The following is a 72,089-nucleotide window of genomic DNA, read 5'->3' as shown; positions in this document are numbered from 1 at the left end:
GTAATGGTAGGTTATACTTTGTGTATAATGTTTGAAGGGGAGATAATTAATCCAAAACACTTCATACGGGGTAAAAAAGATTTGTTTGATACTGTTTTGTTTGAGGTAATGGTAGGTTATACTTTGAGTATAATGTATAAAGGGGAGATAATTAATCCAAAACACTTCATAGGGGGTGAAAAAAAGATTTGTTTGATACTGTTATGTTTGAGGTAATGGTAAGTTATACTTTGTGTATAATGTATAAAGGGGAGATAATTAATCAAAAACACTTCATAGGGGGTGAAAAAAAAGATTTGTTTAATACTGTTATGTTATAGGTAATGGTAGGTTATTCTTTGAGTATAATGTATAAAGGGGAGATAATTAATCCAGAACACTTCATGAGGGTGAAAAAAAAGATTTGTTTGATGCTGTTATGTTTGAGGTAACAGTAGGTTATATTTTAGTGTATAATGTATTAAGGGCAGATAATTTATTGTAGTGAACAATAAAGATTTGTATTTTATTGTCAGGTTTGAGGTAATGGTAGGTTATACTTTGTGTATAATGTTTGAAGGGGAGATAATTAATCCAAAACAATTCATAGGTTTTAAAAAAAATTTCTTTGATACTGTTTTGTTTGAGGTAATGGTAGGTTATACTTTGAGTATAATGTATAAAGGGGAGATAATTAATCCAAAACACTTCATAGGGGGTGAAAAAAAGATTTGTTTGATACTGTTATGTTTGAGGTAATGGTAAGTTATTCTTTGAGTATAATGTATAAAGGGGAGATAATTAATCCAAAACACTTCATGGGGGTGAAAAAAAAGATTTGTTTGATACTGTTATGTTTGAGGTAACGGTAGGTTATACTTTGTGTATAATGTATTAAGGGGAGATAATCTATTGAAATGACTTCATATGTAACACACAATAAAGATTTGTATTTTATTGTCAGGTTTGAGGTAATGGTAGGTTATACTTTGTATATAATGTTTGAAGGGGAGATAATTAATCCAAAACACTTCATAGGGGGTAAAAAAGATTTGTTTGATACTGTTTTGTTTGAGGTAATGGTAGGTTATACTTTGAGTATAATGTATAAAGGGGAGATAATTAATCCAAAACACTTCATAGGGGGTGAAAAAAAGATTTGTTTGATACTGTTATGTTTGAGGTAATGGTAAGTTATTCTTTGAGTATAATGTATAAAGGGGAGATAATTAATCCAAAACACTTCATACGGGGTGAAAAAAAAGATTTGTTTGATACTGTTATGTTTGAGGTAACGGTAGGTTATATTTTAGTGTATAATGTATTAAGGGGAGATAATTTATTGTAATGACTTCATATGTAGTGAACAATAAAGATTTGTATTTTATTGTCAGGTTTGAGGTAATGGTAGGTTATACTTTGTGTATAATGTATTAAGAGGAGATAATCTATCGAAATGACTTCATATGTAGTGAATAATAATGATTTGTATTTTACTGTAAGGTTTGAGGTAATGGTAGGTTATACTTTGTGTATAATGTATAAAGGGGAGATAATTAATCAAAAACACTTCATAGGGAGTGTAAAAAAAAGATTTGTTTGATACTGTTATGTTTGAGGTAATGGTAAGTTCTTCTTTGAGTATAATGTATAAAGGGGAGATAATTAATCCAAAACACTTCATAGGGGGTGAAAAAAAAGATTTGTTTGATACTGTTATGTTTGAGGTAACAGTAGGTTATATTTTAGTGTATAATGTATTAAGGGGAGATAATTTATTGAAATGACTTCTTGTGTAGTGAACAATTAAGATTTGTATTTTATTGTCAGGTTTGAGGTAATGGTAGGTTATACTTTGTGTATAATGTTTAAAGGGGAGATAATTAATCCAAAACACTTCATAGGGGGTGAAAAAAAAGATTTGTTTGATACTGTTATGTTTGAGGTAATGGTAAGTTATTCTTTGAGTATAATGTATAAAGGGGAGATAATTAATCCAAAACACTTCATAGAGGGTGAAAAAAAGATTTGTTTGATACTGTTATGTTTGAGGTAAGAGTAGGTTATATTTTAGTGTATAATGTATTAAGGGGAGATAATTTATTGTAGTGAACTATAAAGATTTGTATTTTATTGTCTGGTTTGAGGTAATGGTAGGTTATACTTTGTGTATAATGTTTGAAGGGGAGATAATTAATCCAAAACACTTCATAGGGGGTGAAAAAAAAGATTTGTTTGATACTGTTTTGTTTGAGGTAATGGTAGGTTATACTTTGAGTATAATGTATAAAGGGGAGATAATTAATCCAAAACACTTCATACGGGGTGAAAAAAAAGATTTGTTTGATACTGTTATGTTTGAGGAAACTGTAGGTTATATTTTGTGTATAATGTATTAAGGGGAGATAATTTATTGAAATGACTTCATATGTAGTGAACAATAAAGATTTGTATTTTATTGTCAGGTTTGAGGTAATGGTAGGTTATACTTTGTGTATAATGTATAAAGGGGAGATAATTAATCCAAAACACTTCATAGGAGGTGAAAAAAAAGATTTGTTTGATACTGTTATGTTTGAGGTTATGGTAAGTTATTCTTTGAGTATAATGTATAAAGGGGAGATAATTAATCCAAAACACTTCATAGGGGGTGAAACAAAAGATTTGTTTGATACTGTTATGTTTGAGGTAACAGTAAGTTATACTTTGTGTATAATGTATTAAGGGGAGATAATCTATTGATGTGACTTCCCTTGTAATGAACAATAAAGATTTGTATTTTATTGTAAGGTTTGAGGATATGGTAGGATATACTTTGTGTATAATGTATAAAGGGCAGATAATTAATCCAAAACACTTCATAGGGGGTGAAAAAAAGATTTGTTTGATACTGTTATGTTTGAGGTAATGGTAGGTTATACTTTGAGTATAATGTATAAAAGGGAGATAATTAGTCCAAAACACTTCATAGGGGGTGAAAAAAAAGATTTGTTTGATACTGTTATGTTTGAGGTAATGGTAGGTTATACTTTGAGTATAATGTATAAAGGGGAGATAATTTATCCAAAATTCTACATAGGGGGTGAAAAAAAGATTTGTATGATACTGTTATGTTTGAGGTAATGGTCAGTTATTCTTTGAGTATAATGTATAAAGGGGAGATAATTAATCCAAAACACTTCATAGGGGGTGAAAAAAAAGATTTGTTTGATACTGTTATGTTTGAGGTAACTGTAGGTTATATTTTAGTGTATAATGTATTAAGGGGAGATAATGTATTGAAATGACTTCTTATGTAGTGAACAATAAAGATTTGTATTTTATTGTCAGGTTTGAGGTAATGGTAGGTTATACTTTGTGTATAATGTTTAAAGGGGAGATAATTAATCCAAAACACTTCATAGGGGGTGAAACAAAAGATTGGTTTGATACTGTTATGTTTGAGGTAACTGTAGGTTATATTTTAGTGTATAATGTATTGAAATGACTTCTTATGTAGTGAACAATAAAGATTTGTATTTTATTGTCAGGTTTGAGGTAATGGTAGGTTATACTTTGTGTATAATGTTTAAAGGGGAGATAATTAATCCAAAACACTTCATAGGGGGTGAAACAAAAGATTTGTTTGATACTGTTATGTTTGAGGTAACAGTAAGTTATACTTTGTGTATAATGTATAAAGGAGAGATAATCTATTGATATGACTTTCTATGTAATGAACAATAAAGATTTGTATTTTATTGTAAGGTTTGAGGATATGGTAGGATATACTTTGTCTATAAGGTATAAAGGGCAGATAATTAATCCAAAACACTTCATAGGGGGGAAAAAAGATTTTTTTGATACTGTTATGTTTGAGGTAATGGTAGGTTATACTTTGAGTATAATGTATAAAGGGGAGATAATTAATCCAAAACACTTCATAGGGGGTGAATAAAAAGATTTGTTTGATACTGTTATGTTTGAGGTAATGGTAAGTTATTCTTTGAGTATAATGTATAAAGGGGAGATAATTAATCCAAAACACTTCATAGGGGGTGAAAAAAAAGATTTGTTTGATACTGTTATGTTTGAGGTAATGGTAAGTTATTCTTCGAGTATAATGTATAAAGGGGAGATAATTAATCCAAAACACTTCATTGGGGTTAAAAAAAAGATTTGTTTGATACTGTTATGTTTGAGGTAATGGTAGGTTATACTTTGAGTATAATGTATAAAAGGGAGATAATTAATGCAAAACACATCATAGGGGGTGAAAAAAAGATTTGTTTGATACTGTTATGTTTGAGGTAATGGTAAGTTATTCTTTGAGTATAATGTATAAAGGGGAGATAATGAATCCAAAACACTTCATGAGGGTGAAAAAAAAAGATTTGTTAGATACTGTTATGTTTGAGGTAATGGTAGGTTATACTTTGAGTATAATGTATAAAGGGGAGATAATTAATCCAAAACACTTCATAGGGGATGAAAAAAAAGATTTGTTTGATACTGTTATGTTTGAGGTTATGGTAAGTTATTCTTTGAGTATAATGTATAAAGGGGAGATAATAAATCCAAAACACTTCATAGGGGGTGAAAAAAAAGATTTGTTTGATACTATTATGTTTTAGATAATGGTAAGTTATACTTTGAGTATAATGTAAAAAGGGGAGATAATTAATCTTAATGACTTCATAGGGGGTGAAAAAAAGATTTGTTTGATACTGTTATGTTTGAGGTTATACTTTGAGTATAATGTATAAAAGGGAGATAATTAATCCTAAACACTTCATAGGGGGTGAAAAAAAAGATTTGTTTGATACTGTTATGTTTGAGGTAATGGTAGGTTATACTATGAGTATAATGTATAAAGGTGAGATGATTAATCTAAAACACTTCATAGGGGGTGAAAAAAAAGATTTATTTAATACTGTTATGTTTGAGGTAATGGTAAGTTATTCTTTGAGTATAATGTATAAAGGGGAGATAATGTATTGAAATGACTTCTTATGTAGTGAACAATAAAGATTTGTATTTTATTGTCAGGTTTGAGGTAATGGTAGGTTATACTTTGTGTATAATGTTTAAAGGGGAGATAATTAATCCAAAACACTTCATAGGGGGTGAATAAAAAGATTTGTTTGATACTGTTATGTTTGAGGTAACGGTAGGTTATATTTTGTGTATAATTTATTAAGGGGAGATAATTTATTGAAATGACTTCATATGTAGTGAACAATAAAGATTTGTATTTTATTGTCAGGTTTGAGGTAATGGTAGGTTATACTTTGAGTATAATGTATAAAGGGGAGATAATTAATCCAAAACACTTCATAGGGGGTGAAAAAAAGATTTGTTTGATACTGTTATGTTTGAGGTTATGGTAAGTTATTCTTTGAGTATAATGTATAAAGGGGAGATAATTAATCCAAAACACTTCATAGGGGGTGAAACAAAAGATTTGTTTGATACTGTTATGTTTGAGGTAACAGTAAGTTATACTTTGTGTATAATGTATTAAGGGGAGATAATCTATTGATGTGACTTCCCTTGTAATGAACAATAAAGATTTGTATTTTATTGTAAGGTTTGAGGATATGGTAGGATATACTTTGTGTATAATGTATAAAGGGCAGATAATTAATCCAAAACACTTCATAGGGGGTGAAAAAAAGATTTGTTTGATACTGTTATGTTTGAGGTAATGGTAGGTTATACTTTGAGTATAATGTATAAAAGGGAGATAATTAGTCCAAAACACTTCATAGGGGGTGAAAAAAAAGATTTGTTTGATACTGTTATGTTTGAGGTAATGGTAGGTTATACTTTGAGTATAATGTATAAAGGGGAGATAATTTATCCAAAACTCTACATAGGGGGTGAAAAAAAGATTTGTATGATACTGTTATGTTTGAGGTAATGGTCAGTTATTCCGTGAGTATAATGTATAAAGGGGAGATAATTAATCCAAAACACTTCATAGGGGGTGAAAAAAAAGATTTGTTTGATACTGTTATGTTTGAGGTAACTGTAGGTTATATTTTAGTGTATAATGTATTAAGGGGAGATAATGTATTGAAATGACTTCTTATGTAGTGAACAATAAAGATTTGTATTTTATTGTCAGGTTTGAGGTAATGGTAGGTTATACTTTGTGTATAATGTTTAAAGGGGAGATAATTAATCCAAAACACTTCATAGGGGGTGAAACAAAAGATTGGTTTGATACTGTTATGTTTGAGGTAACTGTAGGTTATATTTTAGTGTATAATGTATTAAGGGGAGATAATGTATTGAAATGACTTCTTATGTAGTGAACAATAAAGATTTGTATTTTATTGTCAGGTTTGAGGTAATGGTAGGTTATACTTTGTGTATAATGTTTAAAGGGGAGATAATTAATCCAAAACACTTCATAGGGGGTGAAACAAAAGATTTGTTTGATACTGTTATGTTTGAGGTAACAGTAAGTTATACTTTGTGTATAATGTATAAAGGAGAGATAATCTATTGATATGACTTTCTATGTAATGAACAATAAAGATTTGTATTTTATTGTAAGGTTTGAGGATATGGTAGGATATACTTTGTCTATAAGGTATAAAGGGCAGATAATTAATCCAAAACACTTCATAGGGGGGAAAAAAGATTTTTTTGATACTGTTATGTTTGAGGTAATGGTAGGTTATACTTTGAGTATAATGTATAAAGGGGAGATAATTAATCCAAAACACTTCATAGGGGGTGAAACAAAAGATTTGTTTGATACTGTTATGTTTGAGGTAACAGTAAGTTATACTTTGTGTATAATGTATAAAGGAGAGATAATCTATTGATGTGACTTTCTATGTAATGAACAATAAAGATTTGTATTTTATTGTAAGGTTTGAGGATATGGTAGGATATACTTTGTCTATAAGGTATAAAGGGCAGATAATTAATCCAAAACACTTCATAGGGGGGAAAAAAAGATTTTTTTGATACTGTTATGTTTGAGGTAATGGTAGGTTATACTTTGAGTATAATGTATAAAGGGGAGATAATTAATCCAAAACACTTCATAGGGGGTGAATAAAAAGATTTGTTTGATACTGTTATGTTTGAGGTAATGGTAAGTTATTCTTTGAGTATAATGTATAAAGGGGAGATAATTAATCCAAAACACTTCATAGGGGGTGAAAAAAAAAATTTGTTTGATACTGTTATGTTTGAGGTAAAGGTAAGTTATTCTTTGAGTATAATGTATAAAGGGAAGATAATTAATCCAAAACACTTCATTGGGGTGAAAAAAAAAGATTTGTTTGATACTGTTATGTTTGAGGTAATGGTAGGTTATACTTTGAGTATAATGTATAAAAGGGAGATAATTAATGCAAAACACATCATAGGGGGTGAAAAAAAGATTTGTTTGATACTGTTATGTTTGAGGTAATGGTAAGTTATTCTTTGAGTATAATGTATAAAGGGGAGATAATTAATCCAAAACACTTCATGAGGGTGAAAAAAAAAAGATTTGTTTGATACTGTTATGTTTGAGGTAATGGTAGGTTATACTTTGAGTATAATGTATAAAGGGGAGATAATTAATCCAAAACACTTCATAGGGGATGAAAAAAAAGATTTGTTTGATACTGTTATGTTTGAGGTTATGGTAAGTTATTCTTTGAGTATAATGTATATAGGGGAGATAATTAATCCAAAACACTTCATGAGGGTGAAAAAAAAGATTTGTTTGATACTGTTATGTTTGAGGTAACGGTGGGTTATACTTTGAGTATAATGTATAAAGGAGAGATAATTAATCCAAAACTCTTCATAGGGGGTGGAAAAAAAGATTTGTTTGATACTATTATGTTTTAGATAATGGTAAGTTATACTTTGAGTATAATGTAAAAAGGGGAGATAATTAATCTTATTGACTTCATAGGGGGTGAAAAAAAGATTTGTTTGATACTGTTATGTTTGAGGTAATGGTAGGTTATACTTTGAGTATAATGTATAAAAGGGAGATAATTAATCCTAAACACTTCATAGGGGGTGAAAAAAAAGATTTGTTTGATACTGTTTTGTTTGAGGTAATGGTAGGTTATACTATGAGTATAATGTATAAAGGTGAGATAATTAATCTAAAACACTTCATAGGGGGTGAAAAAAAAGATTTGTTTGATACTGTTATGTTTGAGGTAACTGTAGGTTATATTTTAGTGTATAATGTATTAAGGGGAGATAATGTATTGAAATGACTTCTTATGTAGTGAACAATAAAGATTTGTATTTTATTGTCAGGTTTGAGGTAATGGTAGGTTATACTTTGTGTATAATGTTTAAAGGGGAGATAATTAATCCAAAACACTTCAAAGGGGGTGAAACAAAAGATTTGTTTGATACTGTTATGTTTGAGGTAACAGTAAGTTATACTTTGTGTATAATGTATTAAGGGGAGATAATCTATTGATGTGACTTCCCTTGTAATGAACAATAAAGATTTGTATTTTATTGTAAGGTTTGAGGATATGGTAGGATATACTTTGTGTATAATGTATAAAGGGCAGATAATTAATCCAAAACACTTCATAGGGGGTGAAAAAAAGATTTGTTTGATACTGTTATGTTTGAGGTAATGGTAGGTTATACTTTGAGTATAATGTATAAAGGGGAGATAATTTATCCAAAACTCTACATAGGGGGTGAAAAAAAGATTTGTATGATACTGTTATGTTTGAGGTAATGGTCAGTTATTCTTTGAGTATAATGTATAAAGGGGAGATAATTAATCCAAAACACTTCATAGGGGGTGAAAAAAAAGATTTGTTTGATACTGTTATGTTTGAGGTAACTGTAGGTTATATTTTAGTGTATAATGTATTAAGGGGAGATAATGTATTGAAATGACTTCTTATGTAGTGAACAATAAAGATTTGTATTTTATTGTCAGGTTTGAGGTAATGGTAGGTTATACTTTGTGTATAATGTTTAAAGGGGAGATAATTAATCCAAAACACTTCATAGGGGGTGAAACAAAAGATTGGTTTGATACTGTTATGTTTGAGGTAACTGTAGGTTATATTTTAGTGTATAATGTATTAAGGGGAGATAATGTATTGAAATGACTTCTTATGTAGTGAACAATAAAGATTTGTATTTTATTGTCAGGTTTGAGGTAATGGTAGGTTATACTTTGTGTATAATGTTTAAAGGGGAGATAATTAATCCAAAACACTTCATAGGGGGTGAAACAAAAGATTTGTTTGATACTGTTATGTTTGAGGTAACAGTAAGTTATACTTTGTGTATAATGTATAAAGGAGATATAATCTATTGATATGACTTTCTATGTAATGAACAATAAAGATTTGTATTTTATTGTAAGGTTTGAGGATATGGTAGGATATACTTTGTCTATAAGGTATAAAGGGCAGATAATTAATCCAAAACACTTCATAGGGGGGAAAAAAAGATTTTTTTGATACTGTTATGTTTGAGGTAATGGTAGGTTATACTTTGAGTATAATGTATAAAGGGGAGATAATTAATCCAAAACACTTCATAGGGGGTGAATAAAAAGATTTGTTTGATACTGTTATGTTTGAGGTAATGGTAAGTTATTCTTTGAGTATAATGTATAAAGGGGAGATAATTAATCCAAAACACTTCATAGGGGGTGAAAAAAAAAATTTGTTTGATACTGTTATGTTTGAGGTAAAGGTAAGTTATTCTTTGAGTATAATGTATAAAGGGGAGATAATTAATCCAAAACACTTCATTGGGGTGAAAAAAAAAGATTTGTTTGATACTGTTATGTTTGAGGTAATGGTAGGTTATACTTTGAGTATAATGTATAAAAGGGAGATAATTAATGCAAAACACATCATAGGGGGTGAAAAAAAGATTTGTTTGATACTGTTATGTTTGAGGTAATGGTAAGTTATTCTTTGAGTATAATGTATAAAGGGGAGATAATTAATCCAAAACACTTCATGAGGGTGAAAAAAAAAGATTTGTTTGATACTGTTATGTTTGAGGTAATGGTAGGTTATACTTTGAGTATAATGTATAAAGGGGAGATAATTAATCCAAAACACTTCATAGGGGATGAAAAAAAAGATTTGTTTGATACTGTTATGTTTGAGGTTATGGTAAGTTATTCTTTGAGTATAATGTATATAGGGGAGATAATTAATCCAAAACACTTCATGAGGGTGAAAAAAAAGATTTGTTTGATACTGTTATGTTTGAGGTAACGGTGGGTTATACTTTGAGTATAATGTATAAAGGAGAGATAATTAATCCAAAACTCTTCATAGGGGGTGGAAAAAAAGATTTGTTTGATACTATTATGTTTTAGATAATGGTAAGTTATACTTTGAGTATAATGTAAAAAGGGGAGATAATTAATCTTAATGACTTCATAGGGGGTGAAAAAAAGATTTGTTTGATACTGTTATGTTTGAGGTAATGGTAGGTTATACTTTGAGTATAATGTATAAAAGGGAGATAATTAATCCTAAACACTTCATAGGGGGTGAAAAAAAAGATTTGTTTGATACTGTTTTGTTTGAGGTAATGGTAGGTTATACTATGAGTATAATGTATAAAGGTGAGATAATTAATCTAAAACACTTCATAGGGGGTGAAAAAAAAGATTTGTTTGATACTGTTATGTTTGAGGTAATGGTAAGTTATTCTTTGAGTATAATGTATAAAGGGGAGATAATTAATCCAAAACACTTTATACAGGGTGAAAAAAAAGATTTGTTTGATACTGTTATGTTTGAGGTAATGGTAGGTTATACTTTGAGTATAATGTATAAAAGGGAGATAATTAATCCAAAACACTTCATAGGGGGTGAAAAAAAGATTTGTTTGATACTGTTATGTTTGAGGTAATGGTCAGTTATTCTTTGAGTATAATGTATAAAGGGGAGATAATAAATCCAAAACACTTCATAGGGGGTGAAAAAAAAGATTTGTTTGATACTGTTATGTTTGAGGTAACTGTAGGTTATATTTTAGTGTATAATGTATTAAGGGGAGATAATGTATTGAAATGACTTCTTATGTAGTGAACAATAAAGATTTGTATTTTATTGTCAGGTTTGAGGTAATGGTAGGTTATACTTTGTGTATAATGTTTAAAGGGGAGATAATTAATCCAAAACACTTCATATGGGGTGAATAAAAAGATTTGTTTGATACTGTTATGTTTGAGGTAATGGTAGGTTATACTTTGAGTATAATTTATAAAGGGGAGATAATTAATCCAAAACACTTCATAGGGGGTGAAACAAAAGATGTGTTTGATACTGTTATGTTTGAGGTAACAGTAAGTTATACTTTGTGTATAATGTATAAAGGAGAGATAATCTATTGATATGACTTTCTATGTAATGAACAATAAAGATTTGTATTTTATTGTAAGGTTTGAGGATATGGTAGGATATACTTTGTCTATAAGGTATAAAGGGCAGATAATTAATCCAAAACACTTCATAGGGGGGAAAAAAAGATTTTTTTGATACTGTTATGTTTGAGGTAATGGTAGGTTATACTTTGAGTATAATGTATAAAGGGGAGATAATTAATCCAAAACACTTCATAGGGGGTGAATAAAAAGATTTGTTTGATACTGTTATGTTTGAGGTAATGGTAAGTTATTCTTTGAGTATAATGTATAAAGGGGAGATAATTAATCCAAAACACTTCATAGGGGGTGAAAAAAAAAATTTGTTTGATACTGTTATGTTTGAGGTAAAGGTAAGTTATTCTTTGAGTATAATGTATAAAGGGGAGATAATTAATCCAAAACACTTCATTGGGGTGAAAAAAAAAGATTTGTTTGATACTGTTATGTTTGAGGTAATGGTAGGTTATACTTTGAGTATAATGTATAAAAGGGAGATAATTAATGCAAAACACATCATAGGGGGTGAAAAAAAGATTTGTTTGATACTGTTATGTTTGAGGTAATGGTAAGTTATTCTTTGAGTATAATGTATAAAGGGGAGATAATTAATCCAAAACACTTCATGAGGGTGAAAAAAAAAGATTTGTTTGATACTGTTATGTTTGAGGTAATGGTAGGTTATACTTTGAGTATAATGTATAAAGGGGAGATAATTAATCCAAAACACTTCATAGGGGATGAAAAAAAAGATTTGTTTGATACTGTTATGTTTGAGGTTATGGTAAGTTATTCTTTGAGTATAATGTATATAGGGGAGATAATTAATCCAAAACACTTCATGAGGGTGAAAAAAAAGATTTGTTTGATACTGTTCTGTTTGAGGTAACGGTGGGTTATACTTTGAGTATAATGTATAAAGGAGAGATAATTAATCCAAAACTCCTCATAGGGGGTGGAAAAAAAGATTTGTTTGATACTATTATGTTTTAGATAATGGTAAGTTATACTTTGAGTATAATGTAAAAAGGGGAGATAATTAATCTTATTGACTTCATAGGGGGTGAAAAAAAGATTTGTTTGATACTGTTATGTTTGAGTTAATGGTAGGTTATACTTTGAGTATAATGTATAAAAGGGAGATAATTAATCCTAAACACTTCATAGGGGGTGAAAAAAAAGATTTGTTTGATACTGTTTTGTTTGAGGTAATGGTAGGTTATACTATGAGTATAATGTATAAAGGTGAGATAATTAATCTAAAACACTTCATAGGGGGTGAAAAAAAAGATTTGTTTGATACTGTTATGTTTGAGGTAATGGTAAGTTATTCTTTGAGTATAATGTATAAAGGGGAGATAATTAATCCAAAACACTTCATTGGGGTGAAAAAAAAGATTTGTTTGATACTGTTATGTTTGAGGTAATGGTAGGTTATACTTTGAGTATAATGTATAAAAGGGAGATAATTAATGCAAAACACATCATAGGGGGTGAAAAAAAGATTTGTTTGATACTGTTATGTTTGAGGTAATGGTAAGTTATTCTTTGTATAATGTAATAAGAGGAGATAATCTATCGAAATGACGAAATGACTTCATATGTAGTGAACAATAATGATTTGTATTTCACTGTCAGGTTTGAGGTAATGGTAGGTTATACTTTGTGTATAATGTATTAAGAGGAGATAATCTATCGAAATGACTTCATATGAAGTGAACATTAATGATTTGTATTTTACTGTAAGGTTTGAGGTAATGGTAGGTTATTCTTTGAGTATAATGTATAAAGGGGAGATAATAAATCCAAAACACTTCATACGGGGTGAAAAAAAAGATTTGTTTGATACTGTTATGTTTCAGGTAACGGTAGGTTATATTTTGTGTATAATGTATTAAGGGGAGATAATTTATTGAAATGATTTCATAGGTAGTGAACAATAAAGATTTGTATTTTATTGTCAGGTTTGAGGTAATGGTAAGTTATTCTCTAAGTATAATGTATAAAGGGGATATAGTTAATCCAAAACACTTTATAGGGGGTGAAAAAAAAGATTTGTTTGATACTGTTACGTTTGAGGTAACAGTAGGTTATATTTTAGTGTATAATGTATTCAGGGGAGATAATTTATTGAAATGACTTCTTATGTAGTGAACAATAAAGATTTGTATTTTATTGTCAGTTTTGAGGTAATGGTAGGTTATACTTTGTGTATAATGTTTAAAGGGGAGATAATTAATCTAAAACACTTCATAGGGGGTGAAAAAAAAGATTTGTTTGATACTGTTATGTTTGAGGTAATGGTAGGTTATACTATGAGTATAATGTATAAAGGTGAGATAATTAATCTAAAACACTTCATAGGGGGTGAAAAAAAAGATTTGTTTGATACTGTTATGTTTGAGGTAATGGTAAGTTATTCTTTGAGTATAATGTATAAAGGGGAGATAATTAATCCAAAACACTTTATACAGGGTGAAAAAAAAGATTTGTTTGATACTGTTATGTTTGAGGTAATGGTAGGTTATACTTTGAGTATAATGTATAAAAGGGAGATAATTAATCCAAAACACTTCATAGGGGGTGAAAAAAAGATTTGTTTGATACTGTTATGTTTGAGGTAATGGTCAGTTATTCTTTGAGTATAATGTATAAAGGGGAGATAATAAATCCAAAACACTTCATAGGGGGTGAACAAAAAGATTTGTTTGATACTGTTATGTTTGAGGTAACTGTAGGTTATATTTTAGTGTATAATGTATTAAGGGGAGATAATGTATTGAAATGACTTCTTATGTAGTGAACAATAAAGATTTGTATTTTATTGTCAGGTTTGAGGTAATGGTAGGTTATACTTTGTGTATAATGTTTAAAGGGGAGATAATTAATCCAAAACACTTCATAGGGGGTGAATAAAAAGATTTGTTTGATACTGTTATGTTTGAGGTAATGGTAGGTTATACTTTGAGTATAATGTATAAAGGGGAGATAATTAATCCAAAACACTTCATAGGGGGTGAAAAAAAAGATTTGTTTGATACTGTTATGTTTGAGGTAATGGTAAAATATTCTTTGAGTATAATGTATAAAGGGGAGATAATTAATCCAAAACACTTCATTGGGGTGAAAAAAAAGATTTGTTTGATACTGTTATGTTTGAGGTAATGGTAGGTTATACTTTGAGTATAATGTATAAAAGGGAGATAATTAATGCAAAACACATCATAGGGGGTGAAAAAAAGATTTGTTTGATACTGTTATGTTTGAGGTAATGGTAAGTTATTCTTTGTATAATGTATTAAGAGGAGATAATCTATCGAAATGACGAAATGACTTCATATGTAGTGAACAATAATGATTTGTATTTCACTGTCAGGTTTGAGGTAATGGTAGGTTATACTTTGTGTATCATGTATTAAGAGGAGATAATCTATCGAAATGACTTCATATGAAGTGAACATTAATGATTTGTATTTTACTGTAAGGTTTGAGGTAATGGTAGGTTATTCTTTGAGTATAATGTATAAAGGGGAGATAATAAATCCAAAACACTTCATACGGGGTGAAAAAAAAGATTTGTTTGATACTGTTATGTTTCAGGTAACAGTAGGTTATAGTTTGTGTATAATGTATTAAGGGGAGATAATTTATTGAAATGATTTCATAGGTAGTGAAGAATAAAGATTTGTATTTTATTTTCAGGTTTGAGGTAATGGTAAGTTATTCTTTAAGTATAATGTATAAAGGGGAGATAGTTAATCCAAAACACTTTATAGGGGGTGAAAAAAAAGATTTGTTTGATACTGTTATGTTTGAGGTAACAGTAGGTTATATTTTAGTGTATAATGTATTAAGGGGAGATAATTTATTGAAATGACTTCTTATGTAGTGAACAATAAAGATTTGTATTTTATTGTCAGTTTTGAGGTAATGGTAGGTTATACTTTGTGTATAATGTTTAAAGGGGAGATAATTAATCCAAAACACTTCATAGGGGGTGAAAAAAAAGATTTGTTTGATACTGTTATGTTTGAGGTAACGATAAGTTATACTTTGTGTATAATGTATTCAGGGGAGATAATCTATTGATATGACTTCCTATGTAATGAACAATAAAGTTTTGTATTTTATTGTCAGGTTTGAGGATATGGTAGGTTATACTTTGTGTATAATGTATAAAGGGGAGATAATTAATCCAAAACACTTCATAGGGGGTGAAAAAAAAGATTTGTTTGATACTGTTATGTTTGAAGTAATGGTAAGTTATTCTGAGTATAATGTATAAAGGGGAGATAATTAATCCAAAACACTTCATAGAGGGTGAAAAAAAGATTTGTTTGATACTGTTATGTTTGAGGTAACGGTAGGTTATATTTTAGTGTATAATGTATTAAGGGGAGATAATTTATTGTAGTGAACAATAAAGATTTGTATTTTATTGTCAGGTTTGAGGTAATGGTAGGTTATACTTTGTGTATAATGTTTGAAGGGGACATAATTAATCAAAACACTTCATAGGGGGTGAAAAAAAAGATTTGTTTGATACTGTTATGTTTGAGGTAACGGTAGGTTATATTTTGTATATAATGTATTAGGGGAGATTATTAATCTTAATGACTTCATATGTAGTGAACAATAAAGATTTGATCCTGTTATTGTCAGGTTTGAGGTAATGGTAGGTTATACTTTGTGTATAATGTATAAAGGGGAGATAATTAATCCATAGTATCCAAAAGTTTAACCTACCATTTACTCAAACCTGACAATAAAATACAAATCTTTATTGTTCACTACATATGAAGTCATTTCAATAGATTATCTCCACTTAATACATTCTACACAACATAACAGTATCAAACAAATCTTTTTTTTCACCCCCTATGAAGTGTTTTGGATTAAATATCTCCCCTTTATACATTATACACAAAGTATAACCTACCGTTACATCAAACCTGACAATTAAGAACAAATCTTTATTGTTCACTACAAATGAAGTCATTTCAATAGATTATCTCCCCTTGATACATTATCCACAAAGTATAACCTAATCCAAAACACTTCATAGGGGGTGAAAAAAAAAGATTTGTTTGATACTGTTATGTTTGAGGTAACGGTAGGTTATATTTTGTGTATAATGTATTCGGGGAGATTATTAATCTTAATGACTTCATATGTAGTGAACAATAAAGATTTGATACTGTTATTGTCAGGTTTGAGGTAATGGTAAGTTATACTTTGTGTATAATGTATAAAGGGGAGATAATTAATCCAAAACACTTCATATAGGGTGAAAAAAAAAGATTTGTTTGATACTGTTATGTTTGAGGTAACGGTAGGTTATACTTTGTGTATAATGTATTGAGGGGAGATAATCAATTCAAATGACTTCATATGTAGTGAACAATAAAGATTTGTTTTTTATTATCAGGTTTGAGGAAATGATAGGTTATACTTTATGTATAATGTATAAAGGGGAGATAATTAATCCAAAACACTTCATAGGGGGTGAAAAAAAGGATTTGTTTGATACTGTTATGTTTGAGGTAATGGTAGGTTAAACTTTGTATAATGTATTAAGAGGAGATAATCTATCGAAATGACGAAATGACTTCATATGTAGTGAACAATAATGATTTGTATTTCACTGTCAGGTTTGAGGTAATGGTAGGTTATACTTTGTGTATAAGGTATAAAGGGGAGATAATTAATCCAAAACACTTCATAGGGGGTGAAAAAAAAGATTTGTTTGATACTGTTATGTTTGAGGTAACAGTAGGTTATACTTTGTGTATAATGTATTAAGGGAAGATAATCTATTGAAATGACTTCATGTGTAGTGAACAATAAAGATTTGTTTTTAATTGTCAGGTTTGAGGTAATGGTAGGTTATACTTTGTGTATAATGTATAAAGGGGAGATATTTAATCCAAAACACTTCATAGGTGGTGAAAAAAAAGATTTGTTTGATACTGTTCTGTTGTGTAGAATGTATTAAGGGGAGATAATCTATTGAAATGACTTCATATGTAGTGAACAATAAAAATTTGTATTTTATTGTCAGGTTTGAGTTAATGGTAGATTTTTCTTTGAGTATAATATATAAAGGGGAGATAATTAATCAAAACACTTCATAGGGGGTGTAAAAAAAAGATTTGTTTGATACTGATATGTTTGAGGTAATGGTAGGCTATAATTTGAGTGTAATGTATAAAGGAGAGATAATTAATCCAAAACACTTCATAGGGGGTGAAAAAAAAGATTTGTTTGATACTGTTATGTTTGAGGTAATGATAGGTTATACTTTGAGTATAATGTATAAAAGGGAGATAATTAATCCAAAACACTTCATAGGGGGTGAAAAAAAAATTTGTTTGATACTGTTATGTTTGAGGTAATGGTAGGTTATACTATGAGTATAATGTATAAAGGTGAGATAATTAATCTAAAACACTTCATAGGGGGTGAAAAAAAAGATTTGTTTGATACTGTTATGTTTGAGGTAATGGTAAGTTATTCTTTGAGTATAATGTATAAAGGGGAGATAATTAATCCAAAACATTTCAAAGGGGTGAAAAAAAAGATTTGTTTAATACTGTTATGTTTGAGGTAATGGTAGGTTATACTTTGAGTATAATGTATAAAAGGGAGATAATTAATCCAAAACACTTCATAGGGGGTGAAAAAAGATTTGTTTGATACTGTTATGTTTAAGGTAATGGTAAGTTATTCTTTGAGTATAATGTATAAAGGGGAGATAATAAATCCAAAACACTTCATACGGGGTGAAAAAAAAGATTTGTTTGATACTGTTATGTTTGAGGTTACAGTAGGTTATATTTTGTGTATAATGTATTAAGGGGAGATAATTTATTGAAATGACTTCATGTGTAGTGAACAATAAAGATTTGTATTTTATTGTCAGGTTTGAGTTAATGGTAGATTTTTCTTTGAGTATAATGTATAAAGGGGAGATAATTAATCCAAAACACTTCATAGGGGTTGAAAAAAAAGATTTGTTTGATACTGTTATGTTTGAGGCAACGGTAGATTATATTTTGTGTATAATGTATTAAGGGGAGATAATTTATTGAAATGACTTCATATGTAGTGAACAATAAAGATTTGTATTTTATTGTCAGGTTTGAGGTAATGGTAGGTTATACTTTGTGTATAATGTATTAAGAGGAGATAATCTATCGAAATGACTTCATATGTAGTGAACAATAATGATTTGTATTTCACTGTCAGGTTTGAGGTAATGGTAGGTTATACTTTGTGTATAATGTATAAAGGGAAGATAATTCATCCAAAACTCTTCATAGGGGGTGTAAAAAAAAGATTTGTTTGATACTGTTATGTTTGAGATAACGGTAGGTTATACTTTGAGGTACCAGTCTTGTATTACGACTCCAATTTCCGGTGCATGTCAAAACATGGAGGGAAACAAAATAGTGCATTTTTTTCTGAATTTTTTTCTGAACTCAATTTTTTCTGTTTGATTATAGGTTTATGCTGAATTGAAAGATATATATAGACTTTAAAAAAAATCTTGCATCTTTTGGGGATATCAATCCAGGAAAGTGGAAGGATATCATGTTTACTGGCAGTGGTGCGGCCTAGTAAAAATAGCAAACAGAAAGTAGAAAAACAATGTTTTGACTTCAGGATTGCGTAACTTTTTATTCTTCGTGGCAACACCCCCTTTTTTTTCGATTAAATCACAATTTCACATTAGTACATACATGATATGAACATGATTTTTTTTTTCTATGTAGCATTTTTTATTTTTTTATTTTCAAAGATCAGCTGTTTAACATGTAAGCCTATGGAGCAGTCAATTACAAGACTGCAACCTTAAGTATAATGTATAAAGGGGAGATAATCTATTGAAATGACTTCATATGTAGTGAACATTAAAGATTTGTATTTTATTGTCAGGTTTGAGGTAATGGTAGGTTATACTTTGTGTATAATATATAAAGGGAAGATAATTGATCCAAAACACTTCAAAGGGGGTGAAAAAAAAGATTTGTTTGATACTGTTATGTTTGAGGTAATGGTAAGTTATTCTTTGAGTATAATGTATAAAGGGGAGATAATTAATCCAAAACACTTCATAGGGGGGTGGAAAAAAAAGATTTGTTTGATACTGTTATGTTTGAGGTAACGGTAGGTTATATTTTGAGTATATATATTAGGGGAGATAATTAATCTTAATGACTTCATATGTAGTGAACAATAAAAATTTGATACAGTTATTGTCAGGTTTGAGGTAACGGTAGGTTAGATAATCTATTGAAATGACTTTATATGTAGTGAACAATAAAGATTTGTATTTTACTGTCAGGTTTGAGGTAATGGTAGGTTATACTTTGTGTATAATGTATAAAGAGGAGATAATTAATCCAAAACACTTCATAGGGGGTGAAAAAAAAGATTTGTTTGATACTGTTATGCTTGAGGTAACGGTAGGTTATACTTTGTGTATTATGTATTAAAGGGAGATAATCAATCCAAATGACATCATATGTAGTGAACAGAAAAGATTTTTACTTTACTGCCAGGTTTAAGGTAATGGTAGGTTATACTTTGTGTATTGTGTATAAAGGGGAGATTATCAATCCAAATGACTTCATTTGGGGTGGAAAAAAAAGATTGGTTTTATACTGTTATGTTTGAGGTAACAGTAGGTTATACTTTGTGTATAATGTATGAAGGGGAGATAATTAATCCAAATGACTTAATAGGGGTGAACAATAATGATTTGTTTCATATTGACAGGTTTGAGGTAATAGGAGGTTTTACTTTTGTGTATACTGTATTAAGGGGAGATAATCAATCCAAATTACTTCATATACATGTTGAACAATAAAGATTTGTTTTATATTGTCAGGGTTGAGGAAATGGTAGGTTATACTTTGTGTATAATGTATAAAGGGGAGATAATCCAAATGACTTCATAGGAGGGGAACAATGAAAATTTGTTTTGATATTGTTAGGTTTGAGGTGATGGTAGGTTATACTTTGTGTATAATGTATCAAGGGGAGAAGATGAATCCAAATGACTTCATATATAGTGAACAATAAAGATTTGTAGAATACTGTCAGGTTTGATGTAACGGTAGGTTATACTTTGTGTATAATCTATAAAGGGGAGATTATCAATCCAAATGACTTCATTTGGGTTGAAAGAAAAGATTTGTTTGATACTGTTATGTTTGAGGTGACAGTAGGTATACTTTGTGTATAATGTATTAAGGGGAGATAATCAAGTCATGACTTCATAGGGGGTGAAAAAAAGATTTGTTTGATACTGTTATGTTTGAGGTAACGGTAGGTTATACTTTGTGTATAATGTATTAAGGGGAGATAATCTATTGAAATGACTATATGTAGTGAACAATGAAGATTTGTATTTTACTGTCAGGTTTGAGGTAATGGTAGGTTATACTTTGTGTATTATGTATAGAGGGGAGATAATTTATTGAAATGACTTCATATGTAGTGAACAATAAAGATTTGTATTTTAATGTCAGGTTTGAGGTAATGGTAGGTTATACTTTGTGTATAATGCATAAAGAGGAGATAATTAATCCAAAACTCTTCATAGGGGGTGAAAAAAAAGATTTGTTTGATACTGTTATGTTTGAGGTAATGGTAGGTTATACTTTGTGTATAATGTATTAAGGGGAGATAATAAATCCAAATGACATCATAGGGGGTGAACAATAAAAATTTGTTTGATATTGTCAGGTTTGAGGTTATGGTAGGTTATACGTTGTGTATTATGTATAGAGGGGAGATAATTTATTGAAATGACTTCATATGTAGTGAACAATAAAGATTTGTATTTTACTGTCAGGTTTGAGGTAATGGTAGGTTATACTTTGTGTATAATGCATAAAGAGGAGATAATTAATCCAAAACACTTCATAGGGGGTGAAAAAAAAAGATTTGTTTGATACTGTTATGTTTGAGGTTATGGTAGGTTATACTTTGTGTATAATGTATTAAGGGGAGATAATCAATCCAAATGACATCATAGGGGGTGAACAATAAAAATTTGTTTGATATTGTCAGGTTTGAGGTAACGGTAGGTTATACTCTGTGTATTATGTATAAAGGGGAGATTATCAATCCAAATGACTTCATTTGGGGTGAAAAAAAAAGATTGGTTTTATACTGTTATGTTTGAGGTAACGGTAAGTTATAATTTGTGTATATTGTATAGAGGGGAGATAATCTATTGAAATGACTTCATATGTTGTGAACAATTAAGAGTTGCATTTTATTGACAGGTTTGGAAGGGGAAAAGGGGGGAAATTTTGACTTTCAACATAAAGGAAAGATGACTTTGCATTGCAACAATCACTTATTCATAACTAATTGTTTTTCAAGTTGCTTTCTTACTGACTTACATTAGCTTTTTTTTTTTACTCTTAAAAAAAACCATTTTAGCATAAATTAATGCAGCTAATTTTAAGATCAAAATTTATTTTTATAATGACATGCATGATTTAAACCTTTTGTTTGGATAACCACCGTAATTACAGATTATTTTACTGCCACTGGAGTGGACGTATGACATTTGCGCCGATTTTGAATAATTTCATTCTTTCATTTGCGCCGATTTCATTTTTTCATTTGCGCCGATTTTATTTTTTCTCCTAATTGGATTTACAGGTAAGTTATAGGTAAGTTAATATTTAAACATGGCTGAGCACAGATTATAAAGACAAATTAAGCAACATTGGTAAATGGCTATCCCATTTTTTTGGGTTATCATTCCTTCCCCCAAATGAAATCGATCACTGCTTCACATTTAACAATATGTCTGATGCTCCTTCTGTTGACAAATGTCTTTCATTCTTAGCCTACAGACTAAGTACATATATATGCACAGTCTAACGCTATATATATCCACCTCATTTCTGAACAGCTGCACCCCAACTTATATGTTTTTCATAGATTTTATTAAGAAAATCCTGACCGTTACGTATGTTAAAAAATGCGAACTCTACGACTGCCCGCATCCACGGTGGGTATGGTTGTCCTGCGAGAGAACGTACTGTGCTGGTGATTCGGTCCTGACGGGTGCTGGTGGGTCCTGATTCTGTGCTGGTGGGTTTGTTTACATTGTATCAGAACGGCAATAAAACGACTGTTTTGTTGCTTATTTTTCTCTGATGCGTCATAAGTACCATGCAAAGTATATTACAACAATATTATATTGCAAAAGTCGTGCAAGTTCGTTTAAAGGAATTGTCCTGACGCGGTGCTGGTGATAAGAAAAACGGTCCTGGTTCTGTGCTCCGATGTCCTGGTTCTGTGCCTTTATATTTTAGTTAAAAGTGGCATATATTCAAGATCATTGATGCTGTACTGTTATTGACTAATTAACTGTTGCCTGCTTTCTTGAAATTGACATTGTTTTGAATCCGTTTACTGTTATTCTGCAAGAAAAAATACCCCTATTTTTTATTTTTTTCTAAATTAACTGTAATCTTATTTATTGGCCTGTTAATGGAACCCTTCTTGTCCCCTTTTAAGATAAGAAAATATGTTTACGATTTTCGGGATTACGATCATTTTGCAAGATCACCAAAATACGTTGTAATTTATACAATACTTATATAAAGTAGATGATGTGGTATGTTTGTTGTCAATTGACAAGTTTCCTTAAGAAACCAAAGGAAGTATGTGTTAATAACCATACGTCATCGTAATACCTTTAACAATAACCCATTAAATAAAAATGTAAAAGGTTACCGTTTTGCATAAAAATGGAGAGAAAAAATATAGAACAAAGAACTTTCTGAGCATTTGAATCATATGTCTTTAGCAGCTTAAATCACATTTTTTTGTGAACAATTGAGTGCTGACTAAAAGAATGACAATAGTATTGCGGTTTTTTTTTTGGGGGGGGGGGGGGGGGGATGGGGATAAGTAAGAGCGAGGTTGCAGAAAAAGTTTTAAGCTTGGAATAGTTTCCCGTAAGATTAAAAAGTTGTATTTTAAAAGAAAAATGTATCTTATAGCCATTAATAATCACTTGCTGTATCTGTAAGATTTTTTCAACATAGCTTTTTTGTCTGAACGGTTATCAGTTTTTTTTTCGAAAGTTCGATAGAACCCTTAAACAAATCACTATTTTATGAAAGGGCAGACTAGAATTTGTCAGAAAATGAAGACGAGATAACCTAGAGACCACTATAAACAAAACTAAGATTTCTTAGCTTTTTCATTTCAAAATCCCAAAATAAAAAATATTTTTGATAAAGAATTACGGGGGAGGAAGTGAACAATGTGTCCTACTTTACTATATTTAAATATTTTTATGAATAAAAATCAAATGTGCCTTAATTATAATTGAAAATGAGTAAATGGAAAAAATACCTAACTAAAATACACTTTTATTTTAATATTGGTAATATCACTTTAAGCTGTTAAGTTTTGTGTGTCAAACACACCATCTCTGTAGTAATGACTATATACTAATTTTTTCACTTCATCCATTTTTTTCTGCATTTTTTTATATTGTGAATTCTTAGTATTATTATATTTAAATGTAGCCTTAATTTATATTTAAAAAAACCGAATCTAAAGCCAGATATATCAAATATTTTTGTTTCCATCTATCCGTTTTCAGGACAGTTACAATCAACGTAAACACGCCTGGAAAGTAAAATGCGTACTCGGCTGTCTGTAATCGATCATTTTTAGACAACCTCCTAAAACACAAACCGGAATGGGGGTTCAGAGATGCAAATTAAGTACTCAGATCAATATTTTATCTTTTCGTGAAAGGTTTATGACCCCTTCTGTGGCTTGTCAATTACGAAATGTGCAAACTGCAAAAGTATCAAAACAGCACAGACAATGAATAATAGAGACATAATTTTGTACATATATCAAGGGGAAACTTCTTGCAAAGCATTATTATTTATAGTTCATATAACTGTTTTTAGTGGAAAAAGAGAATTTGGTGAAAAGAAAATCACTATTTTTGTAGAAAATTTACAGACGTTTGTAAAGAGATTTTTGTTATGTTTAGCATTGGATCAACGCAAGGGTACATTACCCTTACAAATCTATTTAAAAGTATTTGAAACTAACGTTTGCTTTGTTAATTGTGCATTTCAAAATTCCCCAAGGGTTACTGGGAAATAGAAATATGGTCACTTGGTCTTCTCCTGACCGGCAGTACAACGCTTGCCGAAGTGGGACGTCCGTTTGGCTGTGCGGGATGTATCAAGCTCGCAGTCACGTCCGGTCAGAATGGGGACGTTAAATCCGATGTCTCGTGTAAAGAGAGTGCCACGATCTTTGCACGTTAATAACCCTTGCAGCAACTCTTTGAGGGGTTCGAAGGAGGCCTGCTGCAAGGCAACATTTCTGTTCCTATCCAATACATCCTCATTTTCCAGTGGCAGTCCAAAATTCCACGACTATTGGCCTCTTTTATGACAAGACCTACCTATTGTATTTATTGTGAACTTGTTCTCGTCCTGAATATGCATGAAATATTTGCCACTGGACGTTAAGCAACCAACAATTAATCAATAGCTTCATGCTACCAATTGAGTTTAAAAAAAGAAATTCTTAGATTAAACACCTACATTTAACTTTAAAAGGTCATAACAGTTTAAAACAATGCAAATCTACACACACACACACACAAACTGGCTTAATTTCAAATGGTTATCAACCTGAATCGCTATAAGATCATATATAAGCTCACCTGTGTCGAGGGGTCGTGTAAGGTTCATGTATTGTCTTGGCGTCCGCAATTACAAAAAGATCTTTTTTAAAATTACTTGACCTAATGTTACCAAATGAATTTTCAAGAGTGAATCTAGGAAAACGAGTTTTTAGTTACAGTCGATTCCATCGAGTATATAGGCAAATATAATATCTTTGGTTAGCTTGCTTGTAAACTAAACCTTACCCTCCTTTCGGAGTAGCCTGGTCCTACAGACAGAAAGATGTGTCATTTGTCGGACTGGTATACTCTTAAAGTAGGGTAGTTTACATAACTTAACAATGACTTTTCTGTTCATTAAGCAATATAACCAAAGATATTCCCTTTGTCTTCACACTCATTGAAATCGGCTTTAATATTGAAAAAGTTCAAGCAATTAGGGCAAAACTTTCCGAGTAAAAAAAATCTAAATGTCTTTCCACCTTGCACATTTCAGAACATTCAGATCAGATAACGAAACTGGGTCCAGCAACATTTAGAAGCAATTTTAGATTTTGACCCTCACAGTTTCCATTCACCTTCCATTCATGATCATTAAATTGAACTGTAAAACATTTCTTGATACCTTCTTAATTCCTTTATAAGTCTCATGTAAACATAATTATGACAATAACTGATGTGAGCACAAGATTCACTGCACACTTTTAAAGTTCTGCTTCATCAAACATTAAAATGTGAACTTAAGTTTTGAGACTTTTAATCGACACGATTGAGATTTTTGTATATGAGAACATGGTTTATCTATTAGTTGAAAATGCGGCTTTGAACTAGCTTTCAGTACCTGCTAGCATTCGTTGTTGAAATGAGGAGGGTTGGTTGGGTGGATGTGGGGAGGGGTATGCGGAGCGCTGACAAACATGTCTATGCGGCATGGGCTTTGATCATTGTTGAGACATCAATGTAAGGGGCATTTAATATCTTAATAAAACTATTCTTATTTTAGATACTATATATTGTTCTCTGATTTTGGACGAAAGATGTTGCCCTTTTATGTAATTATGTTATACAAGTTACGATCATTTGAAAACATATATTTAAAAACAGCCAAATGGATGCACAAGAGCTAAATAGGAGTAATAGATCCTATTGACAACAATTAGCTCCCCAATTTTATTGATTTTGTAACATTTGTTTCAAATATGACCAACTTCTAATCCAAAATCACCAGCACCGTATCAGGACCCACCAGCACAATGACAGGACCCACCAGCACAGTATCAGGACATGACTAAATTGAGAAAATGCTAAATTTTTATAAATTGCAATGATTTTTTTCAAAATAGTTTTGTCGTGTGGATTGCGGTATAGAAAACGGACTCTATGAGCATTTTTGTTTTGTTTTTTCAGTTCGAGATTTTCTGAAAATGAGCATTTTTGTGTTACGCCTACTGAAACAGTATAGAGGGTCAACTTTTCAATGGTTTATATATGAACCCATAAGAAACAAAATTGAAAAATCTCAACTGTTTTCTTCCATTTTTTATTAGTGAAAACGTCAAAAATCATCATTTTCGTCTTTGTTTACATTTTTTCATTAATCACCAGCACCAGTCAGGACCGAATCACCAGCACAGTACGTTCTCTCGCAGGACAACCATACCCACCGTGGCATCAGTACGTAAGCCAGACAAAGAAAAGATGGACCTCGTTATCTTAGGTTTTTTCTTCTTGATTTCAAAGTATGTAAATATATAGCTTTTATATTGATTTATCTTGCACGAAACCCTACCCTGTGGTGAGCAGAGGACAACAGTTATATACATGTTATGATTGACAATTCATAACATTTGTACAACTGGCTGATAAATGGTAAATGAAAGAGGGACGAAAGATTCCAGAGGGACAGTCAAACTCATAAATCATAAATAAACTGACAACGCCATGGTTAAAAAGGAAAGGGACAAAACTAAAGAATACTGAAACAACTATGACATGACTGGGATAGAGAGTTGTCTCATTGCTACTCATACAGCTTCTTTTTATATCTTTTTCACCTGTAATTTACCTGTAAAAAAATCCGCGCAAATGGAAAAAAAATCATCGCAAATGAAAGAAAAAATCGGCGCAAATGCAAAATGCCTACTGGAGTACAATTTATAACCTAGGGCTAAATATTGTTAATTTCCCTTGCATAAGATAATTGAAATAAAAACAGTTTGTTTATTATTGATTAGAAGACTTTGATCATCTCATTATTAAAGGCAAGAATGTTGTTAAGATTTGTTAACTTCTCCAATCAAATTATATACAAAATATATTTATAGTGTCAAAAGGATACATGTATCTATTTCTAAATAGAATTGCAATGCATTGCCATTGGTGTTCTTTTTTATATGCCCGTCAAAATTTTGACGGGACGTATTATGGTATACAAATGTCCGTTGTCCGGTGTCCGTCTGTCTGTCCGTCTGTCCAGTGTAAACATGTTGCACTGTAACTTGAGAACGACTTATCCAAATTTCATGAAACTTAATATAGTTGTTTCTTATGATGGTCAAATGATCTTTATACTTTTTGGAGAAAATAAGATTAAAACTATTTGATTTACTGCACTTTGTAGCTAAAACAGGGGTGTGGTTTTTTTCACATGTTGCACCGTATCTCAAAAAGGATTCTTCATTTTGGCTTAAAACTTTAAACACTTCTTAGTTATATTAATCCTAATATCCCTATACTTTTTGGTGATGATTCAAAATTTTGTTTTTGAGTTATTGAGTATTTTGTAAAAAAAGGTGGAGGTTTTTTTTACATGTCCCATCATATCTCAAAAACAATTCATGATTATTGCTTTAAACTTTACACATGTCTTTGTTATATTAATCTCAACATCTGTATACTTTTTGGTGATGATTCAAAATTTCATTTTTTAGTTTTTTGTAAAAAAGGAGGAGTTTTTTTTTTACATGTTGTGCCGTATCTCAAAAACAAAGATCTGTATACTTTTTGGTTTTGATTCAAAATTTTATTTGTGATATTTAGTTTTTTGTTAAAAAAAAAAAAACAGGGGTTGGGGGTTTCACATGTTCCGCCGTGTCTCAAAAACAATATATGGTTATTGCTTAAAACTTTCTCAGAAACTATTTATGATTAGTGCATAAAACTTCTACACAAGACGTCGGGCGTATCATGCGCTCATGGCGCAGCTGTTTATTTGTTCATTTAAAAATATAGGGACAACAGAGTTGGTGTTTGTGGGTTCGATTCCCACCCTAGGCATTCATTTATATTGGCTGGTGCAAAGCGGGCAGTTTAGCTTAGTGGCCCCACACTGACTCTGTTGTTCATATGGCACTTAAAAAAATCAGGCGGCCTCGTTCAGGTCTTGCCATCTTCATTTTACTTTTCAAAAATCATACACAACAAAACCATTGAATAATTGTAAAAATTATTCCACAGACAACTCTGGTAAAACTTTAATTGTTTTTGGCATAATTAACCTCAGCTGCCATCCAAGATTCAAAAAGTTTTTATATTGATGAATTATATATATCAGATTTTGATTGTTTTGGTTACAAAACAATTTGGATGGTCTTCCAGGTCTGAAATAGCTTTCAGGTCTGAAAACTGCCCAAAATCATCACATTTTAACAAATTTGGAACATAAAATGTACTTTTATGAAAAGAACTGATTTATTGAGCCTTAAGTTTTTTGAAAATAGACCCATTTATGAACCACATTGTGAACTTTTAAGCTCACCTGACCCGATGGCCTTTAGGAGTTATTGATCTTAAATCTTAGTAATCTTTTACAAAAATCTTCTTCTCTGAAACTGCTGGGCCAAATTAAACTTAACTTGACCACATTATCATTGGGGTATCTTGTTTAAAAAATGACTAGAGGCTCTAAAGAGCCTGTGTCGCTCACCTTATATATGTGAATTAAACAAAGGAAGCAGACAGTTCATGACAAAATTGTGTTTAGGTGATTGTGATGTGTTTGTACATCTTACTTTACTGAAAATTCTTGCTGCTTACAATCATCTCTATCTATAATGAACTTGTCCGTGTAGTTTCAGTGGAAAATGTTAGTAAACATTTACAAATTTTATTAAGATTGTTAAAAATTGATTATAAAGGGCAATAACTCCTAAAGGGGTCAACTGACCATTTTAGTCATTTTGACTTTTTTTTTAGTCTTAAATTGCTGTACATTATTGCTGTTTACAGTTTATCTCTATCTATAATAATATTCAAGATAATAACCCAAAACAGCAAAATTTCCTTAAAATTACCAATTTAGGGGCAGCAACCTAACAATGAGTTGTCCGATTCATCTAAAAATTTCAGGGCAGACAGATCTTGACCAGATGAACAAGTTTACTCCTTGTCAGATTTGCTATAAATGCTTTGGTTTTTGAGTTACAAGCCAAAAACTGCATTTTACCCCTATGTTCTATATTTAGCTGTAGTGGCAATCTTGGTTGGTTTGCCCGGTCACAAAACACAATCTTTAAACTAGATAGCCTAATAATGATTCTGGCTATGTTTGGTAAAATTTGGCCCAGTAGTTTTAGAGGAGGAGATTTTTGTAAAAGTAGATTTACGAAAAAAGGTTAAAAATTGACTATAAAGGGCAATAACTCATAAAGGGGTCAACTGACCATTTTGGCCCTGTTGACTTATTTGTAAATTTTACTTTGCTGAACATTTTTGCCGTTTACAGTTTATCTTTATCCATAATAATATTCAAGATAATATCCAAAAACAGCAAAATTTCCTTAAAATGACCAATTCAGGGGCAGCAACCCGACAACGGGTTGTCCCCTTCATCTTAAAATTTCAGGGCAGATAGATCTTGACCAGATAAACAATTTTACCTTGTCAAATTTGCTCTAAATGCTTTGGTTTTTGAGTAATAACCAAAAACTGTATTTAACCTCTATGTTCTATTTTTAGCCATGGCGGCCATCTTGGTTTGATGCTGGGTCACTGGACACATTTTTTTAAACTTAATACCCCAAAGATGATTGTGGCCAAATATGGATTAATTTGGCCCGGTAGTTTCAGAGGAGAAGATTTTTGTAAAAGATCATGGAGATTTACGAAAAATGGTTAAAAATTGACTATAGAGGGCAATAACTCCTACAGTGGCCAACTGATCATTTTGGTCATGTTGACTTATTTGTCAATCTTACTCTGCTGAACATTATTGCTGTTTACAGTTTATCTCCATCTATAATAATATTCAAGATAATATCCAAAAACAACTAAATTTCCTTAAAATTACCAATTCAGGGGCAGCAACCCAACAATGGGTTGTCTGATTCATCTGAATATTTCAGGGCAGATAGATATTGACCTGATAAACAATTTGAACCCGGTCAGAATTGCTCTAAATGCTTTGATTTTTGAGTTATACACCAAAAACTGCATTTTACCCCTATGTTCTATTTTTAGCCATGGCGGCCATCTTGGTTAGTTGACCGGGTCACAAAACACAATTTTTAAACTAGATACATAAATGATGATTGTGGCCAAGTTTGGTTTAATTTGGCCCAGTTGTTTCAGAGAAGATTTTTGAAAAAGTTAACAACGACGGACGACGACGGACGCCAAGTGATGAGAAAAGCTCACTTCGCCTTTTAGGCTAGGTGAGCTAAAAATAGAACATAGGGGTAAAATTCAGTTTTTGACTTTTAACTCAAATAACCAGACGCTCCGCAGGGCGTAGCTTTATACGACCGCAGAGGTTGAACCCTGAACGGTTGGGGCAAGTATGGACACAACATTCAAGCTGGATTCCGCTCTAAATTTGGATTGTGATTAAATAGTTGACACAGCATAGGTTTCTGACACAGAATGAATGTATTCAAATGAACTTAAATTTTTTGTTTTCTCTTAGAGCAATTCACTATGCTGTTGAATATTAATCCTCTCAAAAAAATGTTTGAAGAAATTTTCTTTTTATTTATGAAATTTCAAATGAGAAAAATTGAACCCAATTTTTTAATCACATCCCCCTTTCCCTTATTCCAAAACTAATTTCAATTAAAATATTCTAATGGAGCTTGCAACAATTACTACTCATTTAAATACATCATAAAATATTAAGATGTAAAAAAACTGCTTGTTATCACTGGATGGTAAAGATTATTTAAATTTATCAGTTGGTAGTAAAAAGTGAATATACATTGTATAGTGTATATAACAAAGATTTAAGTTGATTCTGGACAAAGAAAGATAACTCCAATTAAAAAAATTATTGCAGATATTTCTTGCTTACTATACTGGACAAAGAAAGATAACTCTTAATTAAAAAAAAAATTGCTATTTCACAATATTGTGAAATTAGATATTTCTTGCCATTGCACAATACTGTGAAATTGAAAAGACTTGCTATTGCACAATACTTAATAAAATAATTTTAGATCCTGATTTGGACCAACTTGAAAAACTGGGCGCATAATCAAAAATCTAAGTACATGTTTAGATTCAGCATATCAAAGAGGCCCAAGAATTTATTTTTTGTTAAAATCAAACTTAGTTTAATTTTGGACCCTTTGCACTTTAATTTAGACCAATTTTAAAACTGAACCAAAAATTAAGAATCTACATACACAGTTAGATTCGGCATATTAAAGAACCCCAATTATTCAATTTTGATGAAATCAAACAAAGTTTAATTTTGGACCCTTTGGGCCCCTTTTTCCTTAACTGTTGGGACCAAAACTCCCAAAATCAATACCAACCTTCCTTTTATAGTCATAAACCTTGTGTTTAAATTTCATGGATTTCTATTTACTTATACTAACGCTATGGTGGGAAAACCAAGAAAAATGCTTTTTTGGGTCCCTTTTTGGCCCCTAATTCCTAAACTGTTGGGACCAAAACTCCCAAAATCAATACCAACCTTCCCTTTGTGGTCATAAACATTGTGTTTAAATTTCATTGATTTCTATTTACTTTAACTAAAGTTATTGTGCGAAAACCAAGAATAATGCTTATTTGGGCCCTTTTTTGGCCCCTAATTCCTAAACTGTTGAAACCAAAACTCCCAAAATCAATCCCCACCTTTCTTTTGTGGTCATAAACCTTGTGTCAGAATTTCATAGATTTCTATTAACTTAAACTAAAGTTATAGTGCGAAAACCAAGAAAATGCTTATTTGGGCCCTTTTTGGCCCCTAATTCCTAAAATATTGGGACCAAAACTCCCAAAATCAATACCAGCCTTCCTTTTATGGTCATAAACCTTGTGTTAAAATTTTATAGATTTCTATTCACTTTTACTAAAGTTAGAGTGCGAAAACTAAAAGTATTCGGACGACGACGACGACGACGACGACGCCAACGTGATAGCAATATACGACGAAATTTTTTTCAACATTTGCGGTCGTATAAAAACCAAAGCATTTATAGCAATCTAACTTGAAGTAATATTGTTTATCAGGTCAAACTCTATCTGCCCTGAAATTTTCAGATGAATCGGACCTGTTGTTTGGTTGCTGCCCCTGAATTGGTAATTTAAAGAAATTTTGCTGTTTTTGGTTATTATCTTGAATATTATTATAGATAGAGATAAACTGTAAACAGCAAAAATGTTAAGCAAAGTAAGATTTACAAATAAGTCAACATGACTTAAATGGTCAGTTGACCCCTTTAGGAGTTATTGCCCTTTATATGCAATTTTTAACCATTTTTCGTAAATCTTAGTTATCTTTTACAAAAATCTTCTCCTCTGAAACTACTGGGCCAAGTTCATTATAGATAGAGAAAATTGTAAGCAGCAAGAATGTTCAGTAAAGTAAGATGTTCAAACACATCACCATCCCCAAAACACAATTTTGTCATGAATCCATCTGCGTCCTTTGTTTAATATTCACATAGACCAAGGTGAGCGACACAGGCTCTTTAGAGCCTCTAGTTGGAGTTTTATGGTAAAGTTTATATTTTAGGCCATTTTGGGCAATAAGTGAAACTTGTCCTTTGAATCAGTGGTTTCACAATAACCATAATACTAAGTATCTGTTAGAAGATAGCTCTTTCACAGTACATTGTTAAAGCTAAAGATAAATATATACCAAGAATGACCAATATTAATGATGGAATGAGATTATACATGTATATATATTGAATATATTGAGATCTGGAGCTGGCATGTCAGTTAACTGCTAGTAGTCTGTTGTTATTTATGTATTATTGTCATTTTGTTTATATTCTTTGGTTACATCTTCTGACATCAGACTCGGACTTCTCTTGAATTGAATTTTAATGTGCGTATTGTTATGTATTTACTTTTTTACATTGACTAGAGGTATAGGGGAGGGTTGAGATCTCATAAACATGTTTAACCCCACCGCATTTTTGCGCCTGTCCTTAGTCAGGAGCCTCTGGCCTTTGTTAGTCTTGTATTTATTTAATTTTAGTTTCTTGTGTACAATTTGGAAATTAGTATGGCGTTCATTATCACTGAACTAGTATATATTTGTTTAGGGGCCAGTTAAAGGACACCTCTGGGTGCGGGAATTTCTCGCTATATTGAAGACCTGTTGGTGACCTTCTGCTGTTGTTTTTTTCTATGGTCGGGTTGTTGTCTCTTTGACACATTCCCCATTTCCATTCTCAATTTTATATATACTGTTTTATGTACATACATAAATTAAAATTAAAACCTGATTGTTGTCATTTTTCATAAAAAAGAAAAGAAAAGAGAGGTATGATTGGTAATCAGACACCAGATCTAGACAAAATGACTATACATAAATCAGTTAGAAATAGCATGAAATGACAAATGTTAAACAATATATACAAGAAAACCAATGACCACATCAATGTACAAACGGGAAATCAAGATATACACCAAAAATTACAAGGCCTGTTTACAGACTTCTTACTAAGAACCAAAACATTCATATGGTAGTTGTGATTTATATGTATGGTGCAAAATTTTCTCATTGTTCAAACCAGTGGTACCCAAAGTACTAGTATTAAATGCAGAACAAAGTAAAAAAAAGACTAACAGTTGAAAAACTATCCAGATGTTGTGAAGTTCAATTAACAAAAATACCATCATTAGCCAATGGCTATCTACATATAATACATTGTAATATTCACAATGAACCATTTAAAAATGAGAAAACAGAACCTACAATGTACATGTATAGCTGCTGATTTTTAACCGGATTTTTGGGACAGAAAAGCGCTTCGGACGCAAGAAATTAATAACGTGTTGTTTTCAATATTTTACATCACTGGGTCGATACCTCTGCTGGTGGACTATCAGTCCCCGAGGGTATCATCAGCTCAGTAGTCAGTATTTCGGTACTGACATGATTAAACAAACTTTACTAAAATTGTCCGTTAATAAATTTATAAATTATTAAGAAACTAAGGTTTCAACTCCCTCAGGCAAAGTTGGCTTTAGATGAATTTGGCTATTTATTTTAGGTATTTTTGACAAACAGCTCTTCAACGGTTTCGGTACTTATACATCTTCGGATTTCAAATGTTTGGCTTTGAGCGTTCCTGATGAAGGTAAATCCAGAAAAGCGCTTCGGACGCAAGAAATTAATAACGTGTTGTTTTCAATATTTTACATCACTGGGTTGATACCTCTGCTGGTGGACTATCAGTCCCCGAGGGTATCATCAGCTCAGAAGTCAGTATTTCGGTACTGACATGATTAAACAAACTTTACTAAAATTGTCCGTTAATAAATTTATAAATTATTAAGAAACTAAGGTTTCAACTCCCTCAGGCAAAGTTGGCTTTAGATGAATTTGGCTATTTATTTTAGGTATTTTTGACAAACAGCTCTTCAACGGTTTCGATACTTATACATCTTCGGATTTCAAATGTTTGGCTTTGAGCGTTCCTGATAAAGGTAAATCCGAAAAGCGCTTCGGACGCAAGAAATTAATAACGTGTAGTTTTCAATATTTTTCAATAATGGCGATTTTGACTTTTACCGTTCAGGAGTTATGGTTCTTGAAAAGATGGAAAAATGGAGTTTTCAGTCGTGTCTGTGCATTAACTCATAAACCGTTCAATCAAAGCTTTTAACATTTTAATATGTTGTTACTGACAACTAAATGAAGGTCAAGTTCAATAATGGCGATTTTGACTTTTACCGTTCAGGAGTTATGGTTCTTAAAAGATGGAAAAATGGAGTTTCCAGTCGTGTCCGTGCATTAACTCATGAACAGTTCAACCAAGGCTTTAAAATTTTAATATGTTGTAACTGATGACTAAATGAAGGTCGAGTTCAATAATGGCAATTTTGACTTTTACCGTTCAGGAGTTATGGTTCTTGAAAGATGGAAAAATGGAGTTTCCATTCGTGTCCATACATTTAAGCATGAACTGTTCTACCAAATCTTCCCAAAGGAGTAGGTCCGGTAAGGACCGATTTTGGCCTCAAATTTAAGTTTCATCTGACGAAAGATTTTGACCACTTTTTAAACACTTAAGTGTCCATTTCATATGATTCAATTAATTTATGTGCAAAATTTTAACTTATTTAGTCATTTAAAACGGTCCGATTCAAGCTCAAATATGAAAAATCTACCAAATATGCGAAAAAATGTCACTTTTCAGATGGTTTTTGTCAAAAACGAAAGTGGCCGCATCCGTGTTCCTCCTCAATCTTTTCATATGTTATGTATTATCATCAAATACAACTTCCATTTCAATATTTTGGATGAACACGAATGCGGTCACTATTGTTTTACCCGGAAACTGTCTAAAATTTAACTAAAATGCTGGAATTGTGAAGATTTCAGTAATTTAGCACGACTTCATGGTGCTAGTACCCAATATATGTGCATTGTATTGGCAAAAACAGCCCATATTTATGTAGCAGAACCATTCTACTATCCAATAACTAAGAAAAAGTTTAAATTTTAACAATTTTGTAAAACTGCCATATTTTGGGGCCAAAAAGAGGTCTTACTGAACCTACTCCTTTTAATATGTTGTTACTGATGACAAAAGGAAGGTCAATTTCAATAATGACAATTTTGACTTTTACCATTCTGGAGTTATGGTTCTTGAAAGATTGAAAAATGGTGTTTCTAGTCGTGTCCATGCAATATCTCATGAACCATTCAACCAAAGCTTTTAGAATTTTCATATGTTGTTACTGATGACAAAATAGAGTATAGAGGTTAAGTTCAATAATGACGATTTTGACTTTTACCGTTTAGGAGTTATGGTTCTTGAAAGATTGTTAAATGGCATTTCCATTCAAGTTGTTGCATTTACAAAGTTGAGGTCAAATTTGATATTGACGAATTTTACTTTCACCGTTCATGAGTTATAGTTCTTTTGATATTTGCAGGACACAAATAAATGTTAATAAATCCGGTTTGCTATCGTTGTGACAGCCTCTTGTTGTTTAAAACATGATGGATAAATGATTGGCTGTGTTACAATAAAACAAAGATAACTCAGTGAAGCTATTTATGAACATTTAATAAGTTTGTGTCGACTGCAACAAAAATCTAGAATAAGGGATAGTAATCTTGCTGTGTTAACATCCATTTAATTAGCAATTGATCCAAAAGCTAAATGTTTCAGAAAATAGAAGACCTGGATACTACATGTACAAACATTGTTAATAAATGCCATTGGTAGAGCAGGATCTGCCTACCCATCCAGAGCATATGAGATCACCTGTTTTGGTGGGGTTTGTGTTGCTCAGTCTTAAGTTTTCTAGGGTGTTTCTAGTGTACTTTTATTTGTCTGCATGTCTTTTTCAGTTATAGTCATGGAATTGTAAGTTTATTTTCGATTTATGAGTTTGTTGTTCGTCTGGTATCTTTAGCCCCAATATTACAATTTATCTGTTTTTAATATGATTGTCTTAAACCTCTTTTTCATAGTTCAGTGAGTGACTATATAGCTGCTCGAAGAATTGTTTGCTATGTTGATCCCTATTATAAGTTATATGCAAACAATTTCTGTATGTGTGCACCTATATGGTCATAATGCCAATCTAACAGTTCTAATTTGACCATGTAATCATTGATAATTCACAAAGTTAAACTTCCTAGTTCAAGTCAGTATCTCAGATATGATAGCAAATTATATTATTTGTAATATATTGTAAGGTGAACATATCTGTCTGGCAGGTATAAAATAAACACCTGTCATTTATCAATAATTCAACATAACTTGAGGTCCTCTGATGTTCAGAACTTCAGTACTTTGATTGTAATTTTATTGCTAATACCGACTTTAAAAAAAGTCTATGATAAAACTTTATGTCTAATGTCTTATGTATCGAAATTTGTACAAGTGATTATCTAAATCCCTGATAACATACTGAGTGCAGGGGCGGATCCAGGATTTCCAGCTAGGGGGCGCAATTTTTTATTTTTTTTTGCTTGTAGCAGAGTGAGGCGAAATTTTTTTGAGGTGGCGAATAATTGAAATATTCTTCTAAAGGTGAAATGTAGATATCTTGAACTATTGTGAGGTAAAATTAACGAGAAATTAAAGTTTCAAGCTTAAACCGCCCTTAATCCACACCTGACAACAATCTACAATCACTGTAATTAACAAGAAATATGTGAGTTTGTTTTCATTGACACTAAAAAAATCTAGAAAATGTTATGTCAATGGTTGCTTGGAAAACTGGTGTTGCATTCATATTGCATATATGAGTGGGTTTATAAACATAGGCGGATCCAGGGTGTGTGTGTGGCCCGGGCCCCCGCTTTTTGTGGGGGAAATTTGGTTGATTATATAGGGAATCATTGAAGCATGACTGGAGCCCCCCCCCCTCCCCTTAGGTCAGTCAGCGAGCTCCCCCTTAGGAAAAGTTCTGGATCAGCCACTGATAAAACTACAGTTACAGTTACATTGGATTGTGAAAGTGTAACGATCTTGTGTAAAAGGGCAAATGAATTCACTGTCTTAAGTTCTTAACTTTCTCTTTTAAGTAGAAAAAAATCAAGAATAAATTTGTTTTTTTATATTTATTTCAATTTAAACAGTAGCAACTTCATTATCATTGATGCTATAATTTCTTTATTTTCATTTCCAAACAATACATATTTGTTAATTTTGTAATTTGAACTGCAAGTTACTTGCACTAAATATTATATGAAAGAAAATTAATAAGAATAATATTTTTACAATATTTTTAGGATGACAAACCAGATAAGGGCAAACAAAAGTTTATCATTTGTCCACAATTATAAAACATTGATTTAACATTCTCTAACCAAGTTATTTTTTAAATATAAATATAGATTTACATTATATCACTTTTCATATAAGACCAATTATCATGATATGGGGTCTGATATAACAAACAACATTTTATTTTGTAAATACTAATTAGAATAGAAAACCATGTTGATCCTTCAACTGTATTCTTATCCCACCAAATATAGTAATAGTGTTGTATTGTAATTCTGAGATCAATCAGCATACATGTATAGTTGTAGATGTTCCTGATGTTTTAGTGTTCATAGTGTACTGCAAGTAATTTCTCATTGTGAGCTCTGTAGAGTTTGACAATAAACTAAGTGTATATACATATGCCTAGAAGCAAGAAACAACCTAAGACAAGACTCTATAAGATTAACCAAGTATGTGCACAGCTTAAAAATGATGCCATATATTCTACTATAAGGCATAACAGGTTACTGAGTACTGTAAAGACTCTGCCTAGTATCATCCTATGCATTGACATATACCCCATATTTGCAAAGGAGTGCAGCTTCTCATATACCAATTTCTACATTTACATGTATGGATAATTTGACGACGGATCTTACCACTAGTATAGTAATAAGAAAGGTGATGTCGACTTACTATTTTGATTCTCGATTATATCACTCCCTAATGTAATAATTAGACAAAACTAAAGTAGTTAATAATTTCTATTAATAAAAAACATAATATCAAAATATTTACATACACAATAAATCACTCAAAATTACTCTAATCAGAAAGATTATACTATATTACATAACTTCTTAATACAAAATAACTAAAAACTTATACTTGATTTGGGTTTGGGGCAGACTCAGCATTTTCTAAATTACTGACATAATTAAACTCGGTGTAGCAGCTATTGGAAAGCTTTTAGAACATAAGAGTAAGTGTTTACTCACTGTAAATGCTGTAGCTTAGGCTACAAGAGCCGGAATAACAATGTCAGTAATGCACATGGAAGTAATGCTCAACTCGGTGTAGCGGTCAACTCGGTGTAGTTAGCTACAAGAGCCGGAAGCAATGTTAGATGCTACTCGGTGTACCCAGAACTACAAGAGCCGGAAGACAAGTGTGCTACAAGAGCCGGAAGAGCATTACTTCAAATTGATGTGGATGAAGATAGCAAAACTGCTAGACAAATTTAATAGCCCATTCAAATATTAATGTACATGTACTGTACATGGAAACAAATGAAAACTACAGAATTTTGGGGAATTAATGAATTATGTATTCCCATTACCAGATTAATTAATTAATACGGCCAATATGGCTTTAACAATTTTAACTGAATCTGCCCAAAGTACATGCATATAGTCGACAAGTGTAAATACATACAATAATCATGATAATGTACTAAATTAAAAGGATAAATATATGAAAAATATTCACAAGAAGTTACATGTTAACAAAGCCACATTAAATGTCCTAAACAACATTCAAAATTTATGGAAGAGCGGCGGGGATGGTGGTGGCTGTATAAACTTTGATAAGACACAAGACCTGGCAGTAACAATGTTAAACGATCAATGATGTCATAATTAATTAACAGCCAATCAAAAGCTTTGAAAATCAGAACTAAAATTAACTATCTTATAGTTTAGTCTATAGGAACAATTTAACAACATAAACATGACTTATACTTATAAGTCTTAATTTATTTTGTAAATACTAATTAGAATAGAAAACCATGTTGATCCTTCAACTGTATTCTTATCCCACCAAATATAGTAATAGTGTTGTATTGTAATTCTGAGATCAATCAGCATACATGTATAGTTGTAGATGTTCCTGATGTTTTAGTGTTCATAGTGTACTGCAAGTAATTTCTCATTGTGAGCTCTGTAGAGTTTGACAATAAACTAAGTGTATATACATATGCCTAGAAGCAAGAAACAACCTAAGACAAGACTCTATAAGATTAACCAAGTATGTGCACAGCTTAAAAATGATGCCATATATTCTACTATAAGGCATAACAGGTTACTGAGTACTGTAAAGACTCTGCCTAGTATCATCCTATGCATTGACATATACCCCATATTTGCAAAGGAGTGCAGCTTCTCATATACCAATTTCTACATTTACATGTATGGATAATTTGACGACGGATCTTACCACTAGTATAGTAATAAGAAAGGTGATGTCGACTTACTATTTTGATTCTCGATTATATCACTCCCTAATGTAATAATTAGACAAAACTAAAGTAGTTAATAATTTCTATTAATAAAAAACATAATATCAAAATATTTACATACACAATAAATCACTCAAAATTACTCTAATCAGAAAGATTATACTATATTACATAACTTCTTAATACAAAATAACTAAAAACTTATACTTGATTTGGGTTTGGGGCAGACTCAGCATTTTCTAAATTACTGACATAATTAAACTCGGTGTAGCAGCTATTGGAAAGCTTTTAGAACATAAGAGTAAGTGTTTACTCACTGTAAATGCTGTAGCTTAGGCTACAAGAGCCGGAATAACAATGTCAGTAATGCACATGGAAGTAATGCTCAACTCGGTGTAGCGGTCAACTCGGTGTAGTTAGCTACAAGAGCCGGAAGCAATGTTAGATGCTACTCGGTGTACCCAGAACTACAAGAGCCGGAAGACAAGTGTGCTACAAGAGCCGGAAGAGCATTACTTCAAATTGATGTGGATGAAGATAGCAAAACTGCTAGACAAATTTAATAGCCCATTCAAATATTAATGTACATGTACTGTACATGGAAACAAATGAAAACTACAGAATTTTGGGGAATTAATGAATTATGTATTCCCATTACCAGATTAATTAATTAATACGGCCATAAATCAGATTGAATACATGAAATGTATGCGGTCTGAGTGCCCCAAAATTAAGTAAAAGTTATAACAACCAAAGATATAAATCAAAACAATACATTTATATACATGCAATCTTATCATTGTTATTACATGTATCATACTACACTACATAAGTCCTAATTATTCCTAAACCTAAATGACGACAGACATACAAGTGATCCTAGATCGATCCGCAATATAGTATACTGTAAAACTAGTACAATGTATCTCATATAATAATATATAGTTATATAATGATTGACAAATTTGCCAATTTTATCAATTCTTTGCTAAAGAATTTTGAGCTCTTTTCAGGTCAGACTCTGAAATTTTTATATATCTACAGTAAGCATCTGAAGACCATCTTCCCATAACTTTTATCAAGTGGTCCTCAACCTGAACTGAACCGGCAGTTGTCGCTGCCCCGATACGAAAAGAATGGCCACTGTAATAGGTAGAGTCAATACCTAAACTATCTAAAGCATGTTTGAATAAAGAGAGAAATTTAGCTCTGGTGACAGCAGCCCCAGTTAAATCGACAAACAATGGAGTTTCAGGAGACGGATTCCTTTGAAAGCGATTATTCATATACAAACAGCATATCCTATGTGGGCAAATCTCAGTACCTGTTTCAAAAAGTTTAATAGTCACACCTTGTCTAAAAGGATCTGTTTTAGAAATTTTAAGCTTAAGATGTATACTGTCGCTTAGAATAGTAATATCTGAAATACATAAATTAAAAGCTGGATCAAAATTTCCACAACTATCAACTGTGAATTCACCACATCTTAAAAAACCAAAAAATGCAACTGTACACATAGTTTCTAATAATAAATTCTCATAACTACTGTTCTGGCGCAGCCAGAGACAGACTTTCTGTAAAATATCAAAAGTTATAGGGTACCTTGGTTTAGGATTGGTTTTATAAGTACGCTTTACTCCATTCAGTATAGCTTTGAGTCGTCTTAACTTAGTTAAATCAGGATAATTTATGTTAAGTTCTAAACATTTGAACCTAATACCACACAAATACAATTTAATAGTACTATAACTTATATGTAGTCTACTTGTACAATAAGCAACAAAAAGTAATAATAACTGTTCATTGACTGGTACACAGCCAGGCAATATTAAAGCAACAACACCAGTTAATAACAAAAAAGAAGTGTATGATCTAAAACCAGTTTCATAAGTTTTTCTTGTGCCTGTAGATATTGCTGCCTCCCACAACTGGCTAACTACGGTGTCGAGCTCCATAACACAAGTTGAGGAGGAGGAACTTTGCATGGAACCTCCTGTGCTTCTTTTGCAAGGCGACGAAATTTGTTTATCTGCAAACGAGACAAAGCATCAGCTTTAGAATTAAATTTTCCTGGTACATGTTTAGACAAAAACACAAAATTTTGTTGTGCAGCAATTAATGTAAGTCTCCTTACTAAAGGCATTATATGAGCTGATTTGGAACGTCCTTTTTTTAATATTGCTACCGTAGCCTCATTATCACACATAAAAATTATTCGTTGCTTTTTCCACATGTGTCCCCACAAAACGGCTGATACCACTATAGGGTACAATTCTCTAAAAGCTATAGATACTTCTTTCTCATCAACTACTAAATTTGAAAACATTGATGGCCATGATTCAGCAAACCACAGTCCTTTATAATAGCCACCAAAACCGATAGAACCAGAGGCATCTGTATATAAACACAAGTCATCAGAAGTTATATTTTCTTTGTTATAAAACATGCTGACACCATTCCAATTTGAAAGAAAAAAGAGCCACATTCGAATGTCTTCCCTGCATTCACATGTTAGTTTGATATAGTGGTGTAACGCCTTAACTGTTGTTGACACTAAGATCAGATGGGATACAAATGTTCTCCCTGGGATAACGACTCTAGATGCAAAATTTAAATGGCCTAGTAATTGTAACACCTCCCGCTTTGTGCAGGATTTTTTTATCAGAAACTCTTTCAAGAAAGTTGAAATTCGAATAAGTTTATCGTTTGGCAGTCTTGCCTCCATTAAATTTGAATCCAGAATAATTCCAAGATATTCAATAACTGTGTCTGGACCTGAAGTTTTATGTTTAGCCATTGGAATCTTGAGAGTGTCAAAAATGTAGTATAATAAATCCATATTTCTCTGTCCACATTTATGTGGATGTTCAAAAGTTATGAAGTCATCAAGAAGGTGCAAAATGAATTCTATGCCAAAATTATTCTTTGCTATCCAACATACTGCTTGCGACAAGTTATCAAAAATTCTTGGGCTTGATCGACAGCCAAATGCAAGTTTGGTATAGAAATAATATTTTGTACGCCATTTAATACAAAACATGTGCCACTGTGAGGGTAATACTGGCATTAACTTGAACGCATCAGAAATATCGGTTTTACACATGGTTGTGTATCTTCCTAAATTCTGTATAATTTGAATTGCATCGTCAATGCGCACATATGATAAAGAGCAACTATCTTTGTCAATCATGTCGTTAACACTTTGATGCACAATATTTTCATGTGGGGAAGATAAGTCTACTATAAGTCTTGGCTTTCCTGAATATTTTCCTATTGCAACACCTATTGGGCTTACTCTGTATTGCTGAAAATGCAATTCCTCAAATGGCCCTTCTAAAAACCCTTAATTAACTTCACTTTCAATAAGTTTATCAACAATATCTGGTTGAGTAATAGCTGATCTTAAATTTCGACATTCTTTAGTAGGAACATCTGTATTAGAAATTAAGGTATCGAAACCAAAAGCAAGGCCATGGCATAAATAGTTTACAAATTGTTTATCTGGATGATTATGTAACTGTTGCTTTAACTCATCTACATTAATTGGAGTATCAACTTTTTCTCTCTGGTTAAAATCTAGTCATTTATTAATATTGTCTGTGTTGTTTTGTTTTGGATTTTTCTTTCCTGGACACCTGAATGCTGCATGGTTATAAGAATAGCAAATAGAACAAACATGCGCATATTGACATGGTTGCCTATTACACCTCCTATCATTAAAGTTATTACAGATTTCAGTTTCATTATGAGTTACTCTTTTTCTACCATAACGGTCCAAATCCTTCACAGCAAAAGTTGAACTTTTAGAATAACTAGCTGTGTTGGCCACTTTGTTTGTTACTGTATTTTGAATTTGTGGACAAAATGATGACAAATGCATGGTAGATGCGCAATTAGAGCATGAATTGACCTTAGCATTCCCTGCAACCATACTTAACATAGTGGTATCTTTGATGGACCAATCAACTTTAATGTTGCAGTCTCTCAATGCTGCTGCTGCCCTGGCTGAAAATTGGCAATGGTAGTCATAAAACTTAGCCCCATATACATTGTATATATCAATAATATTGGCCTCGTATCTGTCCAACTCAATTCTCCTATTAGTGAATTTCGAACACATCACTCTCTTGTATTTTCCAAAGGCAGTTATGAATTCACTAATGGTCAAAGATTTAAGAAGCCTAGTGTCTTCGTGGTTAGATAAGTTGACTGTTATAGACCCTTGTTGTTGGACAATGTTCTTGTCGGCTTCATGTTTTGGAATTAACAGGGCCGCTAAGTTCACATCTTTCCCTTCCCAAATGCGTTTCTTTATAGCATCAGAAACAATGTCTACATGGGGAATACATTCTGATGGAACCCCGAATTCTGATATAGGAAAACGATACCCACCATTTAATGGGAAAGCCTGGCTACATGGAGATTCAGCTCCTGCACTGGTGCTTGGCCTTGGACCGGGATCGTTGTTTCCCATGGCTGCGTATGCAGTGCTGAGGTTGTTATCCTCAACGCCAACGGTTACTGGTTTGTCATTGATGTTAATTAATTTAATAACTGTCTGCTGTAAACCCAGCATCGTTCCTTGCATGGACTGCATTGAATTTAACATCCCTGTCATAACTTCATTGTTGACATTGGCACTGGGCGCCGCCATATTGGATGACGTAGATCCGGTCGTTCCACTCGGGAAATTCATCCGCGGTTCTGTCACGGATATGCTCCTAGCCGAATTACTTCCGCTGTCCGAGGTTAAATCTCTTTGATCGGGAGCTTGATTAGAACTGGCAATTGTAACTGAGTTCAAATTAGAACTTGCATCAGCAGTAGATGTACTTGGTGCAATGTCTGATGATGCTGATGTCTGTGAGGTGTTGCCTGTCATCTGTTGGTCAGCTGGGGCGATTTTCCTACGCGCGATGTTATCCATGTAAATCTTCTTAAGCATGTTTTTTCCCAGAGAAACAGGAACAAAAATGTTAATACTTTCCAATTCAACTTTCAATTTGTTAGCAGTCCAGTTAGCTGGGTCGGAACTGTTCCACTGATTAGACCTCTGTCTGAAACGAGGTGCACGGCGATCGGCCATGATCACTGAAAGGTCAATGTCCGAGTGTTTATGTTTTAATAAATTCCACTTCGCAAATAATCTGAGAACAGTTATATCCTTGGAAAACGTATAAATATCGAATGATGATAATAATGTCAATAGTGTAAATAAGTTGTAATAAAATATAGAATGTTGTATATAAACTCTGTATAAACTTTGATAAGACACAAGACCTGGCAGTAACAATGTTAAACGATCAATGATGTCATAATTAATTAACAGCCAATCAAAAGCTTTGAAAATCAGAACTAAAATTAACTGTCTTATAGTTTAGTCTATAGGAACAATTTAACAACATAAACATGACTTATACTTATAAGTCTTAAGTTGTGTTCTTTTAATCATTTACTTCAGCCACTTATGCACATGATGCACGGACCACTACCTTTTCAATGATGTAAATATAAGAAAAATCAAACGAGAGGTAAATTTTGGTGTTATCAAGGTAAAACCCCATCAAATATTCTTCATATAACAAAAACAATCACACACAAAACTGACTTTCATTGTTTTGAAATAATTATCCCAATAAAAACAGCAAAATACCCCCATAAAATGACAGATGACATAAATATCTTTACAATAAGCAGATGAAGGGATATAATATTTTTTTTCTATATTATTCACAACATCAAACCTAACTTGAAATATTTTAATTAACCTTTTTTCAAAATAAAAATCAAACTCAAGTTTAGTTTGGTACAATCTGCAAAAATCTGCATTGAGTTATAACTTTCCATTAATAAGAAATGAATATATTTTATTAATTTAATTCTTGACATGTTAAACTGTGAAAGTACTTTTTTGTGGGGTACCAATTTCCATGGTTACATTGTATTGTGGCAAAGCAACTCTTACTGATTTTTTTATTAATAAAAGAAGCACTTTTGGTGCAGAAATGTTCACATGATCTTCTCTTAATATCTATTGAAAAATAAGAAACCATAAATAAAAAAAAAAAAACAGTTTCTGTAAAAATTTGACCTTGATGATTGTCCATCAATAAATTTCTCAGATTTGGCCAACACTAGTTTTGACCCTGAATGCTTAAAATACTTCCTGATGATCACAATTTATGACATGACAATTAAAGAATTCCCAATTGTCACAATTAAGAATTGTATCCATTTGCCTTGTTTTAAATATAAAATGGTGCAATACTTTGTATATGTATTTTTCATGTTTAAAATACAATTGTTAAGGTGGTACATAACACTTCAGGGAGATAACTCTTTAAAAATCTGGAGAACATTTTATTAACATTCTATTGTTAAGATAATATTAAGCTTCTCAATGATCAAAATTGGTGTTTACCATACAGCTGTATATGCACAGTATTTTTCTGAGAGAGTGTGTTGTTCAATTTTTTTTGAAATTTAAATATATATTCAAACTGACGTGGAAAGGTAACACATGGCCAGCGAAAGCTTCCTTTTTATGAAGCCCAGGTGGTCGTGTGGTCTAGCGGGACGTCTACAGTGCAGGCGATTTGGTGTCACGATATCGCAGTAGCATGGGTTCGACTCCCGGCGAGGGAAGAACCAAATTTACAGGTCTAACATTGTTGGGTTGATGTTTAGAAGAGTTGTATTATACGTCAAAGGGTAGTTAAGTTGTTCGAATCCGGGCGAGGGAAGAACCAAAAATTTGCGAAAGCAAATTTACAGATCTAACATTGTTGGGTTGATGTTTAGACGAGTTGTATATATAAATATATATATATCATATGTCAAAGGGTAAAAGGTCCAAGGACACAGTTATTGTCCTTTTGTTTTAGTTGTCTACGAATATAGTCCCTAGTGTAAAAAGTGTATAACTTCCATGTTTTATTTGATACACTTTTTCAATTTATTTCTTGATATTAAATGCATGAAATATTAAGTAGGGGGATGTAATTACGTGTCAAAAAAAATTGGGTGCTGAATCTTTATGTTAAGTAGTGATTTGGTCCAGTTCAAAAAGGTCAAATTTTATCACGTCTGAAGCTGTCAAACTGAATTTTACACCCCCTTAACACAGAATTGTCAATATTTTGAGTTAGAGCTGGTAGAAGTTTCTATACATGTAGTTTTGATATTATTTGTCTCACTGGTAGTACACTAAACCGTAAAAATCTTTTTGAGAAAGAGCAGGTGTGATGTTTTAATTTGAATTTATTGTTTAAAGGAGATTGCACTACGAAATAACTGAGTTCCCGGCCTAAGAGATGGATTCCTGAAATCTAGATTCTGTACTTTGGCAACTTTCCTGAATGATTTGCTGGTTTCATTTTGTCAAACTCAATCAAAGTAAAGGATTTACATCTTTGGTTTACAAAAATTCTGTTAAAATGTGCCATTTTGGTATCTACGGCTATAACAAGCAGTTTAAATCAGTTTACATTTCATGCCTAAGAGGCATACTGACTTTCTATCTGACAGCTTTTATGTTCCTGATATTTGTGTTTCTATGCTTAAATCAAATTTAACTAACCATTTGTGAACTCTGAATATAGAGAAAAGTAGATTATCACAGAAAAAAAGTGCAGAATACTTTGTATTCATGGCCCTGGTTAAACGGCCTAATTGATGTATGTAAAATGTGAAGAGCTTTGTACATCAAACCTGTAGTCCATCACAAATATTTCACTAAATCTGTAAAACAAGCACTTTACTATATTCAGTACACCTTACTCCTTTATAGGCTACCATAATTTTTTTTCTGTATTATAGTAAGTGGTCCAGATTTATGCCTATTGAGACTAAAACTAAAAGCAAGTTTTCCATTGTAAAGTGAAAAAACTGGCCATCAGACCATATTGTCTTTTAAAAATTTAAATGCAAGAGTCCTTTTGCAATTAGACTTCTTGTATCATAACACTTTAGCATAGAAATGAGCAAAAAGTTACACATTTTCATTTCTGATAGCTTTAGTGTTCATGTTTATATGTCAATATGGGATACCGCCTAAATCGACTCTAAATAATTCTCAGTACTACATGGTCCAAGACCATTTAATATTCATGTGGTATGCTTTTTGTATCTTTCTATACATTTAAAGTACATTTAATATATATTAAAGAATAATTCAGGCTTAAAAAACTTCAAAAACTTCAAATTGGCTGAGAAAAATGAATATTTATATAAGGCTTCCCTGAATTGGAAAATCTCTATTTTCAGGCATAGGCTCATATAAATTTGACTTTGGAATAATTACAATACATCTGATCAATAAAATGAGTGTTCATATGCTTTTAATATATAATATACAAGAGCATTTAAAAAGCTAATTTTTAGGCCAAAATCTTGACAGTTGAATATATTTATTTTATACGTAAAAATACCCCATCCAAATGTCAATACTAAAATGACCCTAGTTTCTCTTATATATGCTATATGGCAAAAAACTTGGCAAACAATCTCATAATTGCCAAAGCTTAGGTTATGCAAAGTTTTATAAAGATTGGTTAAGTCTTTCTGTCCTATTAGGTCCAAGGACACAGTTATCGTCCCTTGGTTTTCGTTGTCTACGAATATAGTCCCTAGTGTAAACAGTGTATAACTTACATGTTTTATTTGATACACTTTTCCAATTTATTTCTTGATATTAAATGCATGAAATATTAAGTAGGGGGATGTAATTACATGTCAAAAAAATTTGGGTGCTAAATCTTTATGTTAAGTAGTGATAAAGTCCAGTTCAAAAAGGTAAAATTTTATCACGTCTGAAGCTGTCAAACTGAATTTTACACCCCCTTAACACAGAATTGTCAATATTTTGATTTAGAGTAGAAGTTTCTATAATTTTGATATTATTTGTCTCACTAGTAGTACGCTACACTGTAAAAATCTTTTTGAGAAAGAGCAGGTGCAATTTTTTTAATTTGAATGTATTGTCTAAAGGAAATGCACTACGAAATAACTGTGTTCTAGGGCCAAAAGTAAATATTTTGTCAAAATTTTATGAAATTTAAATGAGCCACATTAATTTCAGTTGAAGTGTTTTGTTCCACCTTAAGTATTTTTTTTGCCAGAATTTGTTAACAGATATCGCAGGCATCTCATTCAGTGGTTCTCTTGTCTTCAGGAAACCTTTCCACTGAACCAAGAACTCTTCTGTATTCTCAATTTGTCTGTAGTCAACCAGCTCCTCAATTTCAAACGTTTGTTTATCTGAAATATGTGTATAATGTTTAAAAACTTGAATAATAGTTCTTTTTTCCCAAATAAACGCTTTTAGAAAACACAATATGATATATTGTAAGCACAAAATTCAGATAAATATCCCTTACCTTACTCAAGCCTTTTTTAAAGGTTTTTTTTCTATTAACATTGCCTATAATTTGGATACTATTATTACATGGTATTTTTCAAATCTCATGTATTATCAGCCCTAGGTTCAATATCAGCCCAAGAGCCATATTGACAGAGGGCTGATAGTATATGCAATATGAAAAATTACATATTATGATCTTTTTATCATATGCTTCAACAATGGAGAAAAAAAACCAGATTCATATATATTGATCCTTTTACATGGTTCCAAAATAGAAGTTCAAAGAATAAAAAGTTCACGAACATCGGACCCCAAATTTAGTACATTCGATATGAAATCTTTCTACCATATGCCTCAACAGAGAAAAAAAACATTTTAATATGGACAAATAAAAAAAAAAAATCAACAATATACATTTTGAAGATTGTTAGGAAAAGTCACCCTTTCCAAAGTAACTTTCTAAATTATGTTTGAGACTTATAAAAAATGCATTTATTTAATTATTTGTTTGTTTTTTGTTTTTTTTTTAATTATTATTATTTTACACAATAAACTTTTCAGTATCTGAATAATTGTTTTGTACACTATTTTGTAATGTTTTTCACTGAAAATGTAGCATTGAGGTGTATTTTCTGGAATTTGCAGAGTATCACCGGAATGCCATGCAATAATGTTACGGAAAGGCCAATTTGAAAAATATGGAAATAATGTAAATTTAATGCTATTATCATACAGTAAAAAACATATGTTATTTAGTCTACGTATATGATAATAGTAGTTATAAAAAGGTACCAGGATTATAATTTAGTACATCAGAAACGTGTTTTGTCTACATAAGACTCATCAGTGACACTCATATCGGAATATTCATAAAGCCAAACAAGTACAAAGTTGAAGAGCATTAAGAAGGATCCAAAATTCCAAAAAGTTGTGCAAAATACGGCTAATTAAAAAATTTCTCCTTTTAACTTTTAAATAATTTTGAATTAGAGAAATTTAGAGAGAGAAAAATGAAAACAACTGCCACCTTCCTTTTTTTGGCAATTAGTCCAAAATCTGACATTTATTTATACATAATATACATGTAGTGTAAGGGAGGTAAATCAGAACATACCCAACATTGTATGTTAAATGTTTTAGAATTACCTCCCTTTCACTGCTTCTAAATTGGCTTAATTGTAGATTGTCCAGAAATACCAAGTTTTCCCCCTTTTTTAGCCCCTAATTCCAAAACATTTTGAGCCATAACCCCCAAAAGTCAATACTAACCATCCCTTCATGGTATGGAAACTTGTGGTTTAATTTCAGAAAGATTCATACACTAAAACATAAGTTATTGTTTGAAATCTACAAAAAATATTATTTTGGGCACTCTTTTTGACCCCAAATTCCTAACCTATTGGGACCGTAACCGCCAAAATCAATCCCAACCTTCCTTTATAGTTCAGTCAAACTAAGAATTAACCTCTGTTAAAATTCCAACAGAAAATGTGTTATAAGGAAAATTGAGGTACAATGTCAGAGAGATCCAAAAGTTAATATCTTGAAACAAGAAAAAGTGCTTGTTTTTGGCCCCTTTTTGGCCCTCAATTCATAGACTGTTTGCCCAACCTTAAAATAAATCCCAACCTTCTACTTATGGTATTCAACATTGTGGTACAATTTCAAAACAATTGAAATACTAAAACACATAAAATCTAACTTGAGGAAAACTCAAAATCAGCCTTTTAAATTTCCTATGGAAATTAACATTGGAAGGGGAGATAACTCTTTCAAAAATGATTCTTGTTTGGTCAGTTTTTGGTTGTTTTTCTTGAAATGTATGTACAGTATGATACTTAGATGGGGTAATAAGTTTGTATTTGACTGAACTATATAATCTTCTGCTCATGCAATGTACAAACCTAAAGTGTTATGGGTAGTTTTATTTTTTTCATGCATTTTTCATTAAAGAAATTGCAAATTTGAAGCTTTGTAACCATTTTGAAAAAATAATGTGAAAATTTGGTAATATTTATATCTGTATATTTTATTATTTCAGCAACTTACTTATCTAAAGAAACTTTAAACCACTAAGAGGAGAATAAAATTGAGAGTGGAAATGGGAAATGTGTCAACAAGACCACAACCGGACCCTAGAAGAAAAAAAAACAGCAGAAGGTCACCAACAGGTCTTCAATGTAGCGAGAAATTCCCGCACCCGGAGGCGTCCTTCAGCTGGCCCCTAAACAAATATATACTAGTTCAGTGATAATGAATACATTCTTAATTATTTTTATTATATTTGAGATTTTTTACCTTGACATGTTGAAAAATTCAATAAGAGGTCAACAAATGAATTATGAAATCTAGATTATAGTTTTATAAAATATATGTAAACACCTTTAGAGTTGTTTGTTTTACTGTAAAGACTGCTAAAAAATCAAGAATCAATATATTCTGATGAATAGAAGCAGTAAAGTTATAATTTTGTATCAAATTTTATTGATATTTCTGCCCTTTTTGCATGAGTTATCTCCCTTTTCCATACAAATCTCCATAGGAATTTTAAATGGTGATTTTTTAAGTCTTCCTCAAGTTAAATTTTATGGGACTTTTTTTTGTGTATATTTGGGGTATAATGCTTAAGATTAAAACTTAGAAATCTTCTGTTGCAATTACTTTCAGGTAAGGGTCAAATTTATGCTAGATTAACTGGACTATTAGTGGTATTGAATCTTCATGTAGAGATCCATACACTTAAACACAAGTTATTGTCTGTAAACTAGACAAATAAAATTGAGAATGGAAATGGGGAATGTGTCAAAGAGACAACAACCCGACCAAAATAAAAAAATACAACAGCAGAAGGTCACCAACAGGTCTTCAATGTAGCGAGAAATTCCCGCACCCGGAGGCGTCCTTCAGCTGGCCCCTAAACAAATATATACTAGTTCAGTGATAATGAACGCCATACTAATTTCCAAATTGTACACAAGAAACTAAAATTTAAATAATACAAGACTAACAAAGGCCAGAGGCTCCTGACTTGGGACAGGCGCAAAAATGCGGCGGGGTTAAACATGTTTGTGAGATCTCAACCCTCCCCCTATACCTCTAACCAGTGTAGAAAAGTAAAAGCATAACAATACGCACATTAAAATTCAGTTCAAGAGAAGTCCGAGTCTGATGTCAGAAGATGTAACCAAAGAAAATAAACAAAATGACAATAATACATAAATAACAACAGACTACTAGCAGTTAACTGACATGCCAGCTCCAGACTTCAATTAAACTGACTGAAAGATTATGATTTCATCATATGAACATCAGGCACAATCCTTCCCGTAAGGGGTTTAGTATCATACCATCATAACATATATGAGAAGAACATAACCCGTGTCATGCCAACAACTGTTTTTAGAATAAATGTGTTTAGTTCCGACGCAAAGACCTTATCAGTGACTCAATATTAACTCCAAAATATGCAATCTTTAATGACTTGACAACAGTATCGTAATTATATCCCTTCTTAATAAGTCTATTCAAAGGTTTTGTAAGTTTATGAGGTGAATACTGACACCTTTGTGCTTTATAAAGAATATTTCCATAAAAAATTGGATGTGAAATACCTGAACGTATAAAAAGTCTGCATGTTGAGCTATATTTTCGAATGATGTCTTTATACCGATGATAAAATTTAGTAAATGTTTTGACTAGTTTGTGATATCGAAAACCCTGGTGTAATAATTTTTCAGTAATACATAAATTTCTCTCGTTAAAATCTAAAACATTGTTACATACACGAGCGAATCGTACAAGTTGAGATATATAAACACCGTAAGATGGTGACAAGGGAACGTCACCATCTAAAAACGGATAATTAACGATAGGAAATGAAAAATCATCCCTTTTATCATAAATTTTAGTATTCAGCTTTCCGTTAGTGATATAGATATCAAGATCGAGGAAAGGGCAGTGGTCATTGTTAGTATTAGCTTTATTTAAAGTGAGTTCACCAGGATAAATTTCATTAATATACATACTGAAGTCGTCATTATTGAGAGCCAAAATATCATCCAAATATCTAAAAGTATTATTAAATTTGTTTATCAGATGTTGTTTTGATGGGTCTTTGCTTATTTTTGTCATAAATTGTAACTCGTAACAATACAAAAAGAGGTCCGCAATAAGTGGTGCACAGTTAGTCCCCATTGGAATTCCGATAATCTGACGATATACGGAATCCCCAAAGCGAACAAAAATGTTATCTAGTAAAAATTCAAGGGCATATATAGTATCAAAGCATGTCCAATTAACATAGTTTTTTTGTTTATTGCTACTAAAAAATGACCTAAAAGAGTTTGAACATATATATTCACATTCTGATTTTTTGAATGCCCATTTAATTAGGTGTGTGATTTTTTTCTTAATGAGAATGTGAGGCAATGTGGTATACAGGGTAGAAAAATCAAAACTTTGAACAGATTCAAAATCACCAATATAAGCATGCAATTTATCAAGTACTTCCAACGAGTTCTTGACACTCCAAAAGTAATTTATTCCACTATTTTCGAAGGCCTTATTTGAACAATTTATTATAAGGTTTTTAATTGTACCAAGTGTGCTGGTAAGAATAATAGACAATTTAGTAGTTGAACAATGGCTTGAAGACGAAATAAATCTATATTTGTAAGGGGTTTTGTGTAGCTTCGGAAGCCAATACATAGTTGGAACTTTCATTGTATTTGGCTCTGCTTGTAAAGCGGTGGCTAAAAGTTTATGTTTGTTACAGATTTCGTTTTCTGAAAATGGAGTCAGTTGGAATGTTGGTGAATTGGTGATTTCCTTTTTCAGAACCTCGATGTAAAATTTACGTCAAACAATAATAATATTATTAGCAGCTTTATCGGCCGGGACAAAAACAAATTCCTTGGCTAGTTCTTTTAGTTTATGTTTGATACGAGAAATAGGTTTATTGTGGTTATTGTTAATAGTAAAATGTTCTTTAAAATGTTGAATACGTATATCAACTATCTTCATTACTGAATTAAAAAAAGAGTCCAAAGATTTTTTGTCAGCTTTTTCCCGTTTTATCCATTTCATACAGTAAATGCTTCTTTATGGCCCTTTTTTGGTCCCTTATTCCGGAAAATTACCCCTAACTGTATCTCCACCTTCCCTGTGTTATAAGGAAAATTGAGGTACAATGTCAGAGAGATCCAAAAGTTATTATCTTGAAACAAGAAAAAATGCTTGTTTTTGGCCCCTTTTTGGCCCTCAATTTATAGACTGTTTGCCCAACCTTAAAATAAATCCCAACATTCTACTTATGGTATTCAACATTGTGGTACAAATTCAAAACAATTGAAATACTAAAACACAACTTTTTGTCCTGACACGAGATAAATGCTGTTTTGGCCTCTTTGTCTTAGGGCCCCTTATTCATAAACCTTCGGGAACATAACCTCCAAAATCTATCCAAAGCTTTCTTTTGTGGTTGTTAACATTGTATTAAATTTTTTTATTGATTTCTTTTTACTTATCCAAAAGTTATTATTCGGAAACCATCTGTCTTCAGACAACGCTGACGATGACAACGCATTTACACATTTGAAGACTGTTCTTTTCATTTTGCATTATCTTTTTATACGACCGCAAAAATTAAAAAAAATTTAATCGTATAAATGCGTTGTCATCGATGGTCGTATAAAAAGATAATGCAAAATGAAAAGAACAGTCTTCAAATATATTTTCATTTATAGTTTATATTTACCTTTGCAAGCTTATTGTCTGAGCTCAAAATTTGCCCTGGTTCACACACACACATTTCTCCCCATGGCGTCTTGGAGCAGTTTGTACATCCAGAAATTCACATAAGGTAGCATCTAAAAATAGAAACGACATAATTATTGACATTCAGCTGAATTTTTGTACAACAAAAATGTTTTCACAGCACACAGCATAAAATTGCACAAATAATGTGCAGTAATTCATCTGGGTTTGTGAAGTTCTAAAGACCTCTTGCTGAAAATGCCCATTTATCACTGCAAATTATTAACAGTACTGAAAAAACATTGAGATATTCATTTGCAATTTTGAAAAAAAAGAATCAAACAGGCATTTTTGAAACAAATAAAAGTGTTTATATAATTTGAATACTGTTGATTAATTATTTGTGGGGTACCAATTTTCAACCAAGTACAACTTTTGTATAGGCTTATATACGGACCTTATTTTAACCGAGAAATCAAATACCAGAGAAGAAACAAAGTTTCCTAAATCAACAAAAATTAATGAATCCACAGTATAACCTGCATTGTAGTTTGATTTTAGGCTTTAAAACAACCGCAGTATACTTTTATATCCATCATGATTAAACTATCAGCCTGTAACGTTAGAAGATGTTAGTTCACTCGTAAGGGTGATTTTTATTCAATTTTTATTTAGATCACTGTAGGCCCATGAGATCTCAGGGGGTCCACTTCCTATATTCAAGGTGGTAGGATGTGCCGCTGGAATAGGTCAACTTTCAAGCTTGAAAATATGTGAATAGGTCAAGAAAACTATCAGAAATATATGATAAGGTCAATAAAGTTTCCATGACTTTGTTTGTCATCTTTCTCAGTGTTCCAAGCTGTGTTTTATCAACCAATTCTCTCTTTTAGCACTTTCGTATTCCACTTCTACATTACACAACAAAAGAAACCCAAACAATATGGGAAAAGATAACATTTCTACCTACGCAATATATGTATCTAAATTATATGAAAAGGGTTGGGTAAAGGAAATCCAACGACATTACTTATCAATTAAGTATTGATGTGGCTACCCCAAGCATGAGATATATGAGGTTGGTCTGCTGATTTGAACACAATATGAACTTACTACTTCAATGGTTTTCTTCATCACTTTTGTCTTTACAATCTGGTTTATTGTCACACAGTTGAAATGGGTTCAGACAGACTGGGGGGTTGAACTCTTCTGAACATCTGTAGCTAGGATAATCACATTCAACATCTACAAGTAAACAATAATGTTATTAGACATCACAGTAAAATTGAATAAAAAATAAAAAATAAAAAATAATAATAATAATAAAAGACCATGTGGTGTAAACTAATTTGAATATTTTCATAAAAAATCAGCAGAGCTTGTAAATAATCTCGACAAATTGCAAGACCAGTGAAAAGCCCTATCATTTGCCTTTTCTGATTATAAAGGACTATGGGATATTTCATTGTTCTTCCACAAAATGAAAATAATTTTACGTAATTGGTTGAATTTTTATATTTTTAAACCAATCCGAAAATTTTAATGTACGCTTTTTGAAAATAATACCCAGAATGCATTAGATTCATTGCTGTTGTTCTTTTTTGTCTTTTTTTCTGAATGCCAATATTTGTTAGGTAAAATAAAACAGTGACTGCCCTATGAGTCAGAATTCAAGGTTCAATACCTTGGAATATCGTAGGGATAGGAATGATATGATACAAGTCTACAAAGTGTTGTATGGTATAGATGACATCGACTGGATGAGCCTATTTACTTTAGCACCATCTAATAATACTAGAGGTCACTCATTAAACTTTTTAAAAAACAGTATAAGACTACACATAGACTAAATACTTTTTCAATTAGAGTAGTGGATCAGTCGAATAACCTGTCTGATTTAACGGTGACGGCAAAGACTCTTAAATAATTTTCATTAAATTGCTAAAATTGGAATCCATATAAATTCATATGTTCATGTTAATTTTTTCAGCTGAGCACACCTAAATGAGTATTTTTGATAAGTTTAATATATTATTTATAGTATAACTAATTGCCGTATTTGAATATAAAAAAATAAGACAACTTGTGACCGAACAACGCATGGATTAAACGAGTGTGCAGCACGAGTTTAATCCATAGTAGCGTTCGTTCACAAGTTGTCTTATTTTTTATATTCAAATACGGCGATTAGTTATACTTTTTATTACATTGTCAAATTGCTTTTCATGAAATTAATGTAGAAAATGTAAGGAACTATGTTTTTCCTAGTACGCATGTTTTGTTTCAACGTTATCGACATCTTGACTACGCATATTGTTTTATGACGTCAGAGAGTGAAATAACCACGTTTATTTCACATGTGAAATTATCGTTTTTTTATCTAACTGGGAAATCAATGTAATTCATTGCAACCAATGTAATAAATATAAATATATTATTATGAGATAAGAAATCATACATGACAATCCAAGATGAGGGGTCAGTAGAAGCCTTTGGCTTATGTAACGACCCAAAGATAAAGGTATGAAGGTATAAAGGTATACCGGTAATAGTGTTTCTATACATTTCTAAAGGTCAATCGACCTAGTTTTTTTTCTATCTAACATACCACAGTGTTTATCGTCAGAACTGTTGGGACATTTGACCTCAGTATCACATTTCCAAGCTATAGGTATACATTTGTTGCCTTTTTCACACTTTCATTCAATAGGATCAAGACCCTAAACGGTCACATCTGAAAATATAAAAGTTGTTTATTTTCTAAGTCAAAATTATCATATTATTGGTATCGATTACTGAAAATTCAGAAATTAGGGTGAAGTTGTCATTTTAATGTGAATACTCTTGAGTATCTCAATAATAAGAACTTGCTTACTGCCACCAAGCTGAGCTAAATATCAATTGAGAGAAAAAATGTCATGTCTCAAAAAGATTTCTTACTTATATAAGTTCTTTCTGCCAAAATTGGTATATTCCTGATCATGCAAACAGATTGTTCACTAAAAATATCAACCTATTAAAAAGATTTGACCTAAAAAATCTTACCCTTGATCTAAAATCTTAACCAATTAAAGACTTACTACGACAGCCTGACCTTTTACCAAAGATCTCATTCAATCAGAATGACTTACTATGACAGCCTGATCCTCGATTCAAAATCTAAAATAATCAGAATAATTTAATATGACAGCTTGACCCTTGATCACAAAATCTTAACCAATCAGAATGACTTACAATGACAGCCTGACATTTGATCCAAAACTGCATCTAATCAGAAAGACGACCTCTGATCCAGAATCTTAAGCAATCAGATTGACTTACTATGACAGTTTAGCTCATCAGATTCAACAGCACAATCTTGGTCTCCATCACACTTATACTTTTCTGTTAAACACATCCCATCAGAACATCTAAATTCATTTTCATCATTACATGAGCCCACTGGAATGGGAGAATCTGCAAAAACGTGTTACCAAGTATTTAGTAAATTGCTGAAGAAGGTGGTACAAAAAAGAGACATTAATTTTGTACCATGAAAAGGCAAAAAATAGTAAAATTCTTCAATTATTTCCACATTATGATAGTTTTATTGAAAAGTTAAAATTCTTATATAGCCCTTCCGCTAGTCAGCAAATTTCAACTGCAATTTAAAACTGTCATGTTCTTAACTTTGAAATTTGAATATATGCCTTAAGATTTTTGTTAAAAAATAAGTACTGTTGATTCAGAAATTATTGCAAGGTTTATATTATGTTTTTATATATGCAAATTATACAACTGGATGAATATTGCAGTAATAACAACTCACATACTTATATCTAATACATTTATATGAACAAAGATTTTCTTGAAATCGCAATAATAAATTAATCTTGCATTTTGTCCAATCTTAAAAAATTGCAATAAGAAATGCATAAAATTTCAGAGTTTACAAAGTGAGCCAAGTCAAATCAATTATAGATATCTTGCCTTCATTAACAGCTGTGGATATAAAGACAATTCTAATGTAACAACGTTTGTAATGTTCATTTTGATTGGATAACGTCACTAATTTTCATGGCATCAATCGACAATTGATGCCATGGAACGTACCCTCAAGTGCAGACGGCATATGACAGATTTTAAATACATGTTTTAACGACATTGTCTGTCAGTTTCATTAGAATGGAGATAACAATATTGTATTTTAAGCTCTGACGGCATCAATTGGTGATTTGATGGTCGCAAATACCCATTTACTGTCTCCACTTACGTGTCGCCAGTAAAATTAATTTGCGACCATCAAATAACCAATTGATGCCTTCAGAGCTTAAAATACAATTTTGGAATCTCAATTCGAATGTTGTAGCAGAACATTTTTTCTGGAGGGTATCTCACAGTATTAATGACAACATCTTTAAAGTTTTATTTGTTTTTGTTGTATACTGAATGATACCTGGTAAAATATTTTTAAACCAAAATAGTATTTTTGAGACATGCCTAGAAGGGATGCTCAGAAAAAAGCCTGATTTACCTTAAATGCAAGGAGTAGGAACTGTTTTGTTTTAAGTGTGTACTACTTTCAAATGTGTTCTTTTCTGGGTGGTGTTACATCTTAAAAAGTCTATCCAAATTATTTTTGCAAAGAATAAAGCTTAAGCCAGTGCTAGGGTAGTCTTTAACTTTAATTGAGATGAGAGAATGTTTGCTCAGTGTTGAAGTCCTCACTGTGACTTTGAGATGAAGAAAAGCAATAAAAGCGTGTGTTTTTGTTGTGCATGTACTGAGTTTGTGTCATGGATGGATACCCCATATCCTTTCCTTTTCTACTATGAATAGAAAATAATGAATACAGCTAAGATTCAATTACCCCAGCTTCCATGCAAATTGTGAATACAACTTAACATGAATAACCCAATATACAGTACCTCTACAGTTTTTTTCATCAGATCCATGTTTACTATCTTCCTCCCCATCACATCTATACATAATCGGTAAACACTTATCATTTTTAAAACACTGGGACTCAGTATCTTCATCACAAAAACTTGAAAATCCCCACTGAAATTAAATATATATATATGTATAATTTACCACAGTTGTTAGTGCTATAAAAGAAATACTATAAATAAACAACTGTAAAAAAACATAATTTTATTATAAATCACTTTGAATATTTAAAATGTGCGTCTTTTGTTTTGTAAATAGTTGAAGACAAAAAGAAAATCGCAAAGTCGATTAGGAAGGGATAAAGTATCTGCTAAAATAAGTAGATTAAAAGTAGACATTTAATCCCTGTACAAAAGAGTATGCTTTACTGTAACTCTTAATTTTACAAAGATAATTTTTCCATCTTAGAAATCTGTGGATTCGTTCAGTTTTGTGAGTATCAATTTGTCTTGGATTGATGAGGAAAACAAAATATGGATATGTTTCCTAAGTGTTGCAAAAGTCTAAATACAAGCCTATGTTAAATGTGTACTGCAATGCATATCAAAATTTGTGGTTCTTTGTCCAAGAAATCTAAGAAAATTAGTATCCTAGCAAAAAGCATAAATGTCTGAATCTACAGTAACATACTAATCTTCAAGTGTGGGAGGTTTTTAGTTTGATCCCTAGACCTGGAAATTGAAATTTGACGTTTAAAAGTAAAGACTGGTTGACTTAGAGTCAGAATAAATGTGTCCTGGGAGGGTGATATGTCTTAACAATATAGCAAAAACTAAAGAGAGTTTTGAACTTCAATGCAAAACTTTAATACAATTAACAAAGGGCCATAACTTCATTCCTTTAAGTAATCAAACTTAAATGAATTAAACTATAAATATACCTCATCTGAATCATCTCTACATTCCTGCATACCATTGCATTTATAATCTAAGTCAATACATTGTCTATCATCACATGTATATTGTGTAATGCTACACATCGTATTGTCTACATTAATAAAATCATTATCAATACATGTGGTTAGAAATATTAAATTCAATTTCAAAGAGAGGATAAAAATTAAAATATATGGTAACTTTATCATGGTTATACTACAAGAATAATTTTTTTTTTAACATTGTCTATGCAAATTATGGATTGAATAAATGACTGTAGACTAGCATCCTTATGTCTGACACTCTGCAACTTTTGTCCGAGGAGATACAAAAATTATCCCTAGTCCTTAAACTATGAAATATGAATCTATAGCAAAATCTTTATTTTTAAGAGATGATTAATAAAAGAAGATAAAACTGTGACAACCTAAAGCCAGTGTGTATTACTGTGGATTAATTTACTTAGTGTGGGTACCAATTTTTGTTGATTCAGGAAAACACAAACGTGAGTGGTTTACCAGTACCAGCAAAATCCACAACAAATTTGTACCCACAAATAATAATGAATCCACAGTATTATAAAGTTTAAACTGTACCCACATACCACAATAAGCCTGATCTCCATCCCCGTCACAATCTGCCTGTCCATCACACCACCAACTCTTAGGTATACATCACCCTCCTGGACAACGTACTTGTTCCTCAAAACAATTCTCAGCTGGAATAAAGCATACAAATAAATCATTACACTTAACATTAAGTTTCATCTTCCACCTAGACAAAAGAATAATTATACAATTATTACACTAAATGAAAAATAATCCTCACCACAAAACTAAATTTGATTTATGGTATTACAAAAACAAAACTTCCTATTAGTTGATGATAAAATTTTAGATACTTTTTCCGTCATGTCAGTTCTTCTCTTGTTTATCACTGTAAAATATGTTTTATTTCTTACATTCCTCAAGATCCTTAATGATTATTGTGTCACATCAACCCGCTAAATAAAACAAAGCATCAAGATCCTTAATGATTATTGTGTCACATCAACCCGCTAAATAAAACAAAGCATCAAGATCCTTAATGATTATTGTGTCACATCAACCCGCCAAATAAAACAAAGCATCAAGATCCTTAATGATTATTGTGTCACATCAACCCGCTAAATAAAACAAAGCATCAAGATCCTTAATGATTATTGTGTCACATCAACCCGCTAAATAAAACAAAGCATCAAGATCCTTAATGATTATTGTGTCACATCAACCCGCTAAATAAAACAAAGCATCAAGATCCTTAATGATTATTGTGTCACATCAACCCGCTAAATAAAACAAAGCATCAAGATCCTTAATGATTATTGTGTCACATCAACCCGCTAAATAAAACAAAGCATCAAGATCCTTAATGATTATTGTGTCACATCAACCCGCTAAATAAAACAAAGAATATGCCATCAATGATAATAAATTAGTAGGAAAATAACTTCATCTTGAACAATTATTAATACATATTGTTAAAGGGGCACTAGCTGTCAAATTCAGGGTCACCCATTTGACTCAAATTCTCATATTTGATTTATAACAATGTAAAACATTTATTCAAATAATTCGGGGGCACTTGCTATATAATTAGTGGTAGGGATGAGCCGCTGGAATAGGTCACTATTTCATGCTTCATGATATATGAAAAGGGTAAGAAATTCAGATTAAATATATCAATAGGTTGATATTATCACTTGCTTGATTATATCATAAGTATCTGAAACTAATCAAATGTCCGTATTTATTCTTGTTGTGGTTAAACCACAGTCGTAAATGCATCAGTTATTTGTCAAACCAATTAAACTCTATTTATTCTGATGCGGTATTTCCACTGATGCCAGTAATAGATGCAATAAATCCAACTTTTTTGACATTTGCACCTAATTAACATTCAAGAGTTTGTATACATAAAACATGATCACAACTATTTAAAGAAATTCCATTGTTTCAGCGTCCTTCATGAGGGAATGGCAATGAAACTTTTGATCAGTTTTTAATTAATATTTAAACATGTTAAAATCAGTGAAGGTGTTACACTCTGGGGTGATATAGCATTTATCTGACCATAGATGTCACTAAATACCATCTATGATCTGACCAAACGCCTTTTATATGTATTGTATCTTGGAATTGAAATATCTTCATAATGAAAGATGTAAAATGGACCATTAGAAAAAAGTGTTTTATATGTGACAAATTTAGTGGAAAAGAAGGTGATATTATTGTGACTCTTTTGCTTCTTAACAAGAACGTGATGATGAGCGGGGAAAATATTGAAATATATCTATAGGTCTGTTTTTTGTTAAATAATATATGGCAAGGTATATATTTTTGATTAACAAAATATATGAAAAGGGTGGGGTACTTGAGGTCTCAGCTGCTCACCCCTACCAAAAAAGTTTGAAGTGCCCCCCCCCGAGATTCGAACTACCAAAAGTATAAAATAAACCGTTTACAGAGCATGGGGTAGATAATATGTACGTTTGTTTCATGTGTATTTTAGTCCAGACGCCATCTAATTAACTATTGATTTGACCTCAGATGACCATATGAACGATGTAAACATAAATAAAGATATGAATAGATTAAACCAACACGTACAATTGGATTTTTATAATTCTGTTTGAGTTTATTCTATAGATTAAAAATATATATTTCTTATTGTTTATAACCATATAAGAATGTTTTTATGTGGATCAAATCAGTAATTAAATCAATTACCGTAGTTTCACTTTCATTGTTGACATTCTTTTTCTTTAAATAACAAATAAGTACACGTATAATGCATGCGTAGTCAATCTCTAGCTAGGGGTTAAATTGAAGTTCACTTGAATACGGATTTAAAGAGGTCGACTCATTCACTTGCAAGTGAATTAGTAATTATTAATGCTTCTTCACTTAATTTGACAAAATTGAACCATTTTGGCTGCTAAAATCAATTTTTTATTTCACTATATCACTTTCATTATTGATTGAACCAAAAAAAAAATCTTACTTTAGATTTTTAATATAACTCATAGCTAGTTCCCCTTTAACTGCTGTAAAATTAGTATTGCAGTGAGGAAAAAAAATTGTACCAAAGATTTTTTTTAAAAGTAATGGTATGCTCAAAAATTATTACATATGCTACCTGGTGACCAATCTAAATCCAAAACTTGTAATTCAAAGCGGTTTCTATTTTTGAAAGTTTATCCACTTCTTCTCTTTATGTTTTATGTATAAATTTATATGCATCATATTTCCATAAAAAGTGTGTTTAAATTTATTGTATAAGACAAAGTACACTTTTTGGGGGAGTAATGTAGTAAATGAGAAAGAAAACTTACAAAAACAATACAGCTTGGATCAGTTTTTCCTTTACAAACTTTGTCATCTGAAAAACACAAGTAAATATATTTCAAATTAAAATTTCAACAGCTCATTTATCACAATTAGTGTCCTTCATATAGACAAGTTTTTTTCATATAACCAACTAAGGAAGACCAAAATTTATAAACCAAGCAGCATTTAGACCAAAACTCCATTAAACAAGAATGTGTCCATAGTACATGGATGCCCCACTCACACTATCATTTTCTATGTTCAGTGGATGGTGTTATTGAGGAAAAAACTCTAAAATTAGAAAAGATCATTTCGTTCTAAATTTCAAGTTGAATGGTATTTAATTCATCAAAAACTACCTTGATAAAAGACCTTAGACTGAAGCAGGACAAACAGACGGACAAACTAAAGAACAAACGAAAACACAAAAGAAACAGACACACTGACCTAAAAAACAAAATGCCCCTCGGTGGGACACAAAAACACTTAGTATTTTCATTGCATAAATGAATATTTAACCATGTGTAGCGGGGTTGCTTCCCCTCAGGCCTCCATACAGGTAGAACATATAAAGCCAGTCAACTGAGCTAGGGAATCGATTCTTTTGCTCAGTGGGTTAACGCATTGACTGTCACGCAGACGACCAGGGTTCGAATCCCTGTGGTGTCAATATGAATTTGTAGAGTAGATACATGCTCTCCGGTTACACATGTAATCATATTAGAGGGCAATACCAAATTATAAGCATGGTTTCATTGATTAGAATTTACTGCCAATATAAAAATGCATTTGGTCATCTTTGCAAATTAATTCATCAAAAAAGGCTTTTTCTCATTGTTGAAGGCTATAAGGTTGCCTATAAATGCCTACATCCACTTTATTTGGTCTTTAATAGATAGTTGTCTCACTGGGTATATACCTCATCTCCATATTTTCGTATAGCTTCAAACAAGAGACTTACATATACAGGCTTCTTTGTCATCTATACAATTGTGTATCCTGCTTCAAATAAACATTTGGCTGACACAGTATCCTTGTTCCAATCCAAGACACATAGATGTGCACATGTAGTGGATAAACATGGGTTAGTTGTTCCCCCTTAAACAACAGAACTTTAATAATTATTAAATTCAATATTTAGGTGAGAAATGGTCCTTCTAGATTTTAGTGCCATCTTCTAGTAAATTTTGCACCACTTTTTTTCGCAATTGGCTTCTGATAACTTATTTGCAACATTTCAATTTAGTGTGGGTAGGTTAATTCAGGAATTATTGCATGTATTTCTAATGGCCATTTTTAAAGAATGGAAAATAATGTGGGATAACTTATTGAGATTTCATAATTTTTGAGTCAGAAGTTTTGTCAAAGATTGGGCAGTAATATTTTTCTGTTTTCAATATTGTTCTATGTGGCTTTGTATGATGCAATTAAATTAAAAGTGAAATTTACATGCAGTGGGAATTAAGCAGTTAAAATTCTTATTGCTTGAATTGCGAAAATTAGACTCACATAAATATTTTCCGATTATAATATCTTACTTGGTAGATCTGGTTGCCTATGTTGATGATATACATGAACTTGATGTGGTTGTTCAAGATCATTCCTTATCTCCATAGCAGCAACAGAGTAATGAATTTTAACAAATCGTTTTGGATCATCAAGAGTGGTCACATAGAGTCAGTTTTCTTGTTGAGATATGCTTGATAAATCATGAATTCGATCTTCTAATTTCTGAAATAAAAATTTAGGGTTCATATATACATTTGGAGCTGATACAAGTCTTCCAGTACCTACATAAAATTCTTGTAATTTTTTGCACAGAAATTATTTTTTTCCTGCAGAAACAGTTGGTATTTGTCTAGCCATACTGATTTTTGCAAAGGGAACTGTCCGTTAAATAATTACAAAAGTGATTGCTATCAATGCTCAAGGAGGTTCATACATTAATATTAATATTTTGTGCAAAGCTGATTTCTTGACACATCAATTTTTTTCACAACTTTGGGTTTGTTAAAAGATTGAAAGAAATTCTACTTTTGTACATATAATTGTCCAAAAATACCAACTTCTGTGAATTCACTTATTTTCGTTGGTACAAGTTTTCTTGAATTGCTAAAAACTTGCATTTCGTGGATATTTGATTTCATGGTTTTGCAAAAGTTTTCATAAACCCTTATTGAAAATTTGTAATTAGTTGAAAGTTTAACCTCATGGTTTATCATTACCCACAAAATCAACGGATATTGGTATCCAATGAATAATAATGAGTTCACATTATTTGTATTCAGCATCCTTTCCCAGTTTCTAAGCCTCATATAAGAAAGTATGGGGTAAAACAATGGTTGTATTACACCACAAATAGGTCAGAGGACACAGTACTTGTCCTTAGATTTTCATTGTCTAAAGTCCCTATTGAGGACAATATATAGTTTGCAAATTTTTTTCATTCACTAACCAAATTTAATTTTTCATTTTTTATGCATGTTATATCAAGTAAAGGGATGAAATTTCATGCCAAAAAAATTTGGGTGCAGAATCTTAATGTTAAGTAGTGATTTGGTCCAGTTTAAAAAGCTTAGTAACACTTATATGCCTGAAGCTGTCAAACTGAATTTTAGACCCCCCTTATCATATAATGGTCCAAATTTTGAGATAGAGCTAGTACACTAGGCAGTTAGTTTTCTCGTTTGAGTTGTTTTACAAGTCATTTCGTGGCCTTTTATTGCTGATTATACAGTATGGGCTTTGCCCATTGTTGAAGGCATATAGTTGGTGACCTGTAGTTGTTAATTTCTGTGTCATTTTGGTCTCTTGTAGAGTCAGGAGAATTGTCTCATTGACCATCATACCACATCTTCTTATTTTATAATTTATTTTTTTGATATTATTTATCCCAATGGTAGTACACTACACTGTTAAAATCTTTTTGAGATAAAGCAGGTGTGATTTTTTTCATTTGTATTTACTGTCTTAAAGAAATGCACTAGGAGAGCGCTGTATTCTCAGGCCAGTAAGGTGGTATTGTTCTAACGTTGACAAAATATTAGGCAATATCAAACAGAGATATATTGTTCTTTATGATAATTAAGCATATTTGAATAATCAAGATGCTCTCCAAATATATATGTAAATGGAATTACAACCCATGACTCTTAATTAACATAAGAAAAAGACAAATATTTCAAATAAAATGTTGTATTTGAGTGTTCACAAAGTGTCAATTCTAAACTGAGTTTTTAAAAATCTTGAAGAAGTAACTTTGTTTTCAGTTAAATTAAAATTTAATAAAGGTATATATAATAGATGCCTTAAAAATATTTAAAATTCTTGTTTTAAATACTTGCAGATATTGTTGAAAATGATAAATTTTTCTATGTTTAATTTTTTAAGGAGAAACAACTCTCATATAAGGTCTTAATATAAGATTTACTGGTTATCTTACAAATATTGCTAGTGATACAGTAAGAATGCTGAGTTTTTTGGCATGTATGACTGAAAGTGAGGTATGGGATATATGTCAATGTGACAGCAACCCAAGGATTACTGATTAGCATTCTTTCTTGGCATGAGTGTGCATAAACTTTGTATAACAAATAAAATTTATAGACTGAAACCTTATAAAAACAACTTATTACTATTTTAATTTGTACACATAGCGACTCCTTAACTGTAAAAATTATGTCGGAAAGGCTAGATAAAACCTGACATAGTCACATCTTTTTGAGGTTTTATTTTTTAAGTAGTCAACTTTAGAACTTTAGAACAACTCATACACTCATTTTAAAAATACAATTATTGCGAAGCCTATCACAGTTTACCACAGATTCACCTGCAAGTTACCTGTCCATTTAAACTTTTGTAAGTTCTATTGTCCCATCTAACAGATACAACAGGTATTGTTCTCTGTATAGTTTATTCACTGGGACCTTTAAATTTCTTCTAGGAGAAATATATCACTCATTGATTAATTTACCTGAACAAAAAAATGAACTGACAATGCTGGAAATATATGTACAAATAAGTATTTATAAAACTGCATATGATGTTGTATTTATTCAATCAATAACACATTTTCAATTTGTTTGATAGAAACACTGATTTAAAAATTAAAAGTTGATTTCTGATCAAATTTTAACATTTTACCTATTAAAATTTGGATTGATTTTTATAAGTAATTTTAATATACCATTCTCTGTTATGGTAAGTTCCTCAGCGGACAGGTATTTTCCTGACATCTGACATCGAGATGAGAACTCATGCTGGTTGTATGTCTCTTTGGTGGAGAAAGCCTATTGGAACTGTTTATTAAGGATGTTTGCTTGTTACATGGGTACGAGTGAAGCGTGATGGGTTGTTTGTGATCACTAGGTACAATGTATTGGGACCTCTTCCAGTTGTACCAGGCCATTGTCGTCTAAATGTCGCCAAATTTGTAGTGATTTTTTGGTAAGTCGAGGCTGGTTTAAGAGTTCTTGTTAACCAGTTCCAGACTAGAAGGTTGAAGTCACCACCAACGACTATGAACGCATTTTTGGTTTGCAATTCAGGCACTAGTGTGCCAAGATGGTTACTATTTATAATAGTTCGGTGTAAATATCTGATTATCTGTTATAGAGGGGTCTATCCATGTTTCTGTACCTACAACAATGTCAGGTTTTGGTGCTTTCAACTAGTTTTTTAACTAGTCCCTGTTTGGATTTGATGGACTGAAAATTAACAGTAATCATCTTTGCTTTGGCGTGTAAATTATTTCGGTTCTTTCTCTCCGGTATGGATACATGCATAGGTTTGATGCAGTCAGATGGAATTGGAGTTTTTTTGTGATGTATCAGACAGGATACTGAATGATTTGATGTTGTCAATACTAGCTCAAAGCATACTTAGCTGTAATTCAGTCACAGATTAGGCAATCCCAGGCTATGCAGCTGTCGTCTGCTAAGATATTGTATGAGCTCATGGATTTGCAGGAAACATGATACCATTGGTTACAGGTATCACACATACTACCTTTTTCGTCCCATGTTACGGGTGCATCATAGGTTGCACAAGGGAAAACTGATGTATATGGGCCTGGATTAACATTTGCAATCTAACGATATTTTCATTTTTTAGCTCACCTGAGCTTTTCTCATTACTTGGCATCCGTCGTCGTTAACTTTTACAAAAATCTTCTCCTCTGACACAACTCTACCAAATTTAACCAAACTTTGTCACAGTTATCACTAGGGTATCTAGTTTAAAAAATGTGCCCAGTGACCCAGTCAACCAACAAAGATGGCCGCAATGGCTAAAAATAGATCACAGGGGTAAAATATAGATTTTGGCTTATATCTCTGAAACCAAAGCATTTAGAGCAAATCTGACATGGGGGAAATTTCTTAATCAGGTCAAGATCTATCTGCCCTCTAATTTTCAGGCTAAATAGACAAACGTGGTAGGGTTGCTGCCCCTGAAATCAGAATTTTAAGGAAATTTTGCAGTTTTTGGTTATTATCTCGAATATTATTATAGATAGAGATAAACTGTAAACAGCAATAATGTTCAGCAAAGTAAGATCTACGAATAAAACAACATGATCAAAATTGTCAGTTGACCCCTTTAGTAGTTATAATAATTGCCCTTTATAGTCAACTTTTACCAATTTTTCTAAAATTTTACTTATCTTTTAAAAATATTTCTCCTCTGAAACTACTATACCAAATTGAACCAAAGTTAGCCACAATTATTATTAGGATATCTTGTATAAAAAAATGTGAGCCGTGACCCAGCCAACCAACCAAGATGGCCACCACAGCTAAAAATAGAACATACAAGTAAAATGTAGATTTTGGCTTATAACTCTGAAACTGAAGCATTAAGAGCAAATCTGACAAGGGTTGTTTATTGCTGTTTAAATAGTGTCCAGCTGGTTCCTTGGAGTTTTATCAGGTTTCAGAGTATTATTCTGACTTTGATGTTGCATATGAACATGGATATATTGGACTTTTTATTAAACCCCCCCCCCCCCCCCCCCCAAACATGTTTCTGTTTAATATATACAAGGGGCTATAAGTAATGGATGAGATAGAAGCATCAGTAACAATTATAAACCAGATGCTCCGCAGGGCGTAGCTTTATACGACCGAAGAGGTTGAACCCTGAACGGTTGGGGCAAGTATGGACACAACATTCAAGCTGGATTCAGCTCTAAATTTGGATTGTGATTAAATAGTTGACACAACATAGGTTTCTGACACAGAATGAATGTGTTCTAATGAACTTAAAATTTTTGTTTTCTCTTAGAGCAATTCACTATGCTGTTGAATATTAATCCTCTCAAAAAAATGTTTGAAGAAATTTTCTTTTTATTTATGAAATTTCAAATGAGAAAAATTGAACCCAATTTTTTTAATCACATCCCCCTTTCCCTTATTCCAAAACTAATCTCAATTAAAATTTCTAATGGAGTTTGCAACAATAACTACTCATTTAAATACATCATAAAATATTAAGATGTAAAAAAAAATGCTTGTTATCACTGAATGGTAAAGATTATTTTAATTTATCAGTTGGTAGTAAAAAGTGAACATACATTGTATATTGTATATAACAAAGATTTAAGTTGATTCTGGACAAAGAAAGATAACTCCAATTAAAAAAAAATCTTGCTATTGCACAATATTGTGCAATTAGATATTTCTTGCTTACTATTCTATTCTGGACAAAGAAAGATAACTCCAATTAAAAAAAAAATTGCTATTTCACAATATTGTGCAATTAGATATTTCTTGCCATTGCGCAATACTGTGCAATTGAAAAGACTTGCTATTGCACAATACTTAATATAATAATTTTAGATCCTGATTTGGACCAACTTGAAAACTGGGCCCATAATCAAAAATCTAAGTACATGTTTGGATTTAGCATATCAAAGAACCCCAAGATTTCAATTTTTGTTAAAATCAAACTAAGTTTAATTTTGGACCCTTTGGACTTTAATGTAGACCAATTTGAAAACAGGACCAAAAATGAAGAATCTACATACACAGTTAGATTTGGCATATCAAAGAACCCCATTTATTCAATTTTTGATGAAATCAAACAAAGTTTAATTTTGGACCCCGATTTGGACCAACTTGAAAACGGGGCCAATAATCAAGAATCTAAGTACATTTTTAGATTCAGCATATCACAGAACCCAACCGATTCATTTTTTGTCAAAATCAAACTAAGTTTAATTTTGGACCCTTTGGACCTTAATGTAGACCAATTTGACAACGGGACCAAAAGTTAAGAATTTACATACACAGTTAGATTCAGCATATCAAAGAACCCCAATTATTCAATTTTGATGAAATCAAACAAAGTTTAATTTTGGACCCTTTGGGCCCCTTAT

General features: G+C 31.6%; 1 protein-coding gene and 1 long non-coding RNA gene across 2 annotated transcripts; both read right to left on the bottom strand.

The window, feature by feature from the left end:
* Positions 1-38,220: 38,220 nt before the first annotated feature.
* LOC134686948 (uncharacterized) lies at positions 38,221-45,801 on the bottom strand. Its single transcript, XM_063546811.1, has 2 exons — positions 44,820-45,801; positions 38,221-42,456 (listed from the first exon to the last, which is right to left on the bottom strand). The coding sequence occupies exons 1-2, from the start codon at positions 45,511-45,513 to the stop codon at positions 41,405-41,407; spliced, it is 1,746 nt and encodes a 581-aa protein (XP_063402881.1). The 5' UTR covers positions 45,514-45,801; the 3' UTR covers positions 38,221-41,404.
* Positions 45,802-45,866: 65 nt separating this feature from the next.
* LOC134686947 (uncharacterized) lies at positions 45,867-66,426 on the bottom strand. The gene is made up of 10 exons (XR_010101704.1): positions 66,253-66,426; positions 65,676-65,812; positions 64,720-64,766; positions 61,951-62,064; positions 60,450-60,582; positions 58,864-58,998; positions 58,151-58,276; positions 56,656-56,787; positions 55,544-55,655; positions 45,867-49,685 (listed from the first exon to the last, which is right to left on the bottom strand). It is a non-coding gene; the product is annotated as an uncharacterized LOC134686947 (long non-coding RNA).
* Positions 66,427-72,089: the final 5,663 nt, after the last annotated feature.

Source organism: Mytilus trossulus, chromosome 10, assembly GCF_036588685.1.
Source record: "Mytilus trossulus isolate FHL-02 chromosome 10, PNRI_Mtr1.1.1.hap1, whole genome shotgun sequence".
In the NCBI taxonomy this organism is placed as follows: domain Eukaryota; kingdom Metazoa; phylum Mollusca; class Bivalvia; order Mytilida; family Mytilidae; genus Mytilus; species Mytilus trossulus.
The sequence above is the reverse complement of the archived record's forward strand: the minus strand, read 5'-3'. Positions and strand labels throughout refer to the sequence as shown.

Excerpts from the sequence above, each read along its gene's own strand:
- LOC134686948 (XM_063546811.1), bottom strand. The coding sequence starts at position 45,513 with ATGGCCGATCGCCGTGCACCTCGTTTCAGACAGAGGTCTAATCAGTGG. Across the intron at positions 42,457-44,819 it reads CCAGGCTTTCCCATTAAATG|ATAAACAAATTTCGTCGCCT; the intron begins GTGGGTATCGTT and ends TCTCGTTTGCAG.